This window comes from Haemaphysalis longicornis, unplaced genomic scaffold, assembly GCF_048455015.1.
Source record: "Haemaphysalis longicornis isolate Haplotype H1 unplaced genomic scaffold, Haemaphysalis longicornis Haplotype H1 scaffold_1, whole genome shotgun sequence".
In the NCBI taxonomy this organism is placed as follows: domain Eukaryota; kingdom Metazoa; phylum Arthropoda; class Arachnida; order Ixodida; family Ixodidae; genus Haemaphysalis; species Haemaphysalis longicornis.
This window is the reverse complement of record NW_027526203.1, coordinates 164,850,654-164,922,742: the sequence shown is the minus strand read 5'-3', so window position 1 is coordinate 164,922,742 and position 72,089 is coordinate 164,850,654. Positions and strand designations below refer to the sequence as shown.

At 46.0% G+C, this 72,089-nt stretch overlaps 1 protein-coding gene across 1 annotated transcript; it reads right to left on the bottom strand.

Moving 5' to 3' along the window:
- Positions 1–32,213: 32,213 nt before the first annotated feature.
- Positions 32,214–47,989, bottom strand: LOC144138909 (superoxide dismutase [Cu-Zn]-like). The gene is made up of 5 exons (XM_077671428.1): positions 47,861–47,989; positions 45,075–45,171; positions 43,205–43,274; positions 35,635–35,752; positions 32,214–33,964 (listed from the first exon to the last, which is right to left on the bottom strand). Exons 1-5 carry the CDS (start codon positions 47,987–47,989, stop codon positions 33,845–33,847), a joined length of 534 nt encoding a protein of 177 aa, XP_077527554.1. The 3' UTR covers positions 32,214–33,844.
- Between the last annotated feature and the right edge of the window lie 24,100 nt (positions 47,990–72,089).

Genomic DNA, 72,089 nt, shown 5'->3' with positions numbered 1-72,089 from the left:
TCATTGTTATCGGAGCAGAGCAGTGTTTTTGATGAACCAAACTTGTGTTTTGGTTTCATGGCCCCTTCAACGATCAAGAGGTCGATGGTCAAATCTTGCCACGGAAGCACTTATTTTTTCAGAGTTCCAGGTCGTACGCGAACTGAGAAGTCTGCCTATGTCATCGGATGCATCAACGTATACATAGTCAATTATTTAGCTAATTATTACACCATTAATCAGGGCGTCACCTAGACGAGGGGCTCCACCCGTTCGTTTATAGGCGACGCAATGAACCGCGTTTCGGTTAGCGAAGATTGACGAACCACGACCGCTTAAGAATTCCTTGGTAAGTTGCCTAATAACTTTTCCCGTTAAAAGTTCGAATAATATGAAAAGGGATGAAAGTATTGAAGGGTAAGTAATCTAAAACATTTCCCGCATGAAAATATGACTCGTGTCTTTTTTCTCGTACACTTGAATTTGCTTCATTTTATTCCGAGCTTAACGCTTGGTCGTCGCCATCTATCGGCATACGAGGCGCAAAGCACAGCTGAATTAATGCACTGGGCAATACCCAGCAGTGCCTTTCCGAAATCGACTTCTCAGATTGTTTATTTCACATCGCCGGCCATGGTCAATTAAAAACATTGGTAGTTGACTGCGTTACGATAAGCACTAACGAGAGACTCGCGTATTGATTCGCTGTTACACGAAATATTTGTGAAGCGCCTTTGCTAGTGAAGGGAACTTTTCTGCATTAGAAATGTACTTCTTAAATGCTGTAACCGAGTAAATGACAACCTGAACACGCTGAACTTCGCATACAACTGTTGTAAATCGTCCAAAAATTATCTTAAGCAGCCTGAGCCAAGAACACTCTCTATCACGCGAACTCCTCGGTTTCCATTCGTAGCTTTCCCTTCCCCTACTCTTTCCCTCTTCTTTGGCTATAACATATGGCATAATTATGCTATACTCGAACAAATCAACGTTTCAGCCCCAGTTTTGGTCTCTATATATCGTTGAGGGTGTGCGCCCTGCGCACTCTGACTATGCAGCAGCAACAACAACAACAAAAGCTCTGAAGACAAATAAGGACTCAATAGTATGTCCCAAACGCATCCTCCTTGTTTACCCGAACATCATTGAAAATGTAGAAACCTAAGTTGACTGAAAAACGTTGATACTCTTCAGGAACTTGGGGCCAGATGCACATAACTGCTTGCGTGAAAATTGTGTTCAAGATTGGCCGTTGCTTGTCTGGCGTGATGCTTTTTTTGGCTCCCGAACCCACCCGGGTAGGGGCCAGGCAAGGCGACTGCAAACATACTTGCATACTAAAAGCTCCGTGAATCCAGCCCCAGGTTCCTAGAGCATGCCAAAAACTACAGGGTATACCTTGGCGTATCCTGCGCCGTCCACAGCGAGAAAGGTCCGCTCAGGAGACTCATTCTTATCTGCGCCACTGATCGTCACCGCGGGGCTGGACGCAGCGGTGGAGGAGGCCACGTAAGTCACCGCGAGCACCGTAGCCGCCGCGGCCACGAACAGCAGCAAGGTGGAGCAGAACGTCACAAGCGCGTAGACGAACGTAGGCGCCAAGGCCTTATCCGCTTCTTCAGACACGTCGCCTGCTGCGTGAATTAAGACCGGGTTAGGGGGCACGTTAGCAACGTAGGGGGACCAGGAAAAGTATTGTGTGTTAATTTAAGATGCGCTCTGTGTTCTCTTGGTAGTATTGTTCAATCACAGAACGGCGGCTGAACATCCCCGGAAATGCAAGCATGCACGCCCCCACGCACACAGACACGTGCACGGGCGCACCGGTGAAAAACCTATTGCTCTAACTTCTAAAAAGACTTTGCATATTTAAAAAAAAATTATTTCGTCGAAGCAGGTACAAAAAGGGTTGTACAGTAGCTAAGATAAATTTATGGTCGCTGAGAAAGAGTGGTAAGAGAGGGAAGAAGATACGCGCTGAGAGTTTCAGGCAAGGTGCGAGTTGAGCCTATGGGCCATTCAATGAAATATAATTCAAATGTGTGTATTTCTGTAGGTTGGCGTTCTGATGTTTAAAGAAAGAAACCACATACTACGGAAACTATAAAATGGCATCAGTAAGTTTGTACTTGGAACTCAATGTCTAGGCACAGACTGACCCCCGCAGCTGCCTTGGTCCTTGACAGCGATCTTTGGTGAATTCAACGAAAAAATCCGCCCCAGACTTACTGTTTTCTTGTCATTTTACCCCTGCAAGAGTCAGGCATCAGCCAAAATTGTTTGACAGGTTTACGGCAAAGGAGGTAACGGCGTTGTAGAAGTAATAAAGGCTCCTCGTTGCAGCCTTTGGACAAAGTGGCATTTTCATTTTGTTTTTTATAAACTCAACTTCAGTCAGACATTTTTTCTTTAACTGCTTTGGGCGCTATCTGTACTTCGGTTCGTGCTGACGAAGAAGTCGGTAGAACAAACCAGTCGCTCTGCTACCCCTCTAATACCAAGCGCGAGGTACGGTCACCCATTCATCAGAAGGTTGAGGAAACCTTCAGTGAATGATCTGTATGAGAAGAGAGAACGCTACGAGGTGTAAAACGTCTTGTTTCATTGTGTGTGCTTAGGTTGGGAAGGGAAAGGTTGAGAAAGCACTTTTCTTAGCTAAGGGGATTCCTCGAGTGGAGTGGAGCAAAATGAGCCGCATGCAAAGGGTGATCGGGAAGACGCCTCTTACTGATGGTGTGCGAGTGACTCGCACCGTTCCCCGCCGTGGTGGGCTACACGCGGCTCCTAATGCAATTATGCAGCCTCGTATACATCACCTGCAGCGGGGAGGCTGGCGGCCGCCGACCGTGTGTTTGCACTGCTGACTGAGTCGGGAGACGACGAAAGGCTCCTCGTACTGTCCGAATGTCCGGATTCCTTGTGCCGCTGGGCATGGCACGAAGGGGGTTCCCAGTCAAGGGACGTTAAAACGCTGTCTTCGTCGTCCGAAAGCGTCATTTGTGCCCGAGGTATTCGATTTGAGTGCGCCATCTTCGTGGTGGTTCACGCCGCCTTCCCGCTCTAATCGCACACATTCAAAAGGGAGGATTTGCCAAGACTTAGCGGAACTGATTCTTCGCAGAAAAGTGGCAACCTGAGAACGCAATAGGAAAGTTACATGGCATTTTTGTCCCAAATTTAAATAAAAAAGCGGTATCTGCCAGAGAAGCACAGGAAATATGTAGCGTTCCTTTTTTTTAGTCTCATGCGTTACATGTCAAGTAACTTGTTCCTCTTCACTGTACACCGATGATGATGATGATAAATTCTTTTATTAGGAAGGGAAGGACCGAAGGTCGCTGGAGGGGGAAGAGGGGGAATAGGGAGGGAGGTAGACGCCCACTAAATCGCGCTCGCCAGGTCACTGGAAACGCCAAACTCGGCTAAGGTCACCAGGTGTTGAGGATTTTCGAGAATGTCGATATGTAATGCTTCTATATCTGAATTTTGAAAAACATTATGGTCCAGTCTATGAATATCAAAAGCGGAGCAGTGCAGAACAAGATGGTAAATGTTTGCTTCACACACAGTGTGACAAAAGGTACATGTGCAGGGGGCAGCGGTGCCAATGCCCTTCTTCCTGTCAGCAAGTGTCTGCCACTTATGGATGATATGAGGTGTAGTGGCCGTGTTGGCAAGTACTTTGTTAATAAATATTTCTTGCGATCGGCTGAGGGGTAAATTCTTAAAGATTTGTGGAGGGGTAATGCTTTTTAATCTCTCGCGGTGAAGAAACCGGAGGTAGAATCGTACTCGCGCCATTTCGAAGTGGCCTTCTGGCAGCGAGTCCGCGTAGGGGTGGTCGCGGAGGTCGGAAGATCCGAGCAGGAGAGGCTGGAGATGTACAGGTAGACCTCCAGATTATGAGGTGGCAAGAGCATGTGCCACCTCGTTACCACCCCCGCGATCCCCGACGTGTCCCGGCGTCCAGGTGACCCTAGCGTCAACGTCGTTCCTCTGCTTGTGCTGGAGTATCTGGCGGATGCATTGAGCAGTGGCGTCGTCTGTTTTTGGGTCCTCAATGCTACGTAGTGCCTCAAATGAGTCCGTATATATGACGGAAGGCCCGGTGTTGTCCCTTAGAGCTGCCTAGATAGCCAAAAGTTCTGCTTGTGCAGGTGTTGCGTGGTCCAGTGTGCAGACGTAAAATCAAGACTAAGCATGAACATGTCAGAATTCTCGGCATTCCTATACACAGCTGCAACACGGGCCGCCATTGGATCATGGAACTCAAAAAGCAATGGACTGCGGTCCTGCACGCAATCAAACACGTTTCCAACAAGTTCGGCGGAACACGACAGACAGCCTGCACCATCCTTTTGAGATCTATTGCAATTGGTAAGATCACCTACGGGGGTACAGTCGTAACCCTGTCAAAAACAGCTGAAAAGACATTGCAAGTTCTCCACCGACACATCCTTCGGACTATCACGGGCCTTCCCAAGTTCACCGATCTACGGAAGCTACGGGACCTTGCACCCCTACCGCCAATCGAGGATATCCTCAGAGGCGCCCAGTCGTCATTGGACAACCGGCTGCACCTCACAATACAGGACCAAGACACCTTGCTTTGGGACACCCGACGAGTCTGTACAGAATCCCGGATCACTCCAGGCGAAACAACAACCTTGAACTTTCCTACCCTGCACCCCTCCAAGACTTGCACGCCCCCCGCAAATGACGCCACTTCAGCCAGAGAGCACCTCTCTCATAGGCACAATCAGCACAACGCCAATGCAGTATTTACTGATGCCGCTCTCTTAATGGATTTCGTCTGGCCTTGGCTTGGTACAAACCCTACACCGATGATAACGAAAAACAAACACTTCGCGGATGCCTGAGCACTTATAATGGGTTGTGGATGTCTAAGGGCTTCGTCCTCATGCCGCCAATTTAGCCTTTTCTTGGCGATCCACTTTCCGCCGTAAAGCTTTCGAATGGCTTGGATCTGTCTCCGCCGCGTTGCGCTGCTACTCGTTTCTGTCGCCGTGTAATGGGAAAGTTGACGACGATGGCAAATTTCGCTGCCTCTCTGTTGACTCGTTTGAGTCTTTTTATTTCCCGTGCGATGTACTGGCCTTGTAGGCCAACTTTCCTATCACCGAGTTGAGGCTCGCGCTGTGAAATGCTTCCCAGAGACGTGGGCTAGGAACCTTTTCACGGCTTCCGACAGCGATGTCGACGCAGGCTTTTTCGCTCACTGCGTCATTGAATGCTTTTCATTAAAACAAGGTGGTAACATACAACTTCAAGAAATCAAAGCCGCTCATCTCTTTTGACCAGTATAGATATAAACAACTGTCTGTGGGAGTACCGACACAAAATATTTGTTGATGATTGCCTGAGAACGTCCTTGCTGAAGTCACAAATATCGACGAAAACTGCAATCGTGATAATGATTAAGACGATTTAGGGGGAACGAAATGTGCCCAAAAAAACAGATTGTCCAGAAGATAGGCAGCACGGAATATTCCAGTGATAGCTCTTGAGAAAATGTGGAGTTGGCAAATATACCTACATTGAAAGCGACGCAGAAAAGCAAAGTTAACCCATGGAGAATTCAGTTGTGAATGACAAACAATTAAAATTGTTTAAAAACAATTTCTTAAAATTAAGGAATCAGGCTTGTAGACGAGTATTAGGTGAGAAGTATAGTTAGCCTTGCTTTTGCAGACGAAATTGAAAAGGCGCAGCTTTGTTTGTCTCAACCACCTGGGTCTTTGGGTTTGCAGTGTCTGTATAGTCAAAGTAGGGTGTGCGAATATATTTTCCCCCACGGGTGGGTTCAGTGGTTGAGGCATGGTACACAAGTATATGGGTTGCATATGCCTAGCCACAATGACTGCATTTCCGGCAGAAACAAAAAAGCATAAATTCCAGCGTGTTCAACACTTCACAGTGCATTAACTCTTTCGCTACCGCAGAAAATTGACCAATTTTGGGGGGTCCAAGAAAACATTTTTTTTTCTGCTAAAAAATTATTTAGGCACTAATTGCAGGAGCACAAAATGCAGAATATTTAACGGCCTTTCCAATAACACCAGTTTTTTAAATGAATATGGACAAACAGCGCTAAAACGGGACAAAGAACGTGACAAGACTGGGCGCTGACTAACAACAACAAGTTTTATTTCGCCGTGGCGGAATATATACCCTCGGAAAACACGAAAAGAAAAGAGAAAGGGAGACAAACAATCAACTGATATACAAGGCGCATGTGCGAGACAAACTTTCATTGATCAAGGTATCTGTGTTCTTTTTCCAACAATTCAATGGATGCCTTACTGACGGACGAATCACCCCGCTTGTGGATGACATGTGCTTCGTAGATTTCTCTGGCACTTTTTCCTTTATACTTTTTTAGCACACGTGTCTGCTCGAAAAGAGGAGTACATTTACGATCTGCGCACTCCGCACAATGGAGAGCCAAATTACTGCCAGTTTTATTTTTCACTCTGTTCGCGTGTTCTCGCAGCCTATCGTTCAGACACCGCCCTGTTTGGCCCGTGTATGATTTACCACAGGACAACGGAATGTCATACACCACACCAGACGAGCATTCAACGAAACGCTGGGCGTGGTTCTTCAAGCAGACCTTGGTGCCAGTTCCTTCCCCGTTTACTCTGGCGCACAACCCACTTAGTTTGTTTGGTGCACTAAACACAGCGGTCACTCCGGCTCGTGCTGCAGCCTTTTTTTAGCCGGTGGGAAACACCGTGAACGTAGGGGATCACTGTCAACTTCTTCCGGTCGATCTCTTGGCGTTCTTTTGCAGGGTTTTGGTTGCGTATTTCCTTCAGGAGGGTCTCACATACATTGAACAACATATGTTCAGGGAAACCAGCCCTCGTCAACCTCTCAGCTTGCGCGGAAAAGGTGACCCCCATTTGATGAGAGCACGACCTAATGAGGGCGTTCCTGAGTGCCGAGGTGGCAATGCCTCTTTTTACGATTTTTGAGTGGGCCGACGTGAAGGGCAATAGATTCTTCTTCGAGCGGGGAGAACACGCGAACAGAGTGAAAAATAAAACTGGCAGTAATTTGGCTCTCCATTGTGCGGAGTGCGCAGATCGTAAATGTACTCCTCTTTTCGAGCAGACACGTGTGCTAAAAAAGTATAAAGGAAAAAGTGCCAGAGAAATCTACGAAGCACATGTCATCCACAAGCGGGGTGATTCGTCCGTCAGTAAGGCATCCATTGAATTGTTGGAAAAAGAACACAGATACCTTGATCAATGAAAGTTTGTCTCGCACATGCGCCTTGTATATCAGTTGATTGTTTGTCTCCCTTTCTCTTTTCTTTTCGTGTTTTCCGAGGGTATATATTCCGCCACGGCGAAATAAAACTTGTTGTTGTTAGTCAGCGCCCAGTCTTGTCACGTTCTTTGTCCCGTTTTAGCGCTGTTTTTCCATATTCAGTTATGTACCAACAAGCCCGCACCAACACACTTTTTCCGTTTTTTAAAGGTTTTCATATATCATAGTTGTGAAAAAAAATATCAAAATCAAAAGTTTTGTCAAGTTGTCGAAAAAAATGATAAAAAAGGAGTTGTGTATATCAAACCACCGGTAGTAGAAAAAAATTAGAATATGCATTTTGCAGAGAAACTTTTCAAAAACACACCCTAAAAAAATGTCGACTTGCGCGGAACAGTTTTTCAGATATAAAAAAAAAATGTTAGCACGCACGGTGCTCGTGTCATGCGGTGAAGCCCAACCTCTAATTCAAACTGTGCAATTTTGGGTGGTTCCTTGGAATAAATCTGGCGGTTTGACGTTATCAGAGGCACCAATTTGCCCCCACATAACGTAAAAACATCTTGTCAATGGCTGACTTTGCATTTACAGCGAGCACAATATTTGGGACAAGCACGCGATGCAGAAAAAAACATGCATGAAGTTGAAAACGGAACGCCGTGGCTGATGTTTGTTGTCGTTCACGGTCAGTTATCTCTCAAAACATAAAGCTGAGCTTTATTATCATCTTCTTACTCGCAATTGTAGCCATGCTCGCAAAAATGAGGTACGATGAGCTAGAATCGTCCCCTGCGATCTTTGGCCGAGTAGCAGTCGCGCGCTAAAAAAGATCAGCACAACGAGCCTTCTCTATTGCAGCGCCACCTAACATTTCTCAAATGAAACAGTACAAAAACTTATCAGAGACTCCGTCCGAATAGACAGTTCAACTAAGCAGCAACATTAGACACCCGGATATACCCTCGCATGAAAACGAAACTGGAAGGCGAACAGCTGGCAGTGTAAGGCCGGTTTGAAGCGCTGTCCTCGGCGGAACAGATATCTGGCGACTGGGTGTGACCTTTTGACTTGCATCTGAAGTTCTTATCGCAGAAATCGGGTTAGGGTGGGGGGAAATGAGGAGCGGCGTGCTTTGTTCGAGGATCAGTCGCGGACGCTTCAGGCGCCATGGCAGTTAGCCGTGAAGTTGGGTAACTGCGTAGTTGCGCTAAATATGAATTTCGCGATGCAGAAACGAAACCGAAACTGTTGTAAATTGTTTGGGAATGGTCCAGGGTAAGTAGAACTACCAGAGTACTTAGGACAACTTGCGGAAAGGCAATAAAACTGCCTAAAATCATAAAGTAGCTTTGCAACCAGGCACTGCTTGACATTTTCAGCCGATTTCTGGGATTATTACTGTCAGAGCGTGAACCTGACGATTGAAAATCGTTTGCTAGTTCCCCATTCACGCCCTTAGCAAAAAACAAGCGCTGGTGCAGAGTAATTACGAGTTGCACGCATTCTTCGTTGGTAGCCTTGAGGCGCGATGACCACGCCCCTTTTCCACAACCAGGTGATTCAAAAGCGTGTCAAAAATCACGTTTCCGTTGCAAAAATGAAAACAAAACTGATTTTGAAAGGCCATTTTCTGATCTAACTCCGAACAGCTTTACTTGTTCGAGAAACGCCTGGAACGCTATGAAAAGGCGCTTCCAAAAGTATCGATCAAATTGATCGATTTTGATAGGCGCGGTAGCGAAAGAGTTAAATATCATCAAGCGATTTAACCTGTTATGCAGTTACCCACAAGGCACACCTCATAGCTCGGGTTTTATTTCGGTGTGTAAACGCATCCCAATTATAAAAGAGCTTTTTATATGTGCGTTATTTGCGGACGACATGAGCTGGGTATCATTAGTATTATTTCTGCTTGATGAACTTTTACCCACCTGTACATACATGATCAGTTGGCTTTAACAGGGCGCAGTACTGGTATGACGGGTTCGTTTTTTATCGCATGTTGCTGTGGACAACATGACCAGGCATGGAATCTATTTCGTTACGTGCATATATCAGCAATATTAAATGACGTGCAAGGAACGAAACGTTCATATAGCAGAGCAGCCCGAAACAAGATAGCCAAGAAAAAAAAATTTTTTCCTGTAGAGTCAGTTGCACTGGGTGATATACCGAGTGCTGGGTGATCGCTCTATGGCTGATCGCAGTCTACAGCTATATATAACAGGTATTTTAAATATTATTTTGAGGTATAAAATTGATGGCGTGACATGAGGAAAAGTCTAAGTTGGGATGATGCTTTCGGATTTCGCCGAAAATCTTTGAGCAAAAGCTTTTGGCGAATATGTGGTAAAATTTTAAGCTAACGAAAAGGTGGTGGTTGTTTTATCGCATCGGTAATCACCAGCTTTGAAGTCGTCGCGTGATAAAAGGCATCGAGATATGACTTCGCAGAATTATTTGCAAATCAATTGGCCTTATGTGGTTTACCACTCAAGTGCCGTGTGCAACACTCTTAGCCAAAAGAGAGCAATGAGGGAGTGTCATTGCTCCTTTGAGAGGGAGAGAAAGAGAGAGAGAGAGGTAGATATATATATATATATATATATATATATATATATATATATATATATATATATTTATATATATATATATATAGAGAGAGAGAGAGAGACAGAGGAGCCCTTTGTTAATAGTGCTCCTTTGGGGACTACGTGGGCTGCCACAACCATTGTTCCCCTACGAGAGTAAATGCGAGGGGTCGAACGGTTGCTGCCTCAATTATTCGTTTTTACCAAATGAGCCCTTTCTCCGCTTGGTAAATTTTTTGCCATTTCTTTCAGTTTCAATGTGGACTTTTAAAATTGTTGTCCGGCCACGAGCCGCAATTTTAAAAATGTACATTGAGTAAGTGAGTTTGATCTGGAAGAAGTAATAACAATAGAAAATAATTTTTAAATGCGGAGCATTTCTTAGGCTCGCGATGTCACTCGTCTATGTTGTCGGCGCCGTCCACACGCTCACTGCGCATGCCCGTCACGTCGAGGCGCAGGTGCACGTCTCTCCCCTGTGCCCTCCTCGCTCTCAACAACAGGTGCGGCGGTGCGGGAGGAGCGCGCGTACCCCGTGCGCTCCATCGCTCTCAACAACAGCTGCGGCGGTGCGGGGGGAGCGCGTCTGTGCGCGCATGCGTCGTAGCTACCCGTGCGCTGCGTCGCGCTCAACAGTAACGGCGGCAGGGCGTGTACACGTGATAACGGCGTGGTGGGTGCGTGGAAAGTTCGCGCGCTTGTGTACGGAAGTGTGCGCATGCGCGTCTCTCCCCCGTACTCCTCTCCCTCGAACACGGGCGGTGTGTATATAAGCGGCGGAGCGCGCGTTCGGAATTCAGTCGAGGGCGTCTTTGCTTGGCTTTCGCTTGACTTGACGCTTTGCTTGACGGCACCAAGCAATAAAGACAGACTTTAACTTTACACTCCTTGCCTTCGCTTCTCCTTCATTCAATAAATAAGAATAATAAAGACGAAATAACAATTAAGCATTCCCAAACCATACCCAATTGCGCAACATTCACGCGATACCCCCACCACTCTGCGACGCATTTACTCGAGTTCCCCCCGTGGGAAGATGCGGGCGGGTTTTTTTTTTGTGTGTGAAATGGGAAGAACTTGCCGAAACACGCTTCCCATACAAAGATGGCAAACAAGCGACCTGCAGTATACCCGACATCGTCGTAAGCAGAAATATAGTGCACTTGGCTCATACATCTGATTGATTTATGTAATACTGATAACATCGTGGATAACAACAACTTTTAAATACCATATGCTTTCAAATTTCTTTACAGCAATATTAAAGCTTTTTTGACGTGATTGCAGAGAACAAAATACAAGGGCAGGAGGTATCGATAACAGACAGGCGTTTACTTTATTTAAAACGTGCGACTACGGCTAGTTTAAGTTATTCCCGCGAATACCATCGGCAGTCATCTTAAACTCAGTAAAGCTTCCACTCTATCCGCTTATTTTTTAAAGCGAAGCTTTCAGCCTTTCACTGATGTCGTCTGTAGTCCATCCAAAACGCACTGCAGGAAAGGCAACTTTCTCTGACGATGGTTAGCTAAGCGGGTTGCAGGACTGGAGGCAGCACTAAGTAACGAACGCGATGAACGGAGGGCCATTGAGGCAAAGTTAGGAGCAGCTGAGAGGAAGCTAGAAGGGAGCGTCATTTCGCCAACAAATGACGAAAACCTCGGCCCATGCAGCGAAGCGGAGGCATGCACCGAGGTGACACCGGGGGTGGAAGCAACGAAAGTAAACAGCTACTCCCACGTGCTGCAAGATAGGCCAGCAAAACCAGTCGATAAGCCGGGTACCAGTAAAGTGCGGCACGTGGCAGATGATAGTGTGGTAATCATTGCGGGTGACTCTAACCAACGCCGCCTGTATAAACAGTGCCTAACGCGTGAGCGAAAAATGGCCAAATAGCCACTCTCCTGTTGCTCTCTCCTACCCTTCCCCGCTCCGTAGCCTTCCAGCGTGCTTTCGTGTCCGCCAGCCAGCGCCGCTTCTCGGAAACTATGCAAAATAGTGGAAAGTTTGTTTAGCGTTCCCGAGGCGGCGCTCCTACGCCTTCTTGTTTTCAACCATGCCTGTCTGTCTTGGTCTGTCACTGATAAAACTTCCTTTGTCACGAAGCAAAAGCCCTTGCGCTGCCGCAGGCTGATGCCGGCTTTGCGCGCTTATCTACTCGGATCACAGGCCCTGACATTTTCTGAGTGGGGCATCCCACCTCTATCCCCTCCGCATTTAGGTATTGTTTTGACCCCGCTGTTCGCACTCCGCATCGGTACGCACTTCTAAAATTGAGGACTGTACTATAGAAGCTCCCGGACAGCGTGGCGGGATCGCAGCTGCTTATCCTTTTGTTTCCTATAATTTTCTGAAGTTTACAAGCACGTGATATTATTGGAAAGTAATCGTAGAAGTGAGCGCCTGAACAAAAAACGTGCACGCAATTTTTTCTTCTCTAAATACTCCAGAAAGAAAAATATCAGTAAAATAATGGCTGCCCCATCCGAAAATATCGTTTTTCTGTTAGCTATATGTCTACCCGACAATCAGAATGTTCTTACACTATTTCAGTCCGTCTCCGTCTTTATCTCTGGAAAAATGCAGCAAGTATGAAGCGAGCGACACGTTGAACGAGATCCCCAGTGCGCCACAGAACTAGCGCCCCGTCACGGCTAAGATGTAAGCGAAACGGCCCTTGAAGCCCAACAGGCAAGCTGACAGACACACGTCGTAGAAGTGGGTGCAGCGTTCGCGACTCGCGAGCAGTGACGTAAGGCGAGATGTCCGCCGGCACGCGCCACATAGCGGATCAGTGCCTGAACTAAGCGTACCTACCCTTCCCATTGAAAAGCGCGCGACGCGTCAGGCAATGTTAATACAGGCGGCGTTGCTCTAACATGAAGAGGAGCAGCGCTGCCATAGTGGAAAGGGTAAAGGGGGATAGGCGTGTGAACGTGGGGTGTTTCCCAGGTCAAACGATGCAGACGGTGATGACTGGAGCGAAGGGGCAGCTGGCCTTGTCTAGTAAAGCTAGAAACCTTTGTGGTGATCGCCGCGGGGCCTAACGATGCTCTAAAGGGAGATGAGGGAAAGCTTGGCCAGGAGATAGTGAAGGGGGTAAAGGACCTGCGGGCGACGGCCCCAATTGTGCTCATTGCAGTCTGCACCGTGCCGGAGGTGATGAATAGAGACCGGAACTTTAGGCAAAATGCCTATTTTTTCCTTCAGTCCGTATCAAGCCTATTTAACATATAAGCGCGAACCAAGAGAAGGGGGGCATTTTAAGCAATAGTTTATTGTGCCTATAGTGCCTATTGTGACTATATGAGCTTTTTCGTGCCTATGTTCACCATATGTGATTTTTGGCGCCTAAAATGACTTTTTTGCGTTATAGATGCCTTTTTTGGATTTTTTGATTCGATGTTCTGCAGGCACTGTTCTCGCTTCAGAAGCCCGCAACGGGGAGTTTGTTTAACGCCGTTTGCGAGGAAAATCCGCGCGTCGTGCCAAACACGCCGAGAAGCCCAAACCGTGCCCAAGCCGCCACCGTGCACCTCGAACTCGCTACCTCGGCCGAGCCGCCAGAAACCCGTGCGCAGCGACACCGCAGCAAACTCTTTAGTTTATGTCTTTCTGACGTGCTGTGTCCACGGACCAACAGGGAAAACTTCTGCCCACGTATCTATTGCTAACGGAATACAAAAAAACCCGCCCGCATCTTCCCACGGGGGGAACTCGAGTAAATGCGTCGCAGAGTGGTGGGGGTCTCGCGTGAATGTTGCGTAATTGGGTATGGTTTGGGAATGCTTAATTGTTATTTCGTCTTTATTATTCTTATTTATTGAATGAAGGAGAAGCTAAGGCAAGGAGTGTAAAGTTAAAGTCTGTCTTTATTGCTTGGTGCCGTCAAGCAAAGCGTCAAGTCAAGCGAAAGCCAAGCAAAGACGCCCTTGACTGAATTCCGAACGCGCGCTCCGCCGCTTATATACACACCGCCCGTGTTCGAGGGAGAGGAGTACGGGGGAGAGACGCGCATGCGCACACTTCCGTACACAAGCGCGCGAACTTTCCACGTACCCACCACGCCGTTATCACGTGTACACGCCCTGCCGCCGTTACTGTTGAGCGCGACGCAGCGCACGGGTAGCTACGACGCATGCGCGCACAGACGCCCTCCTCCCGCACCGCCGCACCTGTTGTTGAGAGCAAGGAGGGTACGGGGGAGAGACGCGCACCTGCACCTCGACGCGACGCGCATGCGCAGTGAGCGTGTGGACGGCGCCGACAACATCGACGAGTGTCATCGCGAGCCTAAGAAATGCTCCGCATTTAAAAAATGAACGCGGCACAGCCGCGTACATGCCGCTCACGCTCAAAGACGCCTTCTGCGGGAAACCACGTGCAGATCTGAGACACCAAAGTTTTAAGGTGATGCCACGAACACGTGCATTGTCAGCCGCCGATCACACGTACAGCGCAGGCTGCACGATGCAGTACGCGTAGCACGAATAAGGAACAAGAAACGGAGCTTAGGAATGGGGATTTCAACACTTTACAAGTAGTCTAGTCGTGACACCCGTCATCTGCCGCGGTTGGGTAATCTTTAAGGGCATCTGGGAACTTCGCATTAAGGGCATCTGGGAACTTCGCATCACTTCAGCCCCAGGCTAGGAAACAAGGTGGGGTGACGCTTAGGTGGGAGAGCGATAGCTTTTTTAGGGGGCCCCTCACAGCTAAGGAAGGCAAACTAGGAGACAAAGGGGAAGCAAGGGACACATGCACACTCAACGCTGGGAGGCAGCCAGGCCTAGAGCTAAACGGAGAACCTACAGACGTAACTGAGAGCGTTGACAGAAGCGATTGAAGTAGAAACAATGGAGCAAAGAATAAGACAAAAATAGACCCCGTAAGCGGAAAGGGAAAAACAAATGCAATAAATATTTAATCAGCTGCATAAATATGCAGGGAGGCAGAAAGCCTGATAAGTGGCTGGAAATTCAAAAGCAACTTGAACGGGAAGGAATAGACGTGTACGCTTTATCCGAGACTCACCTCCGAGACCTAGAAGCCCCACCTATCATAGACAATTATGTCTTGGAAGGTTGCAACAGGACCACAGGAACGAAAAAAGGGGGAGGTGTTGGCATGCTCATTAAACAAGGGACCGACTGGCAGAGAGTGCATGAAAGCTGTAAAGAGCATCTATGGGTTAGAGGCACCATAGAGGGGGAAAATACATGGCTAGGAGTAGTGTATCTGTGGACCGGAAGTAGTGCTAGGGAGGAAAATGGCGAAATGGTAAACTGTTTGAGAAGAGATATAAACGAGTTCAAAGATTCGGGCGAAATAGTCATACTTGGAGATATGAAATTATGAATGCCCATATAGAAGGTTTGGATGGATACACAGACCGCAACGGTTCTCCAGTGATAGACCTATGTCAGGAAAACCGGCTTGTAATAGTAAACACGGAAAGCAAGTGTGACGGACAAATAACGTGGGAAAGCGGGAACAGACAGTCCAGCATTGACTACAGTTTAGTATCCGAGACAGTATACGGAAGGCTGCGGGAAATGAGGATAGATGAAAATGGAACAGACAGCTTAGGAAGCGACCACAAACGGTTTAGCTTGCACTTTGGAGGCGCAACCCGGACAAATGTAGAAATAGGTACAATAGGAGGAACTAATTTGAACAATGAGCAGTTAAAGATCATCGCTGATATAGTGGAAGATGAAATCAATAAATACCCAGACAAAAATTGGGATTACGACGAAATGCTTGCGTTCATAAAGGGTAAGATGAATGAAGCATAGCAACGAAACCGATGGAAAGCGAAGAGAAAGCCGAGAAGCTGGTGGAATAAGGAAATAAAACAGGCTATTGACCAGCGAACAAAGGCGTCGAGAGAACATAGAGAAGCAAAAAGAACTGGTATGGAACCGGAGGTAGTAAACGAGAAATGGGATATCTACCGTGGGAAAAAAACTAGAAGTGCAGAAAATGGTGCAAGCAAAGATCAAGCAGAAAAGCGAACAATGGATGGCAGAAATACGGAAGAAGGACAAAAGCGCACCCAAGAAGTTTTGGAACCATGTAAAATCACTAAGCTCAAAAACCCATAACCATCAAAAATTCCTGATTGATGAGGAGGGGGAACATTTAGAAGGAGAGCACGCGTTGGCGCATAGTGGTAGGGAGAACTGCACCGATAACATCAACGCCACAAAAGACAGCGCAAAGGGAAATAAGTTTGAGCAACCTTGATTGGAAAAAGCAGAGCAAACGGTTTCCCCCCAGACAGCAGGGGGCCCGGACGGAATACCAATGCAACTGATAAACCTGCTAATAAAATGTAAGGAATCGTTTATGAAGGCAACCTAAAAGTAAGGAATCGTTTATGAAGGCAATAGATAAGGCGATAGAAACCAAACAAATACCAGAGGACTGGTTAGAAAGTAGGATGAATTTAATATATAAAGCCAGAGGAGACAAAGCCAGTATTGATTCATACAGACCACTCACAGTAACGTCAGTGGTGTATAGAATCGTAATGCAGGCGATAAAATCAGAAATTAAAGCATAGATGGAAGAAAAGGAAATACAGGCGACTGGATGACAATTTGTTCGTGATAACGCAATGCATTGAAATTGCAAAAGCACAGAATAGACCACTATGGATTGTTTTTGGACATTAAAGGGGAATATGACAACGTAAACAGAGAACGGCTGTAGAGAATGCTGAAACTCCAGGGATTAGATCACGAGTTAGTACAGTTCCTTATAGCAATCTATAAAGATAATAGAGTGCACCTTATTTGGGAAGGACAGAAATGCACCCAGCAGGTCAACATCCATCGGAAATATCGGAAACTAGAATATGCGGCTCCCATATGGAGTCCGCACCAGGTATACTTGATCAATGAATTAAAATCGGAGCAAAACCGCTCCACTAGGTTCATTTATTCCTCATATTCATATGGCATAAGCATATCATCCCTGAAACGCGAAACTGGTCTTTCAAATCTTTCAGTGCGCCGCCGCATCACCAGCCTTTGTTTGCTACACAAGTTTTTCTACAGCCCTCTTAATCAAGCACCTTACATCGTCCCACCGACGCGCATATCTCACCGCACTGCCCACCCGTATCAAATTGCCCGTCCACATGCTCGCACTACTACTTTTTCTGCCACTTTTTCCCCCCGTGTAGCAGTGGACTGGAATGGCCTTCCCTGTGACGTTCCGGCCATCACGTGTTCATCAACATTTAAAGAGAAGGTCACTACGCACATTTCCATTTGATTGATTGATTGATTGATTGATTGATTGATTGATTGATTGATTGATTGATTGATTGATTGATTGATTGATTGATTGATTGATTGATTGATTGATTGATTGATTGATTGATTGATTGATTGATTGATTGATTGATTGATTGATTGATGGGTTTAACGCGCCGAGGCAACGCAGGCGATGAGGCGCGCCGTAGTGGAGGGCTCCGGATTAATTTTGACCACCTGGGGATCTTTAACGTGCGCCGAAATCTCGAACCCACGGGCGTTTTTGCTTTTCGCCTCCATCACAAAAGCGACCGCCGCGGCCGGGAATCGAGCCCGCGACCTCGTGCTCAGCAGCGCAACGCCTTAGCCACTGAGCCACCGCGGCGGGTGCACATTTCCATTTGACGACCTGTGTACATTTATCTGTAACCCACCCCTTATGTAATACCCCCTACATGGGGGTCTTTAAGGTATTAAAGTGATGTGATGATGATGGGACTGAAACAGAGATGCCCTTTGAGCCCAATACTGTTCATGCTTTACATGGCAGGGTTAGAAAAGAAACTGGAAGAAAGTCAAGTAGGGTTTAGCCTAACCCATATGCTGCAAGGCGAAGTGGTACAACAGAATATTCCGGGAATGGTATACGCAGACGACATTGTTCTTTTAGCTGATAACCAAACCGATATGCAGCGGCTAATAAATATTAGCGGCCAGGAAGCCACCGACCTCGGGTTAAATTTTAGTGCAGGAAAATCAGGAATAATGGTTTTCAATGACGCTACCACTGACGTAGTGTCTATCCAGCAAGGCAAATTACCTAGAGTGAAGTAATATAAATGTTTGGGAGTGTGGATAAACGAAGGGGATAACTACTTAAAAACTCACGAGGAGCAACTTAAGGTTAAGGGAAAGCGAAACGCAGCTATAATGAAGCATAGAGCTCTGGGGGTATAACAAATATGAAGTAGTAAGAGGAATGTGGAAAGGAGTAATGGTTCCGGGTCTCACGTTTGCGAATGCTGTACTCTGCTTAAAATCATACGTTCTATCAGGCCTTGAAGTAAACCAGAGAACGGTAGGACGTTTGGCCTTAGGCGCGCATGGAAAAACAACTAACGAAGTGGTTCAGGGAGATATGGGCTGGACGTCGTTTGAAGTTAGAGAAGCTCAGAGTAAAATATGCTTTGAGATGAGGCTGAGGGCAATGGATCAACGAAGGTGGACAGCTAAGGTTTTTAAGTACCTATACTTGAAAAGCGTGGACACGCAGTGGTTAAGAAAGACTATAAGGCTAACGATGAAATACGGAAAGAACAGTGGAGAATCCAAAACAGCCAGGGTAACCAAAAAAGAGGCAAGGCAGATTGAAACGAATAAATGGAGGGCAAAAATGGAAGCTAAAACGTCGTTAGAGATGTACAGGGCTGAGAAATTGAACATCAGAAAGGACAATTTCTACAATAATTCCCAGGGCAGTGCTTTTTTTTTTTTTTTTTTTTGAGGCTAGAGCAGGTTGCCTGCGAACTAAGAGTTTTGTGGGGAAGTATTCACAACATGGTGGGGTATGCGTGGTCTGCGGAAAAGAAACAGAAACTATGCGGCACATAGTGTTAGAATGTGAGGGAATCCATCCAAATATACACGGAGGGAATATTGGGCTTCCAGAAGCCATAGGATTTAAGGGTATCACAGAGGAAGTTAACTTCAAGGCTGTCGAGGGGACGAAAAGAAGATTAGAATGCTGGTGGACGAAAAGCAGAGAGGGGAATATTGCCTAGGACAGTTACCACCTGTAGCAGAAAAAAAAAGTATTTTGTGACTAATAAGCTTTTTGTGCCTGCCCTAAGCAGCGCTAGTATTAAACCAAGAGTGTAAAACATGGGTATATTAGTCCTTTTTGGTAAGAGACATGTCATCACCCCCCTTCAGAGGGGAAACCAATAGCAATCATCATCATCATCATCGGTGATGATCGTGGGTAAAGAAAAGAAAACCTTAAACACTTCCCGTGGTCAAAATCGAACCTGGGGTCCTCGCGTCATGGAGGCGACGTTTATCCGATTGCGCAAGCCTACAGCGGACCCACATCACACCACCTTACCATACACATAAGGCAGGAATCGCGTCGCCACCATACTTATCATCAAAAATAGATAGGGTCCGCTCGCTTCTAGGTTGTTTAATTTGGTGTTTGACTTGATTTTGAAAAGCATCACGTTCCCTATTGTTGCCGTTTCGACAGACCGGTAGTTGAGTTTGAATAGGTAATTTTTCTCCTTGTCTCAGGTTATTGCTAAGGTGGAAAAAGCTTTTTTGTTCTGTTTGTTTGTATGTTTTGGTGGCTCTCCCTTCCACGTGATGAGACATATATAATTTAGTTTAAAATAAAATGTATAATATTGTCCATTATTAAGTGAAATCAAGAGTATAGACAGCTCCATTATGAGGAAGTCCACAAGTGCGGAGGGACCAGAAGTGTCCACGTAACGTTTGTGGGTGCGGAATCTTCCCCTTGTCAAAAATTATAGGTAAAGCTTGTGCATTGTATACAGCTTTTTTCTGCATGTAATTTTTGCTTGTTGCCTAGAATACACGCTACAAAGCAGAATTGAGGTTTCTTTTCTAGCTCTTCAGAAAAATTCAGAAAGCTTCAGGGCACTAGGGAAGTGACCCAATTCTGAGAATGTTTTATGCTTTTGTAGCTGCGTTGCAGATTTCACGAAAACTCCGAAGACGAACGAATAAGACGAACGAAGCTATGAAATCAGGAAGCTGGAGGTACTGTCATGGGCCGATCCAAGCATTTTTCGATTTAGTTGCGCAACTAGAGAGCAGTGTAAACCAAGACGAGCACTGCAATAATGACAGAGTGATTGCAGAAATGTTCGTGTTCGTTGCCATTTTTTTGCGCTTGCAAGAACGGCTGAAAATATACTTGTGGGCAGTATTCGGTGCACGTTACCGTCAACACTGGAGGTACGCGATTAATTGTTTTTTTTTAATGCGGAGCATTTCTTAGGCTCGCCTGATCCTCCGTCGTTGATGGCGGCGCCGTCCACACGCTCACTGCGCATGCGCAACTCTCCTCCTTACACCCACAGCTCCGCGATACTAAACTATAAAAAAAAGAAATAGTTAGCGGCGCCCGGTTTCGATCCCATGACTCACTGGCCGCAACGGGAGGCACGCGGTGCTCTTCCCACTACGCTACAAATCCGAGACAGAAGCAAGTGCTACGAACGCGCCTTATGTCCTTGACTCATTCAAACTACGTCAAGAAGCTACTGATACAACGAAGGTACGCGAATCTGAACGTCAACGGAAACGACGAACTGAAAACTTTAGAGGGGGATGCTGAATTTCCCGTGGGGAAGCTGTGGCGGGAAGCGCCACGCGCCTTGCAGCTCAACCAGCCCCGTCCGCAGTGCCTCTGATGCTGATTGTGGCAGGATGCCCCTAGGGATTGGCCAACCAAAGAATCCATCACGAGATAGGTTCGCGTTCAACCACCGTCGTCATCTTCCCGTAGGGGAACCGCCGAAGAAGAAGAAGGACGAGAAGACAAAGCTGCGAAGAGGAGGGCGTGTACATTGCTCTCAGCCGGTGCACCAATGTCAACAACCTTGACCTCACCAAAGCTGACGGAGACTACCGATTCTACCACAGAGACAACATCTACAAGAACATGTTGGACGAGTTTCGGCGCCTCGAGAACCACCGCCTACTCACCGTAACACAACAGCACTTGCGTGCCTTTGCCACCGGTGTGGACCCGGACGCGGAATTCCCTCTGGCGCTAGTAAAAACCAGATCACTCAACATAACGGCAACACAATGGAACCACACGGAACCGCCACGATGCTTCGCATCCTCATCAGGGTTCCCCAAGGGAAGATGGTGTAATTTTTTTTACTATACACGCTGTGGTATTGTAGGAATACACACATGGTGGAATACGCGCATGGTGTTAGCATACAAGGGCAGTATTAGGAATCAAAACTTGATCCCAGCTGTTAAGTAGGGTGCATGTCTGTCTGATTTTAAGTAGAACCTCGTAGATATACGATCTTGGTTTGTGCAATTATGTAGCCTGCTCATGGTCAAAATTGCTGAAAATTTTCAATCTAATCACCATATTTCCCATAAATTTGTTGCTTCCACGTGGCTTTATTTTTTAAATGTTCTGCCGTGATGCAATGTACTGGCGTACGAATTTCATTTGTGGTTGAGGCGGCAGGGGTCACGAAATGAGGCAAAACAAATACAGAAAAGACTGTCTAAAAAATAAAGATTTCTCGACATTTCTTAACATACAAAAAAGTAAAGTAGGTATAGCATGATGATAGGCAGAATAAGTTTGCATTTTCAACTATACACGTTGCAGGAGGAACTGAAACTTCTTTGCAGCAATAAGTGCAGTCAGTGTTCCCACAAAAATCTGATTAGAGGTTGATGTAATACAACTTTTCACTTGGTGATTTCAAAATCACATTATTATTTATTTCAGGCGGGTGCAGATTTTCTTTTTCTGGTAAATTTCGCGCTCCCCACTGTGATGTGAAGAAATCACAACGACGAAAATGTACGCCGATAAAAAGAAGACGACGACCATAAACAAGACCAGCACTGTGGTTTACGTTACAAACACCCCCAGAGCACCATCATCATCACCGAGAGCTAGGGCACAAAACGCTCGAGGTAAGAGCACGAGCTCACGCCGGGCGCTGGCCAATAAGTAGCTGCCAGAGACAGCGGCCGGCAGGAAAAGCGATCCCGTGAAGAAAACCGAGTGAGAGGAGAGTCAGAGGGTGGAGTGTCACCGGGATGCACGGCGGTCGGACGACCGGACCCGTGCTGTGCCCCAAGAGGTCCTCCACAACTGCAACCTCCAGGAGGTCTTCTCCGTAAGCGAGTCGGGTGGCCGGACGTCGTTAGGAGACAGCGACGCCCCAAGAGAGCTGCGTTTGCCACGACTGTGGAACGGGAGCTCTATGCGCGCTTTACCACCGCGGCCTGAACACGTTACCTGGGCATTTCAACGCTGCCACGGACCTGCCCCGGTAACAACCAAATACTGTGTCATCTCCCGCCTTCCCCGGACTGGGACGTTTCCTTATTTGTTTGAACTAGTTTCGGTTTTCTATACCGCACTCTCGCTAGTTTCGCTAGGGTTCTATACTTCTGTATGGTTTCTTGTTGTTCATTAGTAGTTTCTCTGTCCATTGTGTGTGTGTTTATTTGGGTTTTGGGTACAATATAAATAAAGTCTCGTTCACTGAGTTTGTTTCTTGTAATTATTATTGTTAAGAACCTGACACCCACCATAGCGGAGGAGCCCCTCCTTAATCCTGTACGCCTATGATTGGTATCAATCACTGGTGATGACATAACTGGAGTACACTTTCCAGCCGCACTGGCCATTGGAAGCATAGGAAACGATCGGTCAGTTGCGGCGCTTGCCTTTTACCACAATTTAGCTTGCAATTTTGTGTCTGTACGTTGCCGCAATTTCGTTGGCCAATTCATTGATGTGTGACTCAATTATCTTAATTTTTTACACGAGCGAGGACCTCAAAGCAGTGAAAGTCGATGGCGTTAGTTGACATATTTTGTTAGAACAAGTCTAAACAGGGAAATCACCGTAGAGTGTTTATAATGCTTAGGATAACGTTAAGCACAGCCTAAGCGGTTTGTTGTTATCTAAGTAACCATTTATGCTTGTGATTTCGCTGCATTTTACATTCGATGTACGGGCAAGAAGTAATTGTGCCACGAAAATATCCCGCTCATCTGTATACAGATGCAACAGTGCTCGTGTTCCTGGTAGAGACATGAAGGGGCGCTGTGCCGGGGCGCTGTGCCGGGATACAAGGGGCGCTGTGCCGGGATACACGCACTAGAGTCACTGAAAATAGAGAAGGACTGCCATTAGTAGGCGACGCGCGGGCAGTATTAGGTTTTGTTGACAGATTAAGTCCAGCGCTGCTGGCGTGTTGCTTAACTAAAGTGACTAGAATTTATTCTATGCACTATAGTCCATTGTTTAAAGTATCTATAAACGTTCGCATTGTCTGCTTCGCATAGAAGTCGCCACTCGCGCGTGTAAAGACTATTTTTCTGCTGGCGGAATTGCCATTTTTTGAGTGTTATTTGAGAATTTCGTGCGATCTACTAACAAAATAAAAAACAGGCTACAAAACAGTATTTGTTTTTTGCATTGTAACGATATTCACGCCAAGGACCAGTAACACGCTATCAAGTGCGCCGTAAAGTCACCGGAACTTCGTGCGCCGAAGAGTTGACAAGCTAGTTGTTTTCACGGAATAGTGCCAAAGATTATTGTCCATCCACTCATATCACAGTTTTCGAACATGCAGTGGTGCGTATGACGCATATCAGCGAACATCAAGGTTATCCGCATTATACGTATGCGCCAGTGTCGTACACTGAATTTCTTCCCGGGTTTCGCGCGAAAGGGTGTTCACAACAATGGGCAAACATGAGGAGAACAAATGAAATCACTTCAATTAAAAATCACTTTTACTGTTGAAAAACCTTAAAAACAGCTATATCCCTCATAGGCAACCTCAGTGATCTTGATTCAAACTATATAACCGCGATTATCCGCCCACCCGTAACGAAATAATTATGGGGGGAGAGGGGGAGGGGGCGCCAGCCCATCCCATCCGCGTACAGAGCGTATGCACAGTTTGTTCATAGTGCACCGCAATATGTTCCAGCTCCTTCAAATTAGATTTAAATATTAAACAAAATCTCTATCAGCACTAGCTACAATATGCAATCCGTCTTTTGATTCTCCCAGCGTGCGTTTCGTAAAATTGTTGCGGCAGGAAATAGCCCGTAGTCATTGGAATTTTTTGAGGGGTATATGCTCTTTCGATCTTCGAATGTACAGCCCCTTTCATCATGCCGTCCCTGAGGTTTAGCGTAGTGATGTTTAAAAGTTCAATTGGAGACGTATATTTACCGCGACATCATGCGTTTGCGTTTTTTTTTTTTTTTTTTTTGGGGGGGGGGGGGCGGCAAGTACTGGGAGGTCCAGCATACAAAAAAAAAGTTGGAGGGGACATCTACGTTTAGGTCTTAAGATGTAAGACGCGATAGAGTTACCTCATGTCATGGGCGAGCTTCCAACGGAGCTGCTTAGAATCGCATTCATGCTCTCCGACCGCTAAAGTTTAACCTACCGAAACTAGGAACAACGGCTTTATGTAGGGCAAGGATCTTCACTGCGCAGAAGCGGCAATTGACGAAACCACCAGTCATTTCTGTATTCTGCGCAGCAGTATCATTGTCGGCAGGCCTACCGGCCCGCCTTTTCCTTTCCACATTGGATTTAAAGTAACTACGTTCGGTTACAGCTTCAGGGGCGAGCTCTGTTCTGGGTGCGCAGACGTACTTCTCGGTAGACGGGTACTTCCGTGGTCCATTCATGGGCACGGCTGATAACACACAGTTAGCCTTTACGGACAGTCGCTGAATGAGCCCAGTAACGGTATTGCGTCAATAGTGGCTCATAGGCGCATGAGCCAACGGTGGGAGAACGAACTCAGTGCACAAACGCGACGCTGGATCGATCAACACGCACCACTTCTCTATAGCATCCGCCGTAGCGTCATTGCCCTCCTTCAAGCTTTGCATCTGGCTGCCTCACGTAGTTTCCGGTTGGCAGTGGTGACGTATTACCGTGGACACTTGATGAGCCCGGCTTATAGCGCACGGCTAGCGGGCACAGCAAAGTCGAGAAATGGGCCTAATAACGCTATCGCGTTAAAAGGTCAGGAGACGAATCTTCGGTAAATCTCCAGTGGAGATTATAAAAAAAAGTAAAGCGTGAACCGCATGGCGCGTTTTTGCACGCGATTCGTGCGCGTCGGTGTTGCGCGTGCGATTATTTGACGCCCGCGTCGACGATTCCGCGCGGGCGGCAGTTTCTGCCTCGCTCAGAAAATGACGCGCGTCGCGCGCGGAAGGGGGAGGAGCCAGACGATTTGCGCCAATGGGGAGGCGCGCGCCTCATGGCGGGAGTTTTGAAGCGTTCGAGACAGCCGGCTGGCTCTGCCAGAGATGTTTAGGCTTACCACCCTGGCAGATATTGCATGGGCGCTTTCACTAGCGGCGCGGATGATGTTTTATAGTACCGTTTTCGCACACATTATAAGCTCCTTTACCGCACAAGCAACTTCGTGCGCGCTTTTGAGCGGCATTTTAGAGAGCGCTTAGAAGCGGTCGGTCGAGCTTCCGACACCCCTTCGCGACCGAAGCCGCCGCCTGCCGCGTCGCGCGTCAGCGCGCCTGTGGCGTGCGCGGCGCGTTTTCGCGAGCAGAAAACGCTCCACGCGGTTCACGCTTAACATGGGTGCAAGGTTCTTCACGGCGCCTCGAACAAAACTTATGTAAGCTGCGTAAACAACTCCGTTCAATGACACGTAACGAAACTAGCGCCTTTCCAGATTCTCTTAAAGGAGCACTGACACGAAAATTTTATGTTACACTTTTATTGCTTTTACCGATGCTTAATGGTCTGGCGAACCTGAAACAGCACTTGAAATACTTCAGTGCGCGATAGTTAATTACATTGAACGGCCTGAAAATCGTTTGTTTCAAATTCCCGCGCTTTCATCCCGAACGGCGCATATGACAGAATCCTGGCATGACCTCACCGCTTTGTGCGGACGTCACCGGCGCCCGCTTGAGAGGGTACTGCGCCCGCTCGCCGCTCGTGGGGCCGCGCGCGTGAAGTGACGTCACGAGTTTTCGACGAGCGCTGTCGCGTCCGTGGTCGCGTCACTTCTTTTGGCTTCACGGGGTGATGTCACGCTGATGTCCATTTGCTGAGTGCCGCTCCGCGCGCTGCTCCGTCGGCGCGATAATGAGATCCAATTGAACTATGTTCTTCGCGACGCAGGCCGCTCATATTTCAGCCAGGGTATTCTGTTGAGTGAAGGAAGTGAACTGTGCAATAATATTAACGCCGAAAATTGGTGTCAGTGCTCCTTTAACTGTTGCTGCAGTCAAACGCACAGTCCCTGGAATTCAATGATCTTTTACATTGTGTGGTAGCACATAATGTAATAATAAAGCTACAAGCTACAAGCGCTCGTCATACGTTAAGCTAGTGGCATCTGCCGCGGGTGAAGACATTGCGTGGGTGCCGCTTTCGGCATTGCACTGCACAGCCACGGGAAGAAGGGCGGCCGTTATCATTTTGTCCATCGATCAGGTGCCGCTACCCTCTCGTTCATCGTCGCAGCGACGAAGCTTTGCAGTCCGCCTTGGTTTTCGTTGTGACAAATAAAGTTTCTTATGTATGTGACATTATCGGGTCGCTCGCCCGCGCTTATCGCGATGGGCCGTTTCGCCTCCTATATATTCTTGCTCCGTGACCCCTCCTCCCATGTATAAGCGGACGGGTTAGGTCGGTGATGATGGTGATGATTGTGGGTTTTAACGCGCCGACGCAACGCAGGCGATGAGGCGCGCCGTAGTGGAGGGCTCCGGATTAATTTTGACCACCTGGGGATCTTTATCGTGCGCCGAAATCTCGTACACACGGGCGTTTTTGCTTTTCGCCTCCACCAGAAAAGCGGCCGCCGCGGCCGGGAATCGAACCCGCGACCTCGTGCTCAGCAGCGCAACGCCTTAGCCACTGAGCCACCGCGGCGGGTCACGGGTTAGGTCGGAAAGCCGTCGTTGCGAGTACAGTCGACCCGGAGGCAGGGGGTAGGTTCACTCGTTCGTCGGGATGAGTCGGCGGGCCGCGAAGATCAGAATACCGTATTTGCGGGATTCTAACGCGCCCCAATTGTGACGCGCGGGGAGATCGCGCAGGAAAATTCGAAAAAAAAAATTTGACCCTGACCCGCGGTGGCTCAGCGGCTAAGGCGTTGTGCTGCTGAGCACGAGGTCGCGGGTTCGATTCCCGGCCGCGGCAGCCGTTTTTCTGATAGAGGCAAAAATCAAAAACGCCCGTGTGTACAAGATTTTGGCGCACGTTAAAGATCCGCAGGTGGACAAAATTAATCCGGAGCCCTCCACTACGGCGCGCCCCATCGCCTACGTTGCGTCGGCGCGTTAAACCCTACAATCAATCAATCGACACTGACTCTACCATGCAGATAAAAAAAAGATATGGCACCACGTACGTGTAAGAAGCAGATTTTATTTGGCGTATGCAACTGTTTAAGCCAAAATGAATTGTGTTTCATAAGATTGCATATCCAGCTGCTGCTGGAAATAAAGTTATAGCGGGAAGCATTGAAGCTGTTTGCGATTTCAAGTGCCTTATCTTCATAATTCTAGGGGTAACGGGCTAATTGCAGCAGTACAAAAAAAATTCCCCCGCATTTCCCCGAGGGGGAGAATGTGAAAGTGCGAATGCACGGTTGTCGGCCCGCTTGCGGCGCTTGCGCTCGGCCCCCGCAGCCCACCGCCTCGCCGCCTTCTCTTCCATCTCTTCCATCGGGTTTGTAGTATCACGTGTACACCACGCAGTTATCAAGCCGCTATAACGCCGCTGAGTCGCCAACGCACGCCGCTGACGACGTAGTTTGAATGCGTTAAAGATATAAGGCGCGTTACTGACACCGATATCAGCGTCGTTCCGTGGCTTATTCGGTAGAGCGTCGGGCTGCGGCCCGCAAAGTCCTCGGATCGAAACCTGGCGCCGGATGCTGTTTCTTTTTTAAATATAGAGGAGCACTGCGGACGCCGACGCCGCCGCCGCCGCCGCCGCCGGCGGTGGATGGTTTGGGGTCGCTTAGAAAGTGCATTCGCACTTAAAAAAAATATATGCAACATATGACCGAGGTGTGCAGCATGCCATTGAGGAATTAGTGCGCCGAAATTCACTCACGTGGTGTTGCCGGATTGCTTTTATAGGATTGAGTTGGATTTTGAGGGGGCTTCGTATCCGTTCCGTATGGCAATGCTGCTGGCCGCTTTAAAGCCTGTTTTTGTTTTGAGCCCGATTATAACCCGCACACAAATAATACATTTTAGCAAAAAAGGCCGCGCGTTAGAATCGTGAACATACGATAGCTCCTTTTCCGAGACCTTCTCCGCTCCCCTTACCTCGATTCTTTTTCGGGGGTAGAGCCACCAAATAAGCTTTCTAGTGGCTCTAGTCGGGGGCTCATATAAACGCGGGAGGGGTCGAGGTAGCTGAACCCGCCGTCGACTCGACCCTTTCTCGTCGCGTCCATGTATCCGGGGCTCTTTTCGTGCAACGTCGCCACCCATGTGCGAATCCTCAGGTGCGCCCGAATCAAGGAGTCCAGGAGGAACCCCCAGATGATATCCAGTGGGCATGCATGTGTTTTCATCTGGTCTCGTTTGTATTCCAGCAGTTTGTATTGCACCCTTATATTCCTATTAACCCTTTGAAGGTAATCTCAAAAGCTAGGTGAGAAACGTCCAGGCGATTGCAGGGACGCTCGTTTGTTTACTCACGAAAGCTTAATGGTCATGTTTCATCAAGAAATACCCACCGCGAATTTTCAGTGGAAGGCGTTCCGCTACTGAGCTCGCTGTTGGGTTTCTATACTTTTGGCGAGTTTTACCGCCCCGACGTTGATGCGCACGACCTCTATGAAGAGATTTTAGATTGGCGATCGCTGCTTCCACGTCGGGTTGACCAGCCAGTGTCGAGACCTGAAGAACTTCCCAAATTTGTCCTACAGTATGGAACTGTTAGCGTATTTCTGAAACTTCGTGTCACCGTTCAGATAATGTTAACCATAGCAATTTCTGTCAGTGGCTGTGAGAGGACCTTCTAAAATTTACACTTTCATATTGGTGGGCCACAACAGTGAGCCAGAACAGGCTTTCCTTTTTTACTTTGCGAAAATATGCCCGCTGGCGTAAAAATAACCTATTTAGAGGTACAGATAGGCAGCCTTGTCTCGGAGGAAGGCCAGAATCTGATCTTGCTCTGCTGAGCGTGGAAAAAAAAACTGAAAAAAGACAAAGTTTTATGACATTATGAAACAATTTGCTCCTTCGAAAACAAGAAAATATCTGGTCTAGCCTTGACGGAGTGCTCTTCATTTAAATGGTTTGGTTATTAGTCACCAAATGATTTCAATGAAGCGTTTAAAACAAAAATAAACATGTTTTTCTTAACAATAGGCAATACTAGCGGACCAGGAAACAACAGGGATTGCAGGAACGAGTTTTCGAACGCATAATTAGCACTAATAAAAAATGGGGGCGTAGTATGCAGATTTTAAGTACGCAATATAATAAATTCTTTTCAGCAATACATTTCATGGTAATGAACGAACAACGATAAGAGCTGTTTGCAAGCCTACACGGTCGTTCTCTTCTGTGTGATTGTACGTAATTTATAAGCTTCAACTATTTCGTGCCAAGGGAGACGCCAACAGGTGACCGGCAAGGTAAATTTCTTTCACTTTTTTTTCGAACCTTCTGGACGAAACAAGCCTTTTGGTTATTTACGATACATCGACCTGCTGAGACGGCTATACACCAGCGATGCATGGATGCGCTCAGACGGCTATAAAATCGCCAGTTTCATTAGAGATCGGTCTCCCTCTCTCTCTCTCTCTCTCTCTCTCTCTCTCTCTCTCTCTCTCTCTCTCTCTCTCTCTCTCTCTCTCTCAGATGGCTACAGTCCACTGTAGTGAACAATAAATCACAAAAGCGCTCAGAATTCGCTTTCCGAAAACAGCCAGGTGGTCATTTTTTGCACTTACATTAATATTAAAAACTCAGGAAAGCTGCACTCAGGCGCAAGGCATGAATGGCGAAGCGGTTGTAGGTGACCATTGCCGCACTTACGATTTCAGTAAAATTGTTTATTTGCACAGTTTCGGTGCTAGTAATGAGTCATCATAGGCTTCAAAGAAGTCGTTGTCTAAGTTGGCGGCCAGTGGTGGATGCAAAGTCATCCTCAGCATTGTAGACGTCCGCCAGCTCAACTGGCGAAGCTTGCACAAAGTCGCGCGAGGCTTGAGTCATAGGAACGCTGCAAGATTTCTTGCTATGTGAGCACTGAAGGACAAATCGCCATGCATTCGTAAAGTTTGAAATCGTTTATTTACATGTTCCATCGTTACTTTGCACTGTGCTTGAAGTAGTCATCGTCATATGCATCGATATCCTCCTGTTCCTCATACCAAGCACCACATGCACGGTAGCTCTTTACGACAGCGCTGTAATTTTTTGGTTAAACCTACTGCGCGAGCCGTGACTCTGCGGTCGCCGTGAGGCACGCGCTGACGAGCGTTCGGCATTTTCTTGGCATTTTTGCCTGCAACCCCGAACTTAGGGCTTCTACAACAGCTGCTAATAATTATGATACTATAATATTGATAATTACTATCATTATCATCATGAGGTGTGCGAAAATATATCTGCCATGGGCGCCTTCCCATCTGGTTACGCCACTACCCCCCTCCCCTTCCCTAATTTTTCTTTCTTTTTTTTTTTTTTTTGAAGCGGAACCGTAGTACCTTTTCAGGAAGGGTTGTCCGTTCCGTGACATCGGGTGGTTTGATTTGAATTGATTTATAAGTTATTGCATAACATTAGTGTTACACTTTCGCGGCAGTTCCGGCTCTGGCGGACATATACTTTTTTATCAGCGGAGCTGTTTAGCAATTTGTCATTTTGCGCGTCCGCAGTTAAAAATACCAAGAAAATGCCGAACGCGCGTGAGCGCCCGCACGTGAGCGCGTGCCTCGCGGCGTCCGCCCGGCAGTTAAAAAACCACGAAAAGGCTGGGCGCTCGTTTTTGCGTGCCTCGCGGTGACCGCGTCGCGTCCCCGGCACACGTTTGTCAAGCCAAGCATACTCACTTATACCTGTGCTACACGAGCGTTTGAAAGGACATTTGAGTCGAATGGCCTTCGAAATTTTCAAATGGCATTCGAACTGAAAGGAGTTCCGCCGATCTACACGACAAATCTAAAAGGCAGTTGAAAGTTTCCGTGTTCGCCCACCATGTTTTGGTGTCGCCACTGCTGCCCTGTTTCATTCTTGACAAAAAACTTAATTTTTGAAGTAAAATGGGCAAAAAGACAAGTATTAGTGACCAAATTGATAACAGCCTACAAGTGTGCACAAAACATGCACTAATAACCAGTTTATTTTTTTTTCCACCACCAGTTTTGAGAGTACCAAGTTACCCTGTAATTCTAGAGCGAGTGATAGAAAACTAAAACAAGTAGAAAATTATGAAGATCGTGCACTTTAAACACCAAGTTTGCTCGTAAATAATTGGTTTGTAATTACGGCATGCAGAAACTGCAGTTGAGAGGACGACCGCTCGCGTTTCAAAGGCCTTTGAGAACCTCAAAGGTCGTTGGTGGTGCTCTTTTGACTAAAATGGCATTTCAACCAAAGGCCCTTGAAAAACGTTGTGTAGCAGCTCAAAAGTGTCATTTGAGTCAAATGACATTCAACTCAAAGGCCTTTGAAACGCTCGTGTAGCAGGGGTACTAGAGAGCTTGGCCAAGACTGCCTCCCCCCCAAAAAAAAAAAAAAAAAAAAAAAACTCCAGCATTCGCTGTAATCGTGGCAACACTTGCTCAGAACGAGAAAGACACGTCATAGCGTACGCCCCTCCAAGGTGATGTCCAATTATCACATGAAAAAAAAAAGTGAGATAAGCTCACATTTATACCAACAATGATGGAGTAAAGGTCGTTGCGGCAGCGAAGAAGAAGCAAATCGGCTGCAATCGTGCATTTAAACCGTCGTGATGGTCGTGAAGTTTGCGTACAGCTTCGCTACTTTTAACGTCTTGCGCGTTAGTGTGAGCTCCCTTCATTTTTTACGTACTTTGCGCAGTGCACTTTCCCAATACAGCCTTTTCGTTATAATAGACGAGCCGGACCGCACGGTAGTTGATGTAGTAATTACGCTATCTGGGATAATTAATTGCTGGTCTCGTTTTACTATACGTATGAGTCAGACAAATACCGTATGGACATTTTTTGCTCCTACGTTTAATGATGGTGGTCTTTCTTGGGCTCGTTGAAAGATTTTGATCTGTTTATTTGTCTGAAAAGATAAATTTATTATCAAACAATCCTGGTATCAATGATACATAGTAACAAGCATAAACAATGATACAAGTGCACCACCTGTTGCAAAAATAACAGAGCCCGAAGGTTACAGACACTTACAGGCAGTTGAATACACTTACAGAAACACACAAACAATTTAAAGTTGGTTACAAACAAAAGATTAACACAAAAACAATGTAGAGTTGGTTACAACCAAAAGATTAACATGGCACGGAAACAAGGGTGCAAAAGCATTCGCCTCAACAATGCAACAATTTACGGAACAAGGGTGGCGTTTCCGGCCTATAGAGTAAAAATAAAACTTTTCCAGACTACTAAATCTGGTAACACACTTTAAACTTCTCCAGATTGTACAGAAAAAAAGAAAACATTAGAGGCATTTGAGGCAAAACATAAATGCACAACAGGTACTCGCAGTGTTCTTTCAAATTAAAATAATTGTGTACTTGACATCTGCGATAGCAAATAAACAATGCGCGTTGAAACAATATTTTTACCCATAAATACAAAATGAGCTAGTGGACCTCGTGGCGGTGTTCAGAGTTCAACAGTAACGAAAGGTTCCGGTGGATGGCTGGAGCGGTGGAACGCGGCAAAATTGACTTGACTTGAGCGAACCTCCTCCGTGCTCACCGTGTGAGGAGTGAAAAGGGAGAGGAAGCTCATGAGAGGTGGGCGGGGGAGAGAAGAGGGGCATTTACATGGCAGAGGCCGCAGAAGACCATCGTATTTCCATATTTGCAGCAAAGCGAGCAGATACGCTGCCAATGTTATCAGCCTCACTGCGATTTGTGAATCATTTTGCTAAGCCTCGCTGAAGCTGTGCTGCAATGGCGACAATGCATGCCAGGCTGGGCAGGCGTATGCATGAAGTCGTGCGTAAAATAACACCGCGTGTACCTAAGACAAACAAATGAAGCTTCTATAGGAATTCGCGACTTTGCGTTATGTCGCTTATAGTAGGTATTTCGCTGGTGAGGTGGTTCGCGCAGGGATTATTCCATTTCAGACAATTATTTTCTTATCATGGCATGTATATTGCACAATAAGTATTTCCGTGTACTTGGTTATTTCGCTTTGTAAAAAAATTTACCGATTGTACAGAAGAGAGGATGTATCATCATTGGGACTTTGATGTAGTTTATAATAAGGTTATTGAACGCAGTTCCACGTTCTCCAACAAAAGAAAACTGATAAGATTGTCTTTGCTTTAAAGAAATCGGATATTTTGTCGAGACGTTTTTTTTTTTGTTGTTAGAACATAGAAGAAATGATCCGCACCCCAGTATAGCAGCATTCACCAGTATTCCAGCCTCCCGCATCAGGTATCAACACTGGTAGCCATCGCTGTATTAAAAATGATTAAAGAACACTCTACTAAGCCGTAAAAGTAGCGTATGCTTTGTGTTTAAGCACGGTCAACCTCGGCTTCCGCTTCCGTACACTGCAAACTTCATGGCATGGCAAGATCCCGCTCAGGACCCCGATACGGTAACAGAAGTATCGCTTAGTGTTCGTGCATACTTCTATATAATGAAAGTCGTACAAATAAACGCGGTAACCAACAAGAGAACCGAGAACGTTGAAGGTCACAAACTCGTAACAATAGCCATGACGGAGCCGATGCAATATACTACTTTTGCGGAGCGGCGGCAATGCCGATAACGCAGCAGCCTATGCGGGCCCCGGCATGTCCTGTTGTGAGACTGTCGTCGTGGCCCCCAAGGCCAAGGTCATCTTCGTCTGCGTGTACCTAGAAGTCAATAGTAAAAAAAAGCAGAATTTTAGGTGTCTTATTTATTTTAAATTGTCATTAAGAGCTTAGAACTATTCAACGACCTTTGGTGTCTTAATTACCACGTAATACCTAACGTGTGATTAACTCGTCAAATATTATCGCCCGAAATCATTTGTAGTTTTCTATCCCTTCCATTAGAAAAAAAGAAATTGCTGTGGGTGAACGCGGTTAACCAGATTTCTCCAGCAACAACTTGGCTTTCGTGCCGAAAGCGCGCAGTAAGAACGCACACAATTGCTCTGCAAGACAAAACACAGACGCTGCTCGGTGCAATCGCTGGCCTATGGGCGAAAGCGCAGTGAACCTCGATGCAATCAGAGCCTCCTCGTATCATTTTATGATGGCACGCGCCCTTACTCTTTCCTCCTCTCCCTCTCCCCGTGCCCCTCCCCTTGGAACGAACTAGATATTGGACGATTTTACTTCACGCAACAGCACCAGGCGCTGGCTTGACTTTGGAGGAGCTTGAAGGCCAGGTTGACGGTACGAGAAATTGACGAAACGAGGTTTTTTCGGGATTGCTACGTGGGGTAATAGAGCTTTTTCTATAAAATTCATAGCGCATAAAAACAAAAACTGATTAGAGAGGGGACAACACAAAGCGCCTTCAGCTTGTTCTGTATGCGAGACACGTTTTATATACACACCAGCTAAGGGAGCTATTAGAGGAACTCTGGTCCTGGCAGGGTGTCTGGATGTTCCTCCCCTCCCCGGAGGAACATTCGGGCACCCTAGCGATACCCCCTAGGTGGTATTGATCCTAGTCGCCCTAGTCTCTGGTTTCTAGGCTAGGGGGCAGGTCGAAGCTGGCGGCTTAAACTGGGAGGGAAGCAAGGGCAAGGCTTTGGCCACAGTGCGGTTGGAGCACGTGACTTGACGCACGTGTGAGGCTGTGGCGTTTATGGAGAATGGAGGGGTTCAACGGGAGGCTGAGTCTTGCGAAGGGTACACCGCACATGTGGCCGCTTTGTCTGGGAGTGGATTTCACGTGCATATAGGGGCCCGCACACAAGAAACTCTACCCCCGACAGCCTTCGAGCGCGCCCAGGAGGGAAAGAATAGAGTCCTTGAGAGAGGACGCCACGATGCGATGGCTCCGAGCAGCGATGACGTACGATTCAGTCTTCGTGAATCTTAACCCTTTTTATTAAACCTATAAACGTTTCTATCCTTTAATCACCTGTCATGGCCTTGCTCAGAGAACATCACGGACAGTTGCAGCGTTATTTTAATTTGAAATAGTTATAAGAGTAATTTGAATACATAAGCGGTAAAAACAAGGTGTAGACACAGAGATAGAAGTAATCACTGAAAAACAGCTGTCTCCTCGAGGTATTCTAAGAACAATGGGAACAAAAGGTCCCAACAGACGGCGCGCCAGCAGGGGGCATGCAGTGGGACTCGAGAAACTCATTACGTGGGAGGGAGAACAAGCAGATACGCTGCGAATATTTTTTATGAGTGTGCTCATTTTGTTCAGCAAACAGAACGCGTCCAAGCCTCTCGTGAAACCTGCGTGTAACACTGACTCGTAAAATGGTTAGCAGCAGAAAAGCACCAAGACCTCTAGAGCCCATGGTGGCTATCAGCAGAAGCCGCCACATTGATTCATGAATCGCTCTTACCACAACTGAACGCCCAATAATTGAGTACTCTCCATTCAGCTGTAGCAGAGGGTCTGTCAGGGTGAACACCGCCGATCCACACTCGTCGGCTTCGATGTTCCCTAGATCTCCAACGTGTCTGAAATTGGAAGCCGTCCCGTGCGATAGAACAATAGTGGCCTAGCAATATGTAGGGGCTATATAATACTGCAAAGCTAAGACTGCCTCATCCAGTTCACATAAAGGTGAATAATAAATTATTCCCTTTCCCTATATGACTTCAAATATATCATCATGGGTTCAAACGAATCTCAGCCACTGGGTTAAAACATTTTTTGAGTCCATCTGCTCTAAATTTGTAAAATAAACGTTTATTCCTCCTCCTCCTCAAACTACGCATGCAACGTGTTTTTTTTTTCATTTCCTGTAACAGGAACTAAAAGGTGAAACGAATGCGAAGTGAGCGTGTTGGATATGTCATTGCATAGTGTTTAAACGATCGTCTAGACAATCACATGTCAATATATTGTTACAACTACAATGGAGAGAAGTGGGTTTTTTAGCGCAGAAGCTCGAGAATGCCGTGCAGTAGAGGTTGAAACGGTGGAGGAACGTCCACATTGGTCCCCTACTTTCCGTAATTCTAGCTTAATCCTGATTTTTGGGTCCCTAACACATACTCCGGCTGAGAATAGCCCTTCGCATGACTGCAAATTTGCAATGCTGACAGTACGTTCGCTTACTACCATTATTACTATTCTAATTAAAAGTGTCATTAGTACTTATGCAAGTTATTACCCGTTATTTATCTAGTGTTAAACGATGTTTTCATCGCCATGCAGTATCATTAGTCTACCTTCGCGCGCACGTCAAACTCGAGCAAACCTTCTTATGCAAAGCAAACCTGTATAGACGGAGCCACATCCGACAAGGAGCCCTTGAACAACTTATATAGAGGTGCGCATTCTGCGAAGAGCGAAGTGACCGCACAACCGTTTCAAGGTTGCGGTTGTGTGGATCCACCAATCAGCCCTGCTTACCAGGACAGACACCGAGTACGGTAAAAGCAATATTCAGCCGCAAAGTCTGCTTTTGCGGAGTCGTCGCTGTAACTGCTACTGTCACGACCCGCAGCCCCGGGGCATAGCGTGGGTCATATCCATGCGCCCCACTCTAAGTCAATCCCGTGGTTCAACTTCGTCTCAATGTACTCTATTGGCTAACCCGCGATGCCAAAAATAAAATTTTGGCGAATTACGATGTTGCTTTGACTAAAAACTGTGATCCGCACTGTGGCATCACTCAATGCAAGCATGACTTTCTGCATTGCATAATGATGCCGCAGCGCAGATCACATTTTTCAGTCAAATGGATACATGTTGTTTTGATTCGCTGAATTTCCTTTGTTGGTGGCATCCATGCATTGGTCACTCAAGTGAATTGTGGCCAAGCTGAATCACCTCAGAACCCGCCGCGGTGGCTCAGTGGCTAAGGCGTTACGCTGCTGAGCACGAGGTCGCGGGTTCGATTCCCGGCCGCGGCGGCCGCTTTTCTGATGGAGGTGAAAAGCAAAAACGCCCGTGTGTACGAGATTTCGGCGCACGTTAAAAATCCCCAGGTGGTCAAAATTAATCCGGAGCCCTCCACTACGGTGCGCCTCATCGCCTGCGTTGCGTCGGCGCATTAAACCCTACAATCAATCAATCAATGAATCACCTTAAAATGTAATGTCCAGCATCCTCTTCTTTTCCCACTTCTGCACGGCAATGCGAAGGGCCACCGCACTCCATTGTTCACCATATGGATTCCAGATTGCAGAAGCTTTATAGTTCTTATTTCAGCCACCTTTTAATCGTTAAAAATGTTCTGCCTAATCCCGAGCCGAAACGCAGTGTTCACACTAAAAAAGTGTTCACCTGCTTCCCCGTATTGCAAAAGAAAGCCAATCCCTGCGGGCGACACCAAGCAGAATATTTTACTGGAATAATGGGGTCTGCGCTGTGATACCACGCATTGCAAGCATGATGATTTGCGTTGCGCGATATCGCAGCTCAGGTCACATTTTTGAGTCAAATCGTAAGAGACAGCACTCGACGTCCCCGGCATTTGGGCAGCAGCGGCGGCACAGTCAGCTCGGCACTCAGTTCTTCTGTATTATTTCAGACGCTGTATTCCATGCTTCTGGCCGCCACGGGGAAATCAAGATACTTCGTCTGTCGACCCGGCTGCTGAAGAAAAGAGCAAGTGATCTTGGAAGACTGCTGCGACTGCGCAGTGCGAACTTCACTGCCACTTCAGCGAGCCCGGCCCTTATAAAAGAGACAGCACTCGACGTCCCCGGCATTTGGGCAGCAGCGGCGGCACAGTCAGCTCGGCACTCAGTTCTTCTCTATTATTTCAGGTTTGTGATTATTTTAATTGCACACTTCAAGTTTTCGATCGTATTTTGTGCTGCTGAGCTGTTGCCCAAGAGAGTGTCAAAATGAATGATGACAACTTTTGCTTCGACTGCGACTTGGCTATTGGTTCTGACGATGCTTGCGTGGTGTGTAACGAATGTCTATGCGCCTATCACTTCGGAATTTGTTCTGGCCTGTCAGAAAAAACGTACAAGTCAAGGGGTGATGCCGCTCGAAAGCAGTGGCGGTGCCCTTTTTGTAGAGGTGCGAAACAAAAGAGGGCGATTGATAGCGTCACAGCAGCATCAATCGCAGAGCTGCAGGAAAAGGTGAAGCAGGTTCAAGAAACGGTCACTGCTATCGAGGCGAGCGTACAAATGGTGTCCGATAAGTGCGACTCCGTTATGGCAAAGCTAACCGAAAACGAAAGGGATGTAGCAGAAGTGAAGCGGCGAGTTGATCGAGTTCAGGCGGAGCAAGGTGGCGAGGCCATCAGTGATGTAAAAAAAGACCTCAATGAACTTGAGTGGCACAACAGGAAACTTAATCTCGAAATCCATGGCATCCCAAAGAGTGAAAACGAAGACGTTCTTTCTAAGGTGAACGAACTAGCTACAACACTGCAGCTTCCCCAGCTCGAGATAAATGACGTCACGGCCGCTCACCGCCTGCCTTCGAAGCCCGATAAAACACCCGGTGTTATCGTTCGCTTTACTCGGCAGGCAGTACGTGACGACTGGTTTGAAGCTAGAAAAAAGCTGAAAACGGCTGACAGCGACGTGTACATCCAGGAAAACCTCACGAAGCAGACTAGAAAGCTGTTGTGGGAAACTAAACAGTGGGCACGTGAAAGCAACTTCCACTTTGTGTGGCGCAGCAATGGAAAGGTTCTTGTGAGGCGAACGGAGGGCGACAAAGCGATTGTTGTCAAGTCCCAAAGGTCTCTTGAAACAATAGTATAAGTCCCCGACCACGACACGAATAACATAAGGCGTTCATATGCAACCTATGTACGTCACACCGAACGAGCTATGCGCGCACCTTGGTAATGATTACTTATCAGGTTTAAAAATTTTTCACTTAAACGCTCAATCTGCTAGAAATAAACACGAGTCCTTAGAAATATTTTTCAGTCAAATTGATTTTGAGTTTGACATAATTATGCTGTCAGAAACATGGTTCGCTGATGGTGATGATGTTTTCACAATGCCAGGATATAACGCATTTTTTTTTAAACCGTCCAACTCGGCGCGGCGGTGGCGTAGCAATATTAATCAAAAACGAGTACCGCTGTGAACTTCTTAAAACATTTACTTGCACACATAACGACTATGAAGTGTTATCACTGAACATGAACAAGTACGTCATTTCTGTTGTATATCGCCCTCCCTCTGGATCACACACAGCTTTTCTTTCGTATTTAGAAAATCTATTCCGGTTTTGCGCTCAGAATAAGCTTGAGACAATCTGTGGCGGTGACTTTAATATAGATTTGATATGTAATAGTCCTGTAAAAAATGAACTAACCTGGTTGTACCAAAGCTTCGGTTTAACTAGTGTCATCGACCACCCAACCAGAGTAAGCACTAACTCTTCGACCCTGCTTGATTTTTTTCTTGTGGGTTCTCATGTTACAAATATTAAAGCTGGAGTCATAGCCTGTGATTTGAGTGATCACCTTCCCATATTTATGGCTGTCAAACAATCTAAAAAGTTTCATAAATCGGCGTCTTTCGTAAGAAACATTTCTTCTACAAATTTGAATAGATTTCGAGAGCAATTGGCCACAACAGACTGGACAGACGTTCTTTCAAAAGAAGATGCGTCGTCAGCCTTTGAATCCTTCCTAGGAAAATTCAAATCACTTTATGACGAAAACTTTCCATATAAGCGGTTAAAGACGCCGTGCAAAATTCGCAAACCTTGGATGACGCCTGATCTCTTAGGTAAAATTAAAGTAAAATGCTGCATGTATAATGAATTTCTCACCGATCGTGACACTGATCTACTTAAGAAGTTCAAAAAATATCGCAACAAACTTAACAAAGAAATAGCGAAGGCTAGGAATAATTACTACAATACCCTTTTTGAGAAATGCAGCGGTGATTCTGCTGCTACTTGGAGGAACCTCAATTCAATTTTCAACGTTTCTAAATCACCCACGGTAGTAACCGAAGTTACGATGGACGGCAAGCAGGTTAAAGGAAGTGCTCTTGCGAATGCTTTCAATGACCATCTTGTGAATATGACTTTTACAACAATTGCAGGCGACAGTTCTAAGTACATGAATCCTCCATGCCTAGATACAATATATATTACTCCTGTAACCGAGCAAGAAGTTTTCTCAGCAATTATGCAACTCAATAATAGTAATTCTTCCGATCCATTTGATATGCAAACACATCCCATAAAACTTGTTGCGGATATGATCGCTACTCCATTAATGCATATATTTAATATTTGTTTTTCTAGCGGAACGTTCCCCTCTTCTCTGCAGATAGCCAAGGTTGTCGTTATTTATAAAAAAGGCGACAAGAACAATCTTGGCAATTACAGACCTATTTCTATTTTGCCCATCTTTTCGAAGGTATTAGAAAAACTTCTGCATTCTAGACTTACCTCTTTTACAGATAGACAGCACACACTAACAAAATCCCAGTATGGATTTCGAAAAAACTGTTCCACCGAACTTGCACTTCTGGACCAAAAAGAATTCATTCTTGAAGCTATTGAAGACAAGAAATTAGTTCTTGGAATTTTGTAGATTTCTCCAAGGCATTCGATTCCCTTAATAGGAAAGTCTTGTTGCAAAAATTGGAATCCTATGGTATACGTGACATAGCACACAATATCATCGAATCATATTTAAGTAATCGTACCCAATATGTTTCAATAAATAATCACCATTCCTCAAAAAAAGAGACTGTGTTCGGAATCCCCCAGGGGAGTATATTAGGACCTTACCTATTCAACATTTATATCAATGACATTGTTCAAATCGATCCTTCAGTTAAGTTCGTAATTTACGCAGATGATACAAGTCTATTCATTTCAGATACTAACTGTGAAGTTTTGTTTAAACGAGGAAATGAAATTTTGCTTAAGCTTGGTGAATGGGCATCGTGCAACGGACTAGCTATAAACACTGAAAAGACCAAAGCTGTTGTATTCCGAGCAAAAAACAAACAGCTGCATCAAAATCAAACTCTTTTCCTGAACGGCTCCCCCATTGAAACAGTAAGTAGTTTTAAGACGCTAGGAGTAACATTTTCTGAAAATATGCTTTGGGACTTACATACAGATCAAGTAGTCACTAAACTATCACGTGTCACAGGTGCACTTTACCGTCACCGAGACTTGCTTCCAATGAAAACTAGAGTCTTACTATATAAATCACTGTTCTTACCATACATTGAATACTGTTTTCTTGTATGGGGTACCACTACTTCTACAAATATACATAAACTTACTAGATTACAGAATAGAATAATAAGAAATATTTCAAACGTCGTCTCTGACCACCCCGTGCGTCCTCTGATAGAAAAACTTCACCTGATTAGCATCCCAAACTTCTATGATTACCGTCTCTGCAAGAAGCTAATTACAGAAAGAAATAAAGGTACAAATAGCCTGGTTATTATGTCTAAATTATTTAAAAATGTTCATGCACGGGTTACGAGACATCCGGAGTTATGGTCGGTCTCTTTCAATAGAACCACTTACGGAGACAATATGCTACGAAGCAGAATACCGGTATTGCTAAACGGCCTTCACAGATTGGGGAAGGACATAGATACTTTATCTGTTAAACAAGTGTTTCAGCTATATCTTCATGATTAATTATTTTGAACTTTCTAATATTTTCTTGTGTCATACGCCTGATTTTATTAAATAAATTGTGTGTTTACTGGAAGATCGATGCCGACGTATAAGTATGAAAAATTGTATTGGTCTTTCTTGCACTCGTATGTAGGTGTAAACACTTGTTACACTTCTGACTTCCAATCATTCGGGTTACATCGGAATTTTGGCATGTATGTCAAGTTGATTTTACATTTGCGTATGTATGTATCTACTGTATCTGTGCGTAACTATGTATTTATACAATGTTGAAAAATTGACAACATATTCTTTTGTCTATGGTTGACAACAACATGCTCTTGTATGTACTGTGCTCAATGTTGTCCATGTTACAGGAGGCAGGGGCCTCGTCAAGCTACCGTTGGGTGGCTTTTTCTCCCGCCTCCTTGTGTACCAAAAAGCGTGAAATAAATGCAGACTTGAAATGAAATGAAATGAAAATGAAATGAAAGTCCAGCCTCCGTATTTGTTACCGCGGACGCAGCGATCGGGAATTCAAGTGGATTGGGGCCCCCGGGCGTTCTTTTAATGTGCATGCTGTAAAGTAATCCTTTTCTACCAGTCACTTTTGCATTACTCATCGTGCTTTTACGTACTACTAGTTTTACTTTAGGTGACCTTATTTTAGCCTTTATGTTCACGTGACTTCCAAAGAACTCTTTTTGTAGATTACTTTGTTTTTATTTCCTAAACCTGCCCTTTCTGTTCACCGGAGTGTTGGATATTCGTCTTCTTTTCACTTCTTTATGGAGATTGTGCGTCATTGTTAAATTTTTAAACCTTGTATTGCTGGGGCTTGTTTCACCTGTGTACCAATGCAAAAGGTAGAATGGTGAAAAGCAGATGTGCAGAAATGTTAAACGTGTGCGGAAACGTGTGCGGAGACGTGTGCGGAAATGCGTGCGGAAACGTGTGCGGAAACGTGTGCGGAAATGTTAAAAAAGTAGCAAGAGGCCCTTATGTTCATTTCGAAATTTCAATTGTATTGGGAGTATCGGAAGTTGTTTAGCAGTATTTACTACATAAATGCAGGTGGATAAGTTTAGGAACATAGTTTTAAAGGCATAAGAGCAAAAGAAAGTCATGTGTTCGCTTCTTGAAGACGTGAAGACATTATGGCTTCGTTATCTCAGCGCATTTCGTTCGCTATTCCGTGACGAATGCTTTACTTGGCCTCTTAACGAAAGGCGGGTATACTTTATTCTTCTTTTCAGGCACCATCCCATATCACTATAGCCATGTAAACATTCAGACGTATTTTTCCCGTTATTTTCAAACCCAATCGCTTACCGCACATAAGGAAGAGTATATATGATTGAAAATGTACTCACCGCTCTTTAGCGTCTGGAGCACCGTGATTTTTGTTGAAGGGGTTGTAGTGGCCGCCAGCCGACGTGCAGCCTGCATGAGCATAACATCACAGAAGAAAATGATGCAACTCGCCACGAGGCTTACGAAAAATAAGCTTCTTGCCCCTGCTAGGCTTACGGTTATCAATGTGTAAATTTAGTGTCTCCTGTGAAGATGACCTTCTGACTGTTGATCGAGTGACGCCCTAATGCCAGAGTCCTAATGCCGGATTCTCAAACCAAAAAGCACACTCCTCCGCAATCCGATCATGACGTCAGTGAGGAACGTGACACGGCACTGTTGAGGACCGGAATCACGATTTGGCTCTGCAATGCGCTGGATAAAAGGCGTCACCTTCAGGACAAGCGTCACGATCACGCCGGTCCAGGGAGACAATGGCGTGTTCTTCCTCTTTATCACTGTGCACGCGTGCGTCACTAATTCCCAAAGGGGGCCAGATCGCACTTCTGTCACTCATCCTTTCCTCGTGTTAGCTACGTGTTCGCACTTCCGCTCTTCGCTCCCTTCTAGCGTCAGGGAGGTGCCGGATGACCGCAACTCGGGTATCTTGGTCCAGCCCATCCCTGCGCACTTCCACATTAGTGTGGAGTAAACAAACTCTAGATTAGCGAGGACGAATTAAGCATGACGGCGATGACTGCACCTCGTGAGCCAGCATATAAATCGTATTCAAAGATAGCAGCTGCCTCCTCAAGAACGTAGTACTGGTGGCACATGAGAGATTCATCAGAAAATTGTGCAGCAGCGTGACACCCTCAGCAGACTTCAGTGCTTTGTCGCACACCCCAAGAAGCCTTTCCCGGAGGATACAACAAGCGGGATCGAGTTCATACGAGGAAAAAAAAACAGACTAGAGAGGGAAACACACAAAACGCAGTTTAACTACTAAATTTAACTATCAGAAGAAAACATGCATATAGTTTTTGTCGCATGAACCAAGGGCTATGATGACGGGGTTCTTCAAATGAATGAGGGCTAATGCGATGGCGAACTTTTCGGCAGCCCATGTTGGCGCCGTCTCGATTGTTGTAGAAGGCATAAGAGGGTGGACCTAATGGTGACCACTTGATGCTGTCCGTTAGAGTAGGTGCTAGCGTCCGTATAGGAGATGTCTGCACGCTTTCCATAGATGGTCTCGTGCGCTTGGCTTCGCACTTTTCGGCTGCCGGGATGTAGGTCAGGGTGCATATTTTTTGGCAAGGGGCGAACCCGGATAGCACTTCTCCAGTGATCAGGGAGGTGCTGAGAGGCAGTGGACTGACATAGGGCGTGAATCCTTTTCAGGAGGGCTATGCCCGCAGGTGTTTGGGTGAGACGGAGACGTTGACTAGATAAATGGCCTTCAATGCGTTCTGACACCGTGTTGTGGAGGGCCATTTGTAAAATACGGGCCGTGGAGAGGTGTTCATAGAAAAATTCAGTACTTGTTTTAATGCTTTGCTTATAAACCGGAGATTGGTGATCGCGACACTTTTGGCGAGGATGAGGTTTGCATGCAGCCTGGGAGCGAGCTTGTTTTCAATTCGAACACTGTGCCTTCCAGATTATTTTCGCCTAAAAGAGTTTATTTTAAATTGTGTATCTAAATTTAGTCTGTCATATTCATCACTTAAATAGTTGCAGAACTACACGCGGCGCGTACTGTTGCCATTACTGTTGGTCTGAGCAAAGGAGCGCAAGTTTTTTTTTTTTTCCTCATAGGAACTGCATGTTTACACAAATAACGTTCATAACTGAGTGACTTTCTCTTTGCTTGCCTCTTTTCCACCCATGTTTCGCGAGTGCGCCTGGTGGCGTAGCGCTTTGCGACAAAAAGAGTGATCCACAAACCGTCGGTCAAATCGCCGTTCTGGTGCACATGGAAACCGTGCTTCCCTTGGGATAGGCCGGTTATGTTCCCTTCTACTGCCACGTCAGTCCCGAGTTCCTGCAAAAGGAATACGCACTGCGGCTTTGTTTCGGCTCAAGCTTCTTCACTTTGCAGGCAAACATCAAAATGCAAGCGCGACCGCGGCTGCGGTGCTATTGGCGGAGCGAGGAAATGATTCAAACAATCAGTAGAAGTCTTGAAATGAAGCGATTTGAGAGCGCCTTCCAGTCGGTCTTCTGCCGTTATGCGGCCGTTACGATAATATTCCTGGATACAATGAATCTACAGACGAGAATGTGTGTTTCTAGCTACGTGCTGTGCCTTTTAGAAGTTGAACAACATCCCTACGGACTGAGCTTTTAGTGCTTAAGCAGTTTGGCAGCCGCGACTGCGGTTCCGCGGCAGCGACGGTGACGGCGCCGGTGGTGTAACCGAGCGAGCAAATGCAGAAAGAAAACGGCGGCTGAAAGTTTGGCGAAAGGGTGAGGGGAGGGCAATAAGCTGAGCCCGCACGAGACGAGCGTCTGGCGAAGGGGGGAGGGGGAGGGTGGCACGCGCTGCTATGGCGTCATCTCTCTCACCGCCTCCCCCGCCAGACGCTACTGCTCCGTGCGTGGCTCATTCGACTCAGAATGGCTCAGAATGGCACTAAAACTCGCCTGGCATGGATACCGGGACACATGATGCAGGGACATGGCAACCAGACCGCGCACTCTGCGGCTAGGGAGAGCCTTCTGGTAACCCCTCCGCTGGATGACCAATCCCCTGCTGCTGTCTCGCCCACCTCCTTTCGCCTGCAGCTGAACCCCGCTCGCCACGCGCGCCGATGCCGCCTAGCATCAAGCACTCCGCTTGGCTACCTACACGGCGTCCCTTCCCTACCACGCCCAGCCGAAATTTTCATTAATAAGACTCTTGCGAACGCTGCTGTCACTCCTCACATAATATACAAATTGATTCACCCTGGGACGTCACTACTCCCACGTTGTCCGCACTGTTCAGCGACTTCTATCGCGGACCTAAACCATTTAATCTGGCACTGCACTGCATTCTCAGACCATCGATATATTATCGAAAATGCACTCCCAAATGGTTCCTCACCAGCTAATCCCCCATACCATGGCCCCCAATTCCTTGCCGCGCTAGGCACTTTTTCCCTTGAGAGCGGTCTGGCTCGAGTAGTGTGAGCCGGGGCCTACAACCCATTTGGTCCCTCAAACTGGACAATTAGATCCTCAATGACAATAGATCCTCTATGGCCCTTGAAGATTCAAGAAGTGTTAATCCTCCCTCCCTACTATTCCCATTTCCCCCTTCTGGCCAACCGGCCGTCCCTTCCCAATAAAGGACTTTACTACTACTACTACTACATTCGAACCACGTGACATTTGCGCGGGAGGTTCAGACGCGATTTTTAACAACACGCTAGCAGGCGGCGGCGACGCGCTGCAAGATAACAGAACAGTAGCGAGCGCCATCGTGCGTTCGCTGATCACACGATCACTTCCTGAGACGTAGCAGATATGCGCGGTGGCCGAGAAGGCTGCAGTTAGCGCTGCGCATAAATTTCGCCTTATACCCCTGTCACACGGGCACTTTCAATCGCGATTGAGTCGATCCGGATCGAGCTCAATCCGGATCGGGCACCTGCTACACGGCAGTTTCAATCGCGATCGAGCTCGATCCCGCTCGAACTCAATCCTGGTTTCTCAAGCGCGATCGAGGCTTCCAAGCGCGATCGAACGAAAGCGGCGATACTCTCGTCCCCGCTCAGTAATGGCACAGAATGTGACAACTTCAACTAACGCCACAAATTGTGTCAAATAACTTGACCCAAATAAGCGTGAGGTAATATTTACATAGTTACGTATACCTACGACCGCGCGAAGTTACCAGACGCCGGCCGCAAGTGGGCCGCAAGTACATGGTTAGCGCCATCTGGCGATCACGAGCGCAACCCGTGCAACTTCTCAATCGCGATTGAAACGTGCCGTGTAGCAGCGGCAGTACGTCGAGCGCGTTCGAAAACTCGATCGCGATTCACTTCAATCGCGATTGAAAGTGCCCGTGTGACAGGGGTATTAGGGAATACAGTGATCGTCAACGCACTTTTTATCAACGCTTCAATAGCCTAAACAGAGGTTATTTTCCGAGATGTGTGCAAGCCGACAGCTCTGCAGAGCGACGCAACAAAAAGTGAACATCACCCGTTGAATATCGAGGCACTACCTGGGATAACGTGCTCTTATCAACGCTGTAAATTCCTCTGTTCAGCCTGCTTTTCGTGATCTTTCAAAGCACCGCGCGACACGCACGTTTGTAGTATTTTTTTTTATTTTTAGTACGATGAATACTTATTCTATAAGTGTTCTCGTTCGGTAAAATTGTGGCATTGTCCATTTATTGCGCTGTAATGGTGAGAGGCGGCACAACCCCCCACCCCCCATTTGTCTAACCTGTACGGCGAAGAGCTCGTACTCACACCGCGGAACACTTTTACACTTTTACGGATGTCATTACATGTTATTGACGAGTGAACCTCTCGCCTCAAAAAGGCTTGAAACAAGCAAGACACAACATAATCAAATGTATAAACTTTCATACTGCCGAAATACCACGTCTCACAAGGAACAATAGCGACAACTTCACTAAAGTTCGCCTTCATCCCGTCCCAGTTACAGACCTGACTCATTGCGGTTCATCATCATTAATGATATTAAGTGGCTGCCCTTCAGGACGTACAGACCTGGTGAAATCTGACATAGCCGCTCACGCTGCCGGCTTGGAACACGCAGACTGCGTCGTTGATGTTTTGCTGCGCGGTGACGGCACACAGTACGGCAGCTGTCACAGGAAGCAGCATATATTTTCTCATCATGGTATCTGGAAAATGGAGGTTACATTGTACATTTTTGACGTCATTATGGTCTAAATAATTAAAAATGTTTATGTCTAACGGGTGCAACATTCGATGAGAAAATTAGAGCAGATATTAAGCGCCGTCACCAAGTAGAACTCCCGCTATTAACAAACTCGTAGCTCCGGCTTCTCCACGAACGGGGCACCTAAGGATTCCGCCTTAAAAGAAGAGGCGTACAACGATGTCCATTTCTAATGATGACGCATGGTGCAGAAACTTGTGGTTTTTCTTAGCACCTTGAGAGAAAACTTAAGTCGATCGGCCCAACAAGCTATGGGAAGCAGAATTGTAAGGGAAACCCTTTCGGATAAGCAAATAGTGCCCTAATCATGCTGGAATACATCTTAGCTCAATGTTACCTTTGGGCAGGCCATGTAACGCTCATGTCCTACAACGGGTATCTGGTGTTCCCTATAGCTTTCATTTAACGCTGCGGTCGGAGACCCCTTCCCCGGATTTCCGCTGGCCGATCTACAAAGAAGTCCTGCACCTCGATAGTACAGCTGTATTTTTAACATTAAAGAATAAAACGAAACGACCCATGAAGTGTTTCTTTTTTCTCATACAGATGAAATAAGTCGCGTTTTGGAAATTAGGCAATGTTCGTTGTCGTGTAGATTTTCTTTATGTTTCTGGTGATATACGTCCGACGCTTAGCTGAAGAAAATGAGAACCCAACGAGTTCATTGTCGCTGTGCAAATCGCTGTGGATAGCGCACACATAGTGCTAGCACAGAACAGGGAGGATTTTGTGCTAGCCAAACGGTACACCCGGCGGCAAAATAAGCCGCGGCACGGGAGCGCGTGGCAAAATGCATCGCCGCGCCATCTGACGTTACACTGGTGTCGAGATATCCATGTGCGCGTGCGCGTCCAACCACGCTCGTTATCCTGTCTTTTCCTTCATCTCACGCGGCAAAGATGATCACATTCAACGTTTGGCGATAGGGGTCACTTTTTTTTTCTAACATGCCTCGATCGCACATGCTTCGGCGGCGAACGGTGAGGGTGAAGTTTGCGTTGCTCGCTCTGCCCCGATCCAACAGACAACATATCTTGTCTCGGTCACGAACTCGTGCCACATGAATTCAATCGCGTATTTGTATTTTTTGCCTAAAACATGCAATCGGTTTGCAACTAAAAATTAGCACACCAAAACGGGAAAGAATTGAGACGAGAAATAGTTTTTTTTTTTAATAAAATGTGATGAAAGGTCACATTGCACACGTACTACAACAGGAACTGACGGGGAAAAAACGCAAGCAGAGATCGTTGCAGTCATGGGTTTGACAAAAAAGAACAGAAATAACGAAAGGATGCAATGCACGTTGAATTGATTGGCACAGGCACACACCGACATTTTCGCTTTTAGACAGTCAAACAAACCCTATCGAAATTAGAACTAGGATATTTAAATCTTTTTGCAGTGCGTCTTTTGTCAGAGGAAGGCAGATAGAGAAAAGCACGGTTCACACTCGCCGCCCGCCGCCGAAGCGTGTGCCAGCGAGATGTGTTGAGCATGTGTTGCAACTATCCGACAACGTAACTCGCACAATACTTGGATGACTCGTGAAATACTGGCTGCAATAAAAGAAAAAGACATACTTTGGGCCCAGTCAAAACGAGCCCCTAACTGTGTAGAATTAAGATCTAAATTCAGGCAGTCCAGAAATCGAGTTTGGCTAAACGAAAACACTTTAGAAAGAGATTTTGGGACGCCCGTTCAGACAGCAGAAAGACCTGGTCGTTGCTGAACTGTCTGAGAGGTAACACTAAACAGAATCATAACGACGACTTTATATCCACGCACTTTTCCTCACCTGGGCAAACTTCCGCAGATAACTTTAACAAATATTTTTCCCAAGTTACCGGTAGTTTAAGACAAAACGCACAGTCATGCTCCCTCCAAAAAAGTATCCTTAATTCGGCTTATCTTCCAGTTCTAACAGAAGATGAACTCAGAACAATTCTTTATAGCCTGAAACCCAACAAATCGCCGGGCATAGACAATATTTCTATAAATGATCTGCGCAGAAATTTCGCTACCATCAAGCACGTTTTGTTAACCCTACTCAATGCTGTTATTGCCAGTGGCGTCATTCCCATCAATATGAAAACCGCTGTAGTGCGTCCACTGTTCAAAGCTGGCGCGCGCAATAAAATTGAAAACTATCGGCCAATTTCTGTATTATCATGCATCGGTCAGCTGTTGGAAAGCCATATGTTGCGAACCATGACAAGTTTTCTGGAGGTGAACGACGTCCTTTCATCCAGCCAATATGGGTTCATTCGTGGTAAGGGCACGCAAGTACTTCTTGAAGAATTTTCTGATATGCTCAATTCGAGTTTTGAGCACAATAAGGTAGCGTGCGCGCTACTTTTAGATCTCAGTAAGGCATTCGATAGCGTATGTCATAAGCTGCTATTAAACAAACTTTCGTTGCTGGGATTTCGCGGTCCTTTTCTATTGCTATTAGAAAATTATTTGCATGGCAGGCGGCAGTGCGTTAAGAGAGGTCGAACCTATAGTGATTTCACCACGATCACAGCGGGTGTTCCACAAGGCTCTATTTTAAGTCCTTTATTATTTAATATCTATGTCAATGATCTTAGCTCGCATATAGCCCTTCCCTTGTTCCAATATGCAGACGACACACTAATTTTATCAGTTGCGTCAAATTATTCTGATGCGATATCGCCTTTACAAGCAACTGCCACAAAAGCCATGGATTGGTTTGCGGCTAATGTTATCACGGTTAATACTTCGAAAACTCGCCTTATTGGTTTTCACAATCCATTGAAGAAAATTAATCTTGCTTACTCTTTCTTTCTACACACATCTGATTGTTTCCCTTGCAATTGCACTTCAATAAATTGTACAAATACCGTAAAATATCTTGGCGTACATTTTGATAGTGATTTATCATGGAATACGCACCTCGCCTATGTTTGCCGGAAGCTTCGAGCTGTGTCATGCCTGCTGTATAATATCAGATATTTGATGCCGATGTCAGTACGAAAAACTGTTGTTCATGCTTTGGCCTATAGTGTGCTGCGATATGGTTTCACGGTTTATGGGTTTTGTGCCTCACGATGGAAAAATAGGATTGATTCTATTTTGCGTTCACTACTGCGTAATGTGGCGTACGACCTGGACCTTGCCAGGGATGTTAACATATTTGCCATGTTATCTATGCCAAATTTCGACTCTCTGTTGCTACAAACCATTGTATTGAAGCATTACTGGAGTAGTAGTTTTAAGACTCCGTACATTCCGACGCGCTGCCTCCGCCCTAAAGAACCTTATCTGATACCTAGATGCGCCACGAGATACGGAAAAAGAAGTCGAATTTATTATGTGCCCCATGCCTTCAATCAACTTCCTCCAAACTACCTCTCTTTTCAAACTAAGTATAAACTAAGGAAAGCATTAAGACATTATATTGTATAAGTCCTTTCAGTATTCTGGTGATGTTTACCTCATTGACTGCCCAGTAAACAGTGTTATGTTTGTTTGCTAGTTAGCTACAAATTTCTGTTATATTAGTTTTCTTTATGTAGCATGTTTGTCCGCTCTGCCAGGCACTGCCGTTCAAGCCCTATGAGGCTTTGGTAGGCCTGACTTCTGTACAGTTTCTCTTTTTGCTGAAAATAAAGTATTATTATTATTATTATTATTATTTCTTATCGCTTTCTTCGGCAGGCAGGAGTTTTCTCGATGTTCTGCGTGTAAACGCCGTGCGCACGGAAAGTGCATTGTTCTTCCGGACGAGGAACTGCAGCGTTTGAGCTCCGGTGAGCAGCCGTTCGTCTGCAATCTGTGTGTGGCTGCGGCGTCACCCGCTAGGCCTAGCGACCCCGGTTACCAAGCCAGCGAAGACGGTGAGCCAGCGAACATCCCGGCCAAACGAGTGGCGTCCCCTGTCGGAGCAAGCTTCAACCCTTCGGCGGACCTACGTGCAGAGGAAGCTGCGTTGAAGAATCTCCTGTCCGAAGCCTGCGCCAGCCTCTCTTTTCTCGGGGATGTTGTCACCGAGCTGCGCGAGGAGAACCGGCTTCTTCGACGGGACAACGTGGCTGGGCTTGCCCATCAGGCTGCAATCGTCGCTTCCCTGCGTGAGGAGGTTCGCTGCCTGCGAGGGGAGCTCGCGCGTCCCCCGCCTTCTCCGCCTGCTTCCCCGAAGCCTGCTAATCCTTTCATGCCGCCGGTGACGTCACCGCAGTCTGGTATCCCTACGAGGTCGTCGTTCGCCGAAGCCGCCGCCTGTGCAGCTGGTGAAGGTGCCCCCTTCCTGTCCTCTAACACCGCTTCGCCGTTCGTTGAACGCCCCAGCAGTCAACCTGCTACGGCCTTGTGAACTTTGGTTTCCCCTTCGGTCCACCCTCTGCCCCCGCCTCCTAGGTCGGACACTGCATTTAATGGCCCGCCTACGAACTTGCAGAAGAAAAGGAGCCCTCCCCGCGTGGGTGCGTCGGAAGCTTCTCAGTTGGTTGTGGTACACCGACCACCGAGCTCCAGGGTCATCTTTGTTTCAAAACTGTCCGCTAACACCACATCTGCTCAACTGTCGGCTCACTTGTCTACTGTGCAAGTTACGCCATTGTCGTGCAAACGCCTTAGGACCAAGTACGACTCCTATTCTTCTTTTTGCGTAACTGTTAACGAGGAGTGTTTTAGGCGCCTGAGCGACCCGTCTATGTGGCCAAAAGGCTACCTTTTCAAGCCATTTCAAGGCAAGGTCCACCCTGGTATGCTGCACAGCTCTGAAATAACTGAAAATGATCAGTAAGTACGAGAGTTTCGACATATACTATCAAAACACTAGAGGTCTACGAACTAAGTCCTCTGAATTCATTAGAAATATTGTATGCTCTAAATTTTCTGCTGTTGTCATTACTGAAACCTGGCTTTCCGATGATATCTCGTCTTCCGACTATTTCCCTTCTAACTATCAAATCTTTAGAAGCGACAGAAAATTAACTGGACCTAAACAAAAAGGTGGCGGGGTTCTCGTTGCCGTTGATCATTCAGTGCATTGCATGCGGCGTGCTGACCTCGATACCCTAGACGAATCAGTCTGGCTTGAGGTAGGCCTCACGAAGGGCGAGAAGCTACTCATCGGTGCATTCTATATATCCCCGGATGTATTACCTTCTGTATTTAATCGAACACTCACATCCATAGAAAATGTCTCAAATGCACACTCCAACCATAAGCTCATTGTACTTGGAGACTTCAACACCCCAGGTATTCGCTGGAACAGTCTTTCCTTTGAGCACAAAAACCATTATGCAGCGCAGAAATGCAGCATGCTATTAGATTTTCAATCGTTCACCTCCATGCAGCAGTTTTGCCGCATAGAAAACTCTTGTGGTAATGTTCTAGATGTGTGCTTCTCAAACTTAAAAAACGTACAAGTGTGTGCCTACGAAATATCCCTTGTGCACCCCGACAAGTTTCACCCCCCTCTTATTGTCTCTGTCTCGGTCACGACCCAGCATCGCTCTGGCGGTGTTGACAATTGTGCAGTCCCGCGATATGCTTTCAAGCGTGGAGATTATGCTGGGCTGTATCACTTTTATTCATCTGCTGAATGGTCTAGTGTTTTGGATGTCAATGATGTTGACGAACAGGTTCGACGTTTCACTGAAATCGTCAGAAGGGGCATGGAAAAGTATATCCCTTGTTATAAGCCTGTTCCTTCCAAATTTCCCCACTGGTTTTCTAGAGAACTTCGAAGTTCGCTTAAACTTAAGGATAGCGCCCACAAAAAGGCCAAGCGTTCTGGGCTTGACAAGTGGAAAGCGGAGTTTAGTCGGTATCGCTCACTTTGTAAAATCCTCTACCGGCGTGACCACCAGCTCTATATAGAATCGTTAGAGGCTGCTGCGTCTCAGAAACCGGCTGAATTCTGGAGGTATGTACGCGGCCGTTCTAAGGCGTCTAAAGAACACGTTAGCCTGCTTAATTCCGATGGTGAAGAGGTCGAGGATGTTGCCACCAGTTTTGCTCAGTACTTTCATTCTGTCTTTGAACTGCCAGATGGCAACGACGAACGCCTATCGTTTATTAACTCTAATTTTAACACACTTAGGTTCGATGAAAAAATTGTCAATGACAGCCTTCAACGGATGAAACCATCATTTTCCTGTGGTGCAGATGGAATTCCAGCAGCCCTCATGAAGGCTTATGGCAACATTTTTGTGCCTGTCTTAACTTCCATTTATAATAACTGCTTACTTTTAGGTAAATTTCCTTGTGCATGGAAGATCGCTCGAATTTTTCCAATATTTAAGTCTGGTGATAAGTCAGCCGTTTCTAACTATCGCCCGATCTCACTCCTTTGTGTCGCCTCAAAACTCTTTGAGTCAGCTCTGCACAAAGTTCTTGCTGCCTGCGTCAAGAACGTTGTGATACCAAATCAGCACGGCTTTTTCTCGGGTCGATCGACGGTCACAAATCTTGCAAGCTTTATGACACAGGCTTCGGCTGCAGTTTGTGAAAACGGCCAGTTGGACGTTATTTATTTTGACCTCAGTAAGGCGTTTGATGTGGTGAACCATCAGTTATTAATTAACAAGCTTGCTAAGTCCGGTGTAGACGCAAGCCTTGTTGCCTTGTTGTCCAACTATCTCCTTGACCGGTCCTTTTATGTAGATGTTAACTACAAAAAGTCTAGTGTTTACCCTGCAACAAGTGGTGTACCCCAGGGTTCCGTGCTGGGTCCCTTATTGTTTTCTGTCTTTATCAATGATGTTTCAACAGTGTTAACAAACTCTTCTTTTCTTCTCTATGCTGATGATGTCAAACTATTTAGGCACATTAGCGGTGTTGAGGACTGCTGTGCCTTGCAGAGGGATGTGTCGGAATTATCGGTCTGGTGCAGGAAAAACTGCCTAATTTTAAACCCCACTAAAACAAAGGTTGTCACCTACAGCCGGAAAACCCACCGTCTGCTGTTTTCCTACAGTATTGAGGGAGCTCCTCTGCAAAGGGTTGATGAGATTAGGGACCTAGGGGTGCTTTTCGACAGTACCCTCTCTTTTTCTCCTCATATTAGGCTCATCACCCGGCGAGCACTCCGAAGCCTTGGAAATGTGTGTCGGATTACAAAGAAATTCTCTTCTCCAGATCCATTTCTAATGCTATACAATGCAATATGTATACCACAGTTAGAATATGCTTCTGTTGCCTGGAACGGCATCTCCAAATCTAGTAGTGAATTAATAGAACGTGTGCAGAAGAAGTTTTTATCCATATTTAAGCACCGTCATCACAATCACAGTTTTCATCCTGATTCTGACTTACCCATAGTCCCTTCCATCCCTTCCTTGAACTGCAGACGTATGCGTGCAGACCTTACATTTCTTCACAAAATTGTTCATGGCGACCTTTCTTGCGCAGACCTGCTTAACTGTTTAGAGTTTAGTGTACCACAAAAGCCCACCAGGTCGCATCGCCCGTTCTTGACCGCTGCGCGCAACTCCAATCATTCTCCTGTGCGCAGAATACAGAATTGTTACAACCGCTTCTTTGAACGCCTTGACATCGTTCAGAAATCCTTTACAATTTACCGTACAGCGCTGTTGAATACAGTATGTTAAACACCTATGATATGTCTGTCGCTCTTTTTTTTTCTGGAATTTGGTTTCTCTGCGGTTGTGTCTATCCAACTGATAGTTGCCTATTTTTGAAACTGTTTACTGTCATTTGTTCGTATTATCATTTGTCTCTACACTCCGTTGTTTTTGTTGTATTACTGTCAAACTTTGTTGCTCTGCCTGTCGTGTGGCCTTTACGACAGGCAGAGCAACATAGGCATCTTCTTTTTTTATTTTTTACCTGTACCCAGGCTCCGCGTGTGCTTTATTTGTCATTTTCACTACTTCAATTTGTGTGTCTTGTCGCTTGTTTGTTTCTTGCTATATCTTTCTTGTATTTTGTTTTCATGTAACTACCCGTGCGCCAGTACTCAGGCCTCTGGCTGTTCCTGGGCACGTAAATAAACATGATTGATTGATTGATTGATTGATTGATTGATTATTATTATTATTATTATTATTATTATTATTTCAGGCGCCTGTGCGACCCGTCTATGTGGCCAAAGGGCTGCCTCTTTAAGCCGTTCCAAGGCAAGCTCCACCCTGGCATGGTGCACAGCTGTGAAACTTCTGAGAATGACCGGTAAGAACGACACTCTCGACATCTATTATCAAAATGCTCGGGGTCTACGTACTAAGTCCTCCGAATTTCTTAGAAATGTTGTGTGCTCCAAATTTTCTGCTATTGTTATTACTGAAACTTGGCTTTGCGATGATATCTCATCTTCCGACTATTTTCCTCCGACCTATGAAATTTTTAGAAGTGACAGAAAGTTAACTGGGCCTAAGCAAAAGGGTGGCGGTGTTCTCATTGCCATCGATCGCTCAGTGCAATGCGTGCGGCGTGCAGACCTCGAGACTGAGGAATCAGTCTGGCTTGAGGTAGGCCTCAAGAGGGGCGAGAAGCTGCTCATCGGTGCATTCTATATAACCCCGGATATCTTACCTGCTGAATATAATCTCAAGCTCACATCTATTGAAAATGTTTCCAATTCACACTCCAACCATAAGCTAATTATACTTGGGGACTTCAACACCCCAGGTATTCACTGGAACAGTCTTTCATTTCAGCATAAAAACCATTACGCAGCGCAGAAATGCACCATGTTATTAGATTTTCAATCATTCACCTCCTTGCAGCAGTTCTGCCACATAGAAAACTTCTGTGGTAATGTCCTAGATGTGTGCTTCTCGAACTTGAAAAACGTACAAGTGTGTGCCTCCGAAATATCTCTTGTACGCCCCGACAAGTTTCACCCCCCTCTTATTGTCTCTATCTCTGTCGCTGCCCAGCATTGCTATGGTGGTGTTGACGATTGTGCAGTCCCGCGATATGCTTTCAAGCGTGGAGATTATGTTGGGCTCTATCACTTTTATTCATCTGCTGAATGGTCTAGTGTTTTTGATGTCAATGATGTTGACGAACAGGTTCGACGTTTTACCGAAATTGTCAGGAGTGGCATGGAAAAGTACATCCCTTTTTATAAGCCTGTTCATTCCAAATTTCCCCACTGGTTCTCTAAAGAACTTCGAAGTTCGCTTAAACTTAAGGACAGTGCCCACAAAAAGGCCAAGCGGTCTGGGCTTGACAAGTGGAAAGCGGATTTTAGTCGGTATCGCTCACTTTGTAAAAGCCTCTACCGGCGTGACCACCAGCTCTATATAGAGTCGTTAGAGGCTTCTGCGTCTCAGAAACCGGCTGACTTCTGGAGGTATGTACGCGGCCGTTCTAAGGCGTCTAAAGAACACATTAGTCTGATTAATTCCGATGGGGAACAGGTTGAGGATGTCGCCACGAGCTTTGCTCAGTACTTTCATTCTGTCTTTCAACTGCCAGATGGTCCCGACGAACGCCTATCGTTTAATAATATGTCTAATTTTAGTACACTTATGTTCGATGAAAAACTTGTCAATGATAGCCTTAAACGGATGAAACCGTCATTTTCCTGTGGTGCAGACGGAATTCCAGCAGCCCTCATGAAGGCTTACGGCAACATTTTTGTGCCTGTCTTAACTTCCATTTATAATAACTGTTTGCTTTTCGGTAAATTTCCTCGTGCATGGAAGATTGCTCGGATTTTTCCAATATTTAAGTCTGGTGATAAGTCAGCCGTTACCAACTATCGCCCAATCTCACTCCTTTGTGTCGCCTCAAAACTCTTTGAGTCAGCTCTGCACAACATTCTTGCTGCCTGCGTCAAGAACGTTCTGATACAAAATCAGCACGGCTTTTTCTCGGGTCGATCGACGGTTACAAATCTTGCAAGCTTCATGACTCAGGCTTCGGCTGCAGTTTGTGAAAACGGCCAGTTGGATGTAATTTATTTTGACCTCAGTAAGGCGTTTGATGTAGTGAACCATAAATTATTAATTAACAAGCTTACTATCTCCGGTGTTGATGCAAGTCTTGTTGCCTTGTTGTCCAACTATCTCCTTGACCGGTCCTTTTACGTAGATGTAAACTTCAAAAGGTCTAGTGTTTACACTGCAACGAGTGGTGTACCTCAGGGTTCTGTGCTGGGTCCACTATTGTTTTCTATCTTTATCAATGATGTGTCAACAGTGTTAACAAAATCTTCATTTCTTCTCTATGCTGATGATGTCAAACTATTTAGGCACATTAGCAGTTTTCAGGACTGCTGTGCCTTGCAGAGGGATGTGTCGGAATTATCGGTCTGGTGCAGCAAAAACTGTCTAATTTTAAATCCAGCTAAAACAAAGGTTGTCACGTACAGCCGGAAAACCCATCGTCTACTGTTTTCCTACAGTATAGCGGGAGCTCCGTTGCAAAGGGTTGAGGAGATTAGGGACCTCGGGGTTCTTTTCGACAGTACCCTCTCTTTTTCTTCTCATATTAGGCTCATCACCCGGCGAGCACTCCGAAGTCTTGGAAATGTGTGTCGGATTACACAGGAATTCTCTTCTCCAGATCCATTTCTAATGCTATACAATGCAATATGTATCCCCCAGTTAGAATATGCTTCTGTTGCCTGGAACGGCATCTCCAAATCTAGTAGTGAATTAATAGAACGTGTGCAGAAGAAGTTTTTATCCATATTTAAGCACCGTCATCACAATCACAGTTCGGGTCCTGATTCTGACTTACCCATAGTTCCTTCCATTCCTTCGTTGACCTGCAGACGTATGCGTGCAGACCTTACATTTCTTCACAAAATTGTTCATGGTGACCTTTCTTGCGCAGACCTGCTTAACTGTTTAGAGTTTAGTGTTCCACAGAGGCCCACCAGGTCGCATCGCCCTTTCTTGACCGCTGCGCGCAACTCCAATCATTCTCCTGTGCGCAGAATACAGAATTGCTACAACCGCTTCTCTGAACGCCTTGACATCTTTCAAAGCTCCTTTACAATTTACCGTACTGCTTTGTTGAACACAGTATGTTAAACATCTATGATATCTCTGTCGTTCGTTTTTCTTTTTTTTATTGCTGAAATTTGGTTTCTCTGTGGTTCTGTTTAACCACTATAGTTGCCTGTTTTTGAAACTGTTTACTTATCATGGTTGTCTTATCATTTGTCTCTATACTTTGTCATTGTTCTTGTCGTCTTACTGTTAAACTTTGTTCTCTGCTTGTTGTGTATTCATTACAATAAGCTGAGCCACAAAGGCATCTTCTTTTTCTTTTTTACCTGTACCCAGGCTCCGCCTGTGCTTTATTTCTGTAATTTTCGCTACTTCAATTTGTGTGTGTTGTCGCTTGTTTATTTCTTTCAATATGTTTCTTGTATTTTGTTTTCATGTAACTATCCGTGCGCCAGCACCCAGGCCTCTGGCTGTTCCTGGGCACGTAAATAAACATGATTGATTGATTGATTGATTGATTGATTGATTGATTATTATTATTATCATTATTATTATTATTATTATAATTATTATTATTATTATTATTATTGTTGTTATTATACCCAAGTGTAAACCATGCCGTTCCAAACACCCCTTTTGGTTCTCTAATGAACTTCGTACCGCCCTTAAGTCAAAAGACCGCAGCCACAGAAAATATAAGAAAACCGGGCTTGATGAATGGAAAGAGGACTTCCGCTCCTACCGTAAAATGTGTAAAAGTCTTTATGAGCGGGACCACCGCTCTTATCTCGATTCTGTAGAGAGCAGCGTTGATTCCCAGCCTGCAACATTCTGGAAATATATTCGATCCCGTAAAAATAACTCTCATGAGCAAATCAGTCTTGTTGATTCCTCTGGAGAAGAAGTTGGTGATGTTGCCAACCATTTTGCTCAGCAATTTAGTACTACATATGGCCAGCGCGATGACAGCGAAATAAACCTAATGTTAAATAATGTACAGGGTCCTAGCTTAGTACAAATGGACGAGCATTTGGTGCTCCAGAGTCTAAGGCGCATGAAACCGTCGCTGTCGTGTGGCCCTGACGGAATACCTCCCGCTATTTTAAAAACATTCAGCAGCATTTTTGTTCCTGTTTTAACTGCGGTATTCAATCACTGTCTAAACACAAACACATTTCCTCGTAAGTGGAAAATTTCTCGAGTGCGTCCCATCTTCAAATCGGGCACCAAATCTGATGCAAAAAACTATAGAGCAGTTTCTCTACTTTGTGCTGCCTCCAAGCTTTTTGAGACAGCGCTGCACAAGGTATTGTCAAGTTCTGTACAGCAGTTTCTCACAAGTAAACATCATGGTTTTATGTCAGGAAGGTCGACAACGACTAATCTCGCCTGCTTCATGGAGCAGGCCTCCGCTGCCCTTTCTGAGCGAGGCCAGTTGGACGTCGTCTACTGTGACCTGAGCAAAGCATTTGATGTTGTCTGCCACGCGTTGTTACTTGATAAGCTTTTGCAGTCGGGCATTGATACACCACTCGTGGCGTTGCTGGGTAGCTATCTAAGCAATCGGTTCAGTTTCGTTAGTGTTAATGGGCAGACGTCCTCTATGTATAGATCAACAAGCGGTGTGCCCCAAGGCTCCGTGTTGGGCCCTCTCTTGTTCTCCATTTTTGTGAATGATGTGTCAGTCGCAATTAGAAAGTCTTCTTTTCTTCTCTATGCTGACGACATCAAAATTTTCAGACGTATAAAGTCTATCGAAGACTGTGATGCCCTGCAGCAAGATATATTCTCCTTTGCCAACTGGTGCTCAGATAACAGACTAAATCTTAACCCGGCGAAAACAAAGGTCATGTCTTATACCCGAAAAACGAACCCCATTTTCTTTCGCTACAGTATTGATGACGGTTTTCTGTCTAGAGTCGACGAGATCAAAGACCTCGGACTGCTCTTCGACAGCGCCCTAACTTTCTCGCCTCATGTCACTCAACTGACTCGGCGGGCGCTCCGCTCGCTTAGTGCTGTATGTAGGTTTTCAAGAGACTTCCAGTCTCCTCATTCGTTCTTAAAACTTTTTATGGCACTTTGTATTCCTCAACTTGAATATGCCTCTGTCATTTGGAATGGAACCTGCACATCTAATTGTCAACGTGTAGAGCGTGTACAGACCAAATTTTTATCCATATTTATGCATCGTTTTCCCTCTGAGCCTCTCCCGATAACTGTCTCTTTAAGTTACCGGCGAACCCGTTCAGATCTTGTTTTCTTATATAAACTGCTTCATGGTACAATTTCATGCCCGGAACTGCTTGCAGCAATCGGGTTTCGTGTTCCGAAAAAAGCAACAAGGCTTAACCACCCTTTCCACACAGCTGCTCAACTTAGCAGATGTTCTCCTCTTGATAGACTGCAACGCCTATATAACCTTCACTCAGGGGAACTTGATATTTTTTGCCGTCCCCTTGGGGGGTTTTTGTCCGGGCTGTTAGCCGTGGCGCACTAACTTCATTTCGACAGTTCTCGTGTTCTTCAGTTATTTTCCCCATGTGTATGTTGTTTTCACAGAGTCTGTTCTCATTTGTTCATATATGTTGTTAGTGCTGCGGGCGTAATCGTTGTATGTACTATGCTACACTTCTGTAGTCAACTCTTCATACATATGTTTAAGTGGCCCAGGCGAACCAAATGTTATAGAAACAAATGTTTCTATAACTTGTCAGTTTATGTGAATAGTTACAAACATTTCCTGTACTTTGTTTCATACGTTTTTGTGTAATTGATGCTTCAGCCGATTGCTATGGTCATTGTACGCTGTGTTTGTGCAATGTACCATAACTTCGTATAATGTAGTTTGGATACTTTTAATTTTTTCTCTGTGGTATTCCAGTTTATTGTTTTTCATTCACCCACATTTTTTCCTGGTTTTATATGTGTCAGCCGCTGATGTATTTCAATGCGGCATTTTTTCTTTTTTTTTTTCTCAGTGCGCCAGCACCAAGGCTTCGGCTGCTCCTGGGCACTATAATAAAGGTTGATTGATTGATTGATTGATTGATTATTATTATAAAAAGTTACCCTTAGCGCCAAGCGCTCACTGCTATCAGCTCAGCCGCTTGAAGTGAAGGAAAAGACAGGATACTATACAGGGGTTGGACGCGCACGCGCACATCGGTATCTCGACACCAGAAGTGCAACGTCAGATGGCGCGGTGATGCATTTCGCCACGCGCTCACGTGCCCCGGCTTATTTTACCGCCGGGTGTACGTTTTTTACACGGTCAGGTCCATCTTTGCGGCTCAAGGCGAGTAGTGCGTGCTCTGACCACCACAAGCTGCATGAAAACTAGCTTTTAAAATTCTCGGCCTTTAAAATTGCGAAGACCCGCCGGCGGCCGGCGAACTGACTGTGCACTCCAGACTACAATTGGCGCTAGTAATTCCACAATGTTCACAAATCACTTCTGTGTCCCTTTAAATATAGAGAAGCATATACACAAGAACTATTTACTAATCACGGTGCTTAAAGGGACACTGAAGTGATATGTAAACATTGCGGGATTACTAGCGCAAATTGTAGTCCGGAGTCCCCAGGCCATGTTTCGACCACTCTGGGCGCGTTTACGCGATTTTATTTAGTAGAAAAATTAATTCGAAAATGCTGTCCTCCTCTCTTTACGCTCGCCCATTTTCTATGGCGTTATCGTGTGACGTCGAGAGGAGCCGAGCTCGCAATTGGCTGCGCTACTGCACGGCTCCCCGGCCTTCAGACAGAGTCAGTCAGCCCAGCGTTTCGTCCGCCGGCCGCCGACGGGTCGTCGCAATTCGTTCGCTCAGTTGAAACGAAGCCAGGACACGTTTGTGAATGGAAGAATGTGCCTTTCTTTACTTGGTTAGTTTGCACACTGTATGTAGCTCCAAGTCAAGGTCGCTTCACACAAGCGCTGCACAATCGCACATGCGACGCTTCGCTGACTGATACGCCAGTAGGAAAATATAAGGCCTCTTGAAGGCGGGAGAAGAGCCAGCGAAGTCAATATAGGTACTAAGGAAATAAAATCAACTGATATTTTTACCGCACAGCGTAAAACTAGGGTGCGGGAAGCACTTTTTTGCGCTGGGCGAACAAGCGCAGCGGCCAGAAGCACGACTACGCATCCGCCGTGATCTGCGAACGCTTTTCCGTCTAAGAAATGCAATTGCTAGACGTGAGATATTGTGGAAACTTGGGGGATGCTTACTGCACGAGCGCCAAACAACAAATAGTCACCTAAGCTGCTTGGAATGCTAAAACTAAATAAAAGTGTAAATTGGTTATACATTATATACCTTATATTTCCGAGGCCGGCCGCGGTCGCCTGTGGCAGGCGACTTCAATTGCGTTGTTAACGCCAGCGACAGAGCAGGTGCTAGGGGCGTGGCGGACGCTTCGGCGCGTGTTTTGAAAGCAGTCCTTCGAGAGGGTGACCTGAACGACGTCGCCCTCCAGCGTGGGTGGTCAACTTCCCGCTACACTAGATGGCGTGGCACGTCACAGGCTCGCTTAGATCGGGTGTACTTGACGGGCGATGCGCTGCCGTTAGTGACTGACTACGCCGTCACCCCTGTTGCTTTCTCGGACCACGGTTTGGTAACATGTACCATTAGAATTGAGCGCGAAATCAAGGGAGGGGTTGGCAGCCATTGGCTGATGAACACTACGGTCCTTGATAATGCGGCCTTCGCTGATCACATAAGAGGCGAAATTGAAGCAATCAATGCTGCACCCATCGATGGGGTCGCCTGGGAGCGCTTCAAAAAACGGGTAAAAAATGCAGCAATCGCAATCGGACGACAGGAAGCGAGAGACAGAAACGCGAAATTGAGTCGACTCACGGAGTGCCTACGCTCTCTTGTGGAAGCGGACGAGGAGAGGCCGGGGGAATTCTCGGAGGACATTCGCAGCGTTAAAGAAGAGATCCGAACTGAGCTGGAAAAGCGGTACTGGGGGGCTCTTGTGCGGAGTAGGGAGCAGCGAGTGGTGGCCGAGGCACAGCCGTCGAAACTTGTTGGAGCTTTCGAGCGGGCAAGAACTGCCACTAAAGCGATTTCCGAGGTCAACCACCCTAATGGGCTCGCTCGTGGTAGTGGGGAGGTGGCGGCTGCCTTTGGCGACTACTACGAGAAGCTGTTCTCGCGCGCTGTTATCGATGTTCCTCCGCCGGATGTCCTCGATGAGCTGCCCAAGGTCCCGGAGGACGTTAAGGCCGCCATAAACAACCCCATCACGGTCGAAGAAATCAACAGCGCTATAAAGGAATTGCCAAAGAATAAGTCACCGGGGCCGGATGGGATCGTTTCGGAGTTCTACCAGGTATTCCGAGAGGAGATCAGCCCTGTTTTGGCGTCGGTATTCGAAAACATCAAAAACACAAAGTTGCTGCCACCTTCAATGCGGAGCAGTAATTTGGTCCTTATACCGAAAAAAACGTCTCACGATACGGCACCCAGTGTTGAAGATTTCAGGCCTATCAGTCTGCTATCAACAGACTACAAAATCCTATCCCGAATCCTGTCCAGACGGCTCGAGAAGGCCCTCAGCAGTGTGGTGGGACCACATCAGACATGCGGATTCAGAGGCCGCTCTATAAACACCAACCTACACCGCATGAGGACTGTCTGTGAGGTGGCGGAGTCAGGGTTTTTTCCCCTTGCGGTCTTGCAACTCGACCTCAGAAAGGCCTTCGACCAAGTAGATCACGCCTTTCTGTTGATGCTCCTCCATCGGTGCGGGATAGGGGACGAAATGGTGGAGTGGATCAAGATCTGCTATACTGAAATCACCACCAGCATCATTATGAATGGGGAGGTGGGGAGCCCCATCGCCGTGAGAAGGTCGGTCAGGCAGGGCTGCCCCATGTCCCCGATTGTGTTTGCATTATATATAGAGCCACTTTGCAGAATGGCAATGGCATCGAAGTCAGTCAAAGGCTTGGTTCTCGGCGACGAAGAACTAAGAGTCCTGGCTTACGCGGATGATGTCGCCTTCGTATGTTCATCGAAAGAACAGGTGAGGGAGATCGTCGCGCTCGCGCAATCATTCTGTCGGTTTTCGGGTGCTCAGCTGAATCTTTCTAAGTGTGAGGGAGCATGGCTAGGTGAATGGCCCACCAAACCATCACAGCTCTACGGAGTCCGATGGAAGGAGGCCATCACCCGCTACCTCGGAGTCAACCTGGACTGCGGCCGAGCCATTGCCCCCCGCTGGCAGTCAAAGCTGGCAGCCGTGGGTGGGAAGTTGGAGCCCTGGCGAGCGCGACACATCGCCTTTTTCTCAAGGGCACATGTTTGCAATGCCGTGTTATACCCGGCCGTCCTGTACGTGGCCAGAGTATCGACCATCGACGCAGGCTCAGTGGCCAAGCTACACCGGCTGTTCGCAGTATTCCTCTGGCGATCCACCTACGAGCCTATGCGTCGCACTAACCTTTTCTGGAGTCCGGAAGCGGGTGGCCTCGGGCTTGTTAACGTGGAGCTCAAGCTGACAGTGCAACGTTTTTTGTTCTTCCGAGATCGTCGTGACGGTTTCCTTCGGGCTGCTCTGCAAAACGTAGGCTCCTCACATTTGGCCCCTTGGCTCCCAACAACAGCGGAGTTTACACATAGTAACCGGGCAACGGGCTTTTACAAAGAAGTGGCGGCAGCGGTGGCCCTCTTGCAGGGACTGTTCTCTTGGGAGTACCTGTGCGCAGTGGCCCCGAAGAAGTTGTACTGGGACCTGGTGGAACAGATCCTTCCACCCCCCCATGTATCGCTCACCACCTCTACACTCTTAATCTGGTTCCATATAAGTTCCAGTTAAAAAGGGTGATCCATATATTTTATGTGGATCCGAACGAAAGAATAACTGGAACGAGGCATATAGGTGGATGTTATCTGGAACCGTCAGCTTGTTTTCTTTATGTTCGTGGTTTTTATCTGGAACCGAAGAAATGGGGTCATGCGATGTCGGCGGTTCCGGTTACTGTTCCACTTATGTCCCAGTAAACGGTTGGGGAGAGTGCGTTTGAAAATTTTTGGTCTTGTCTTGTTCCACATAATTCGTGCACGGCAGTGAAGTATGCACTCTTTTATGCATCAACTGGAACAATGAACCGCATATATATTAGGTGCTTCTTGACGCAAGATGCACGTGCGCGTTTAATATACACGCGCACACCGCACATACAATTTAATGAACTTCGCCGACATCTATGATACTGACTTGCAGCAGTTAACTTTCAGAATACGGCTAAGCTGTAGTTTTAGTGACGTCCTTTGACAGAAAACGAAATCCCACTTTTTTGTCAACGCCGTACGAAGCATTAAAAATGTCGAGAGGAGGATATCTTAGGCAAAAGAAGAAATTGCAGGAACCCATTTCCAGGTGTTCTGCGGCACCCAAACCGCTTTCGTGAACATCGTATTTTTCTAATTTGAGGCGTCAAGTACAAAATCACCATTAACTTCAATTTGAGAAGGACTAAACGTCTTCCCTTTCCCCATATGCCGTTCGGGCAAAGCCATAGCTGCTATAGCGCTGAAGAATTCGTGGTGCTTTTGTGAACATCTTCATTACGAAATACTTGTTGAGGCCATTACATTTTATGCATTTGGTTTACAAAGCGTCGCAGAAACGGCAGTTTTTGTTCAACACTCAGTCATCATCTCGCTGTGGTGTAGTACGCGCTCAATGTACTTAGTCCACGTTACTTATGTTGTGATGGGGTACATACATAATGGTAACCGACTGCGTCACATTTTACACCACACACATCATGCTACGCATGCAGTTATATGCTCAGAAGTTAGTTTTTGTATTTTGTCTCGTCCCGGCTAGTAATTTTAACAAGCAAAAACGAAAGCCTCTTTGCAGGAGGAGAATGACACAAAACCCGGAGAACTAAATCTACCCCGCGGCATCTGCCTTACATTCTATGTATTTATACTGAAATGGCATTCTTATTTCAAATTATGCATTGCAGTATCGCGAAAATTCGCAGTGTTACCCTAATGTTGTTATTTGCCGTAGTAATTCAAGTTCACCGAATGACCTGCCTTCTCCTGCTGGTCCCCCCGTTGCTCTTTTCATGCACTATTGGTGTTCATGAAGAAAACCTGCTGGAAAACGGGCGCTAATTAGCCAGTATTCACACTGGATTCACTATGCGGAAGTAGTTTTCTATAACGTGGGTATCAAAGAGCGTCGCAGTATATATTATTGGTATTGGAAAGACTTGTCAAGAGAACGCAGTCAATAAAGAAGCGTCGTTTTGTTTTCACTGCAAAGAAAGAAATAAAGCTGTCATCAAAGTTTATGCACACATACCGCACGCGCTCACGGACCGCGGAGAGAAACAACTTTAGCCCAACTAACGTGTTAAATTGGCTAATATCTGAGCTCTTTGTTCCAGCCTCAGAGCAGTGTAGACGTCCGCTTAGAGGCCTAGGCTACTCCCATTTTCCGAAGCAAATATAAGCGATCAAGGGTGCCGAGCTTGTGATCTCTTCCGCGGACTGGTCACTGGCCACGGCGTGCATCGCCAAAGGCCCGGAGGAAGAAAAAGTTGGCCGAAACGATTACGAAACGACCGCCACTTCAGTGCGGCATGCCGTGCGCATGCGTTGACAGCATGGAGCAAAGAATACAAGGCAGCGCCGCATGCGTTGATGCATGGTATAGTGGGACGGCAACGGGTACAACGACGATGAAGTAAAAACGGGACTGCGGGAACACTTTTAACGACAGCAGCGCCCCTACGTCACAACGTTTACGGAAGCTAGTTTTTGTTCATCCGCATGCAGCGCCACCAGTGGCCTTCTATAGCGGTTTTCTCGATTGCTCGCGTTATGCGCCTGATGTACTAAATGAACTGTCGCTCAGACTGGCGGGAACGGTTACCAGTTTGGTTGTGGCGTGAAACTGCGGATTTCTTCATGTCCTCGGGCTGTATTTACTGTTCGACGAAGTGAAGTTTTGCCGGGAGGTGCAAAAAAGGTCAGTGCTGCTTATTTATGTTCTGGTAACGGTTGTTGTTCTTTCACTTGTTCATCACTGCGTCAGATAAACGTGCCGCTCCGCTTCCTCTTCGATCCGAGAAACGTTTGCGGCCGTTATTCACTTAATTGTGTGTTTGTGGGTCGGAGTCGGCTTGACATTTATGACTGCGTACGTTAGCTAGTGCTATTTAGAAAGTGGCTGGTGCGCGCATTTCTCGAGTCTGCATGTCCCCTTATGGTGTGGTGTTGCTTAGTTGTATATTGACGATTGCTGTACCTGTCAGCGGTACTGAATCTTCTCGGGTTAGTCGCACGCTATTGTCTCACGCGCACACACTGCACATGTTTGTCGGAGCGCCTGTCTTTAGACTTATGGGTATTTTGAAACTTCCGTGTTAATTGCGTTGTGTTGGTCTTCTGAGAGCCATAAATTTACTGTGCTAATCACGCTATTCCGCCTAATGTTGATGTGCGTTCAAGGCGTTAGTGGCAGCACTGCTTACGTTTATCTGTGCTGTGTGTGTAGTTGTTCCTTGTTTATTCCAATGCCTTCGATGAATTCAGATGGTCTATTTACACTAGTCAACGTTAGTTGGCTCCCTGACGTGTAGTGAAATGCAAGGGAAAGTGGTTGTCTGAGCAGTAGCGTAGTAACAAAACGTTCCTTTTGTGGAGGGGAAGGCAGGTGGAAACACGCAGAAAGTGTGGTGCCGTTTCTATGCTTTCAATGTCAGTGGTAACCTGAGGCCTCAGAATAATTACCCATAAAACTCACGTGTGGACTATTAGAAGTTTTAAATTCACAAAGTAAGTTTAAAAATAATTCATTCCTGCCATTTTATGCTATCAATGTCAGTGGCAGCTAGAGAGTTGGAATAATTTTCAAAACGCTCGGGTGCAAAGTCGTTGCATCATGATGTGCACCAAACATTAATCCATTTCTGTTCTACTTTGAACGTAGAAATTATACTGCAAAAGCAGATTGCTACATTCTGTATTCATACTCTATGACCTGCCTGTTCAAAAAGAGTATATGGCTGACTGTGGAGACATTTGGCCCTCCACTGATAGGTTGTGACAAATGTTTTTGTTCCTCTGCAAAAAAAAAAAAATGAAAACAAATTATTTCCTTTCTTTACATGCTCCTGCGAAGTCATGGCTGTGGATTCACTGGCTGAAGACATCTTTGGCATGCTGAATGGTCGTCGGGGAGAGTGTGGCGGATTATGAATGCCCTGTGGAGCTCATAAGCCACAAAAGAGTACTTTTTGAGTTGTGCATATTGTGCAGATATTCACCAGTTCGCATAGACCAAGGACAGGTGAGCTTAAAGTATGTTCAAATATTTTCATATCTCAAATTGTTTAGCAAGGAAAGATTACCAGGGCTTCCGCTGTAAAAAAGACATTCTACTTTCGTGGAACGAATCAGACATTGTTCAATATTTTCTCGTGCTCCCTGGGTAAAGCGAGGCATAAATTTATTCTCTGATATTTTTGTACTGTTTATTTTCTAGGCAATAGGGCGATGATAGACCTAAAACAGTGGTACAAGGAATGCATATGGCCATTTTAATTGTATTTGGACCCCTTCTTGGAAGTGTATCATCAGAAGGCAACACATTAAAGCTCTTGCACGGGATGAAATCATTGCATTCTACAAGTAAGTACGCACTGCCATTTTTGGGTCTTTCATGGCGCGTTTTTAGGTAGTTTCTTTATAACTAATGGTTTGAAACTTCTTTTCAGTGACAGCTTGGCCTGTGGCTCAAGGTGACAGTAGGAGCTTTTCGGAACACGTTAGCGAAACTTTCCTGGAAGTGCACTTTGAGACTGCCCTGGCAGAAACAACCGGGTCTTAATTTGGTTGGGTAAGCTGGCATTTTGTTTTTGCGAGACTCAATTTCTGGGCCTGTTCGTCCTAATAAAATCTCTGTGTTAAGAAGTTATCGTGAACGCCAATATTGGCCATTGTGTTCACATTCTGCCTATTACGGATGCTCCAACAGTGGCAAAAAAAAAACACTATTTTGTATTTTAGTTTTGTAAATATTTAGCTTTTACATCTTGAGAGTTGTGATTTGCCAGCACCACGGACACGCCCAACGTGGTTGCTGCTACAACAATACGGTGGCAACTGACGATTTAAATTTCCCGCTTTTAATACGCCCGTAGCACCAATAATACTCCCAAATATAGGCATAGCATGAGTAATGCTTGCATTGGATTTTGACAGGTGGTTAAATAAGGCGTAATTTTTTTAAAGGGAATTGTTTAGAGCACAGGAAGTGACGTCTGCAAGAAAATGTGCTATGTGGCGATTTATAAACAAATTGTGCAACAGCCTAGTTCAGCATTAGTCAGCTCAACTTCTGCCTCATACCACTACGAACCATAGAGGTAATACATATCTAGAGGGAAATATTTTAGGGGGAACTAATTCCAAAAACATTTTTTGCCACAGTGCGATATTTATGATTTCCTATGACTGGCCATTTATTTCTTTGTGGTAGAAACATCGTTTAGCTGTAAGTTATAATAAGCCAGTTTCACTACAGCATTCTAGGGAGCACAATATACAGTACAGAGAACATTTTTTGCAGAGAGAAGGTGTGTAAAATATGATGCCGAAAGGTAATTATAGTAATTATTGTTTGATTAATAAACAAAACCTCTGAAGGATAAAAAAAACTTATATTCAGGATACCGAGGCAGCAAAGTTGGATACTTTCCAGAATCAGGGCAATTTTATTGATTGTCTGTGGTGATATTGTTTAGCGCACTTCCACCTTTAGCAGCACTCCCAGAAAAAAACCCAAGAAATCACTGATTTTAAATTAATTACTGTGTTATGAAAGGGACTAAGCAACTCACTCATTTAAAGCAACCATGTAACAAAATTTTCTTGTTTCCTTGAAGGTACATGAGGTGAGCAGTAAGTCTTCTCGAGGCCCAGTTATTCTGAGAGAAGGGACTGGCGGCATCAATATTGCCCGCAAGAAACACATCACGGATTCGCCGCCTGCATTGTCACTTCAGGATGTGGTCATCCTCTTCGCCGCATATGTCATCTTTTTCATCGTGTCATCATGTTCATATGGTTGTGTGCCTTTGGAGAGTTCTTGGGACTTTTGCAGGGAGTTCTTGGAAAGCATGAGAAGTTTGACAGTGGCCTGGTGTCATTTAAGTTGGAGTCTCTGTTGAAATACTTGAAGTGTTCAGCTCTACTTGGGATTTTAAATTATTGGTAGAGGTTAAAGTATCTCTTGAAAGGCATGAAGGAGGTAAAATCAGATGAGGTTTACGTTACTGGCACCTGCAAGTTTCATGTCAACTGAACACTGAAGTCATGCCTTATTTTTCATCATTGGCACAATGCGGAGGCTGCCTTTGAATCTATAGTGGGTGTTAATGTAGTTCATGGCACCGCATTGTAACGTCCTTATTATTCAAGTGTAGCTCATGAGATTTTTTTTTCATGGCAGTGCTGCTGCTGATGCAAAAGTGACAGTGATTATTTACGCAGATGGCTTTCGCCTTCATTGATAAATTTTAGTGCCGGATATGAGCTGACACCCATGACCTAGAAGAATTGAAAATGTGCGTATTTGGCTTGAACAAGTTTTCTTCTTTGAACGAAGCTGCATTTCTTGCTTGGCAGAAGCAGGGCTTTGGTCACAATTACACTGATAGGAAGACGGGAGGGTTTTTATAGCACGCAACTGTGAATTTCACCTAAGGTAAAATGTTGAGGATGGAAAAAATGCTTTCAAGTCTGCTTTGTAAAACTGGTCACCTGTATGATTTAACGCTGGCTTGTTTGCTTCTTAAGGATGTTTGACTTGTTCCCGCTTGAATTGATGACGTATATAATTAGTCTGCTTGTTAAATTTTAATATGTGTAACATGCTTCCGGCTACCTGGTTTGCAAAATTATATAAGATTCACGCTGGCTTTTGTGAGATTTCTTGGGATGAATTATTTTAAACAAACTCAAATTGTTTGGGCAAGTAACGTGCCTTAAGTCAGGCCTTTTCAGGACGCTCATAAAGTCTATTTTGCCTACAAATAGCTTGATGTTACACTTACGTCTGGTGTCAGGAAACTACTATCTTTAACAAT

Bases quoted from the DNA above. Each gene is read 5' to 3' on its own strand.
- LOC144138909 (XM_077671428.1), bottom strand. From the start codon at position 47,989: ATGAGAAAATATATGCTGCTTCCTGTGACAGCTGCCGTACTGTGTGCC. The intron at 35,753-43,204 runs GTGAGTACATTT...TTCCAATTTCAG, and splicing joins GCTCCAGACGCTAAAGAGCG to ACACGTTGGAGATCTAGGGA. The intron at 33,965-35,634 runs GTAAGAGCGATT...ATTGACTTCTAG, and splicing joins TTATTGGGCGTTCAGTTGTG to GTACACGCAGACGAAGATGA.